This window comes from Peromyscus californicus, unplaced genomic scaffold (assembly GCF_007827085.1).
Source record: "Peromyscus californicus insignis strain IS unplaced genomic scaffold, ASM782708v3 Scaffold_6__1_contigs__length_162567912, whole genome shotgun sequence".
NCBI classification, from domain to species: Eukaryota; Metazoa; Chordata; class Mammalia; order Rodentia; family Cricetidae; genus Peromyscus; species Peromyscus californicus.
Genome location: NW_026294584.1, coordinates 149,217,563 through 149,278,510, shown reverse-complemented (window position 1 = coordinate 149,278,510; position 60,948 = coordinate 149,217,563). Strand labels below are relative to the sequence as shown.

The 60,948-nt window shown below is 42.2% G+C and overlaps 1 protein-coding gene across 1 annotated transcript; it reads right to left on the bottom strand.

Moving 5' to 3' along the window:
* Nucleotides 1–24,290: 24,290 nt before the first annotated feature.
* Nucleotides 24,291–25,248, bottom strand: LOC128098711 (trafficking protein particle complex subunit 4). Its single transcript, XM_052720084.1, has one exon. It carries the CDS (start codon nucleotides 25,205–25,207, stop codon nucleotides 24,548–24,550), a length of 660 nt encoding a protein of 219 aa, XP_052576044.1. The 5' UTR covers nucleotides 25,208–25,248; the 3' UTR covers nucleotides 24,291–24,547.
* Nucleotides 25,249–60,948: the final 35,700 nt, after the last annotated feature.

Genomic DNA, 60,948 nt, shown 5'->3' with positions numbered 1-60,948 from the left:
TTCATCTTCTCTGGGGACTCAGGAATTGCTCTCAGGAACACACCCAAAGGTGTGCCCTTGGTTTTCCTTAATCCAGTCAAGTTCACAGTGCAAGTTAACCAGAACAAGAGCAGGGTATCAGGGGAGAAACATGTACAGGACTGGAAACAGTTTGTGTTCACATCAGCCACACTGAAAGGACCTGGTGATATACAAACCACACACAGGAGCTTAGAAAACCATTGTGTCAATACACAGGGAACTAGAAGAATGGTGTGTTGGCTATGAGTCTAAATTATTCCTTACCACTACTCTAATACAGCTTTAAAAAGTTTGAAGCTGGTCAGACTTAATCCAGCTAACATTTCTTTGTCCTAGAAAAATATCCAACATCCTATTACGGAAGTAGACGAGCAAATTCTGTATTTGACAAGATTGAAACTCAAGATGGCTCCTATCCAGTTTAAAATTCTATATGCAAAGAGATAAGAAAATATGCCCTAGATGTAGGATTAAAAAGCATTCAATAGGAACAGACCAAGATGAGAGACACTGTCACTATCAAACAAGGAAATTAAGACAGCTTTACAGATGTGCTCCATGTGTTCATGAAGGTAAAGAAAAGTCTGAGCATAGCAAGGACAGTTGAAAAGGATCAGCATGAGATGAAGGTGACTTTCATCTGAAAGGAACTGTACTGAGTTCCATTGTCATCAGACTGGATACTGAAGAAATGTCAATCAAAGAGAAGACAGAGCAGTTGAAACAACCGAAATGAAACAATGAGGAAGAAAGGTAATTGACCACAGCCTCTTAGATAAACTAGCAGAGCAACAGATGATGTGATTGAACTCCCAGAAGTAGAGGTGAGTGGAGGGGCAAAAACTAGCAGCAGGCTGGAGAGATGGCTCAGTGGTTAAGAGCACTGGATGTTCTTCCAGAGGATCCAGGTTTGGCTCCCAGCACCCACATGGTATCTCACAACTGTCTATAACTCTAGTTCCACAGAATCCCACATCCTCTTTTTTATTTCAGTGGGTACCAGGCACACAAGTGGTACATAGACATAAATGCAGGCAAAACACTCATATACATAAAATAATTTAACAACAACAAAAAATTAGCTGGGCAGTGGTGGAACATGCCTTTAAAACCAGCACTTGGGAGGCAGGGGCAAGAGGATCTCTGTGAGTTTGAGGCTAGCCTGGTCTACAGAGTGAATTCCAGGACAGGCTCCAAAGCCACACAGAGAAATCCTGTCTCATAAATAAATAAATTAATTAATTAATTAATTAATTAATTAATTAATTAATTAACTAGTAATAATTGAAAAAAATTAATCACTGAAAAAAAAACCCAAATTATAAGCTTTCAAATCTAGGAAACTCAAAAGGATCCAGAAGTAAAATATTCAAAAATACTAATAGCATAATTGTTAATCAAATTGATGAAAGACAATAAGGAGAAAATTTTAAAAGAAGCTGAGGGGACAAAGATACACGCCACCTCCAGAGGAACAAGGATAGGAGGGATGGGCAGTCAGGGACATTAGAGTGGCGTATTTTATTTAAACTATTAGAAGGAAAAAATAGCTTAGAATGCTATTACAAGTTAAAGTATTTTTCACTAACCAAGGTGAGAAAAGACTATCACCTGTGAAAACAAGATCAAAGAGAATTTACTGCCCACAGATTTATTCTGTCAGGAAAGTTAAAGGGTATCTTCAGGAAGGAAGGAGATATGCTGACAGCATCTGTGAGAAAGTGCATCTGCAGAGAAAATGAACTGTACTGGGGATGCAGTCACTCTCTGTCCCAGTTTCTTTTCTGCTGCTTCAATGAAATATTTGACAAAAAGCAAATTAGGAGAGATTTCAAGTTCCAGGCCTTTACTGTGGGGAAGCCAAGGCAAGGGCGTGAAGGGGCTGGTCACATGACATCCATTGGCAGGAGCAGAGAGAAATGAATGCATGCATCCAAGGTGCCAAACTTACTTTCTCTGCTCCTAGAGTCCATGGCCTCAACCCAGGGAATAGTACCCGCCTGCAGACTGGGAATTCCCATATCAATTAGATCCAGACAATCCCCATAGACATGCCCACGGGACAACTTGATCTAGCTAACCCTTTGCTGAGATTCTGTTAACAGGTGGTGATTCTAGGTTGATTCAAATTGAAAATTCAAATGAACCATTGCACTGTCCATGCCCAGAGCTAGAGGCCCAGTGGCACCTTCTGCTCATAGAAGGCTCCAGACAGGGTGCTTGCTGTGAGGCCAGCTGGATGAGCCAGCCTCCTGACACCTGCTTGAAACAAAGGTTCCACATGGGTTGTCATTTTATATCTTTTCTGATCAATATTTTAAACTAAAGTAATAATTTTACTTAAATCCCCTTTGCTGAAAATAACTTTTCTATGAAGGAGCTGTGTGTGTGTGTGTGTGTGTGTGTGTGTGTGTGTGTGTGTGTGTGTTGTATGCATGTGTGCTATGGGTGCACTCACTGGTGCATGCTGGTTTGGAGGCCAGAGGCTGACGATAGATGTCTTCTTCTATTATATCCCCTTATTTTTTGAGATAGCATTTCTCACTAAATCTGGAGCTGACCATTTTAGTTGTAGTGGCTGACCAGTGAAACCCTGGGATCTCCTAGTCTCCATTCCTCAATACTGGGGTTCCTGGTGCTGGGGTGGTTTGAATGAGGATGGCCCCCACAGGCTCAAATGTTTGAACACTTGGTCCTCAGTTATTGGAATTGTTTGGGAAGGACTGGGAGGTGTGGCTTTGTTGGGGAAGATGTGTCACTGGGGTGGGCTTGGGGTTTCAAAAGTCTGACCTGGGCCCGGTCTCACTCTCTCACGGCTTACAATTTATAGATCAGATGTGAGCTCTCAGCTACTCCCCCGACACCATGCCTGCCTGCCTTCTACCGTGCCTCCTACCATGAAGATGATGAACTAAACCTCTGAAGCTGTAAGCAAGCCCCCCAATTAAAGGCTTCCTTTTATAAGTTGCTTTGACCTTGGTGTCTCTTCACAGCAACAGAACAATGACTAAGACAGATGCATACCCCCATGCCCAGATTTTGTTTTTTATGTGAGTGCTAGAACTCCTAACTTAGGTCTTTGTGCTTGAACAGAGACCATTTTTATACACTGAGCCATCTACCCAACCCCGAGGAAGATTTGAAGGACAAAGGTTACTATTGTAACCTAGTGAGATTCTTGATGATGAGGGCTCCGTGGTATTCCTCCATGAGAGCCCATAACATGCTCATAAAAACTTTCATCTTGTCATTATCCCTATCTTCTCAGAGTTTGGGAAGCCAAGAGATTATTGCAAAAGTAAAGTATTACATGGATACAAATATAGAAAGACTGAATCTATTCCCTGAGCTTCAAAGTCAATCTATGAGCCACTGACATCCAACCTACAATTTATGCTCCTAACATTTCCTGGTAAATTAGCTTTTTGGAATGCTGAATGCAATTTCCCTGGAAAACAATATTGTAAATCTCATCTAAGTTCCCCCAGAGAGTCGGCAGTAGCATACTTAAGCCATATAAAGCACATTGTTTTTCCTCAGGGTATACATCAACTATACCATCTCAAAAAGAATAAAAAGAACTTTCATCATCCCCTCACATATCCTTCAGTTTTATGCTGACATAACCAGGCTGCCCTTGAACTCCTGACTAAACACCTTCTTTTGGGAGAAGTTTCAGGCTACAAATGTCTAAAGATCATGGTGCTATTTCAAATAGCATGGGAAAGTAGAGGGTGATATATATTAGAAAAGATGCATATATACACAAAACAAGTGCATCAATGTAGAAGAGACCATGGGACTCATTGACTGCCCAATTCATGAGCATTTCCCAAAGGTAACTTTCTGAGAGTATATACCACTACCAAGTAACATTGAAAAAGGCATGAAAAGCCAGGCTTGGAGCTCTCAGGAGGCTGAATCAGGCAGATCTCTGTGAGTTTGAGACATACATATGCTCAAACAACATAGTGTGTTCCAGACCATCTAGATTTACACAGAGAGAGCTTGTCTCAAAAAAGGACAAGAGGTAGAGGACCAACAGAGGACACGTTATGGGACACCAGCTCCTGCATTTTTTTACCCCAGGGACTCTTGAGGAATGAGGGATAAGAGACTTAGACAGAAATAAGGAGGGGGAGAGAAACAGAGAGAAACGCAGGATATCCTCAGGTGGGCCTGGATCCTAATCCACTGGCCCAGAGCTTTATTCCAAAAGACTATTTATAACAATGCCAAGGGGAGGGGCAAAGGACCTCCTGTTTGCTAGTTACAGCTAAGTGTAGACCCTTCCAAACACCTGGTACTCAGGCCTGTGATCCAATCAACCTCTTATGCAATCCTACTGGGTACAGACACGAGGAAGCCTAGATGGACTCCAACAACATGTCATTTGCAAAATAAGTGGATATCATTGGAAATAGTCATATTAGTGAATTAAGCCAGTCTCAGAAAGGTGGATATCATGGGTTTTCTTTTATATGTGGTTTCTAGATTTTATATAAGTACATAAAATTGTGTATGTATGTGTCTCATAATAAGAGAGTAGAAGCGAGACTATCTAGGAACAAGGAGGACTAATGGGTGGGTAGAAGGAGGAGGAAAGAGAGAGGAGGAATATGCTCAATGTATAGTATGTACTTATATAAAAATGCCTTTATGTAACACAATACTGGGCACAATGAATGTGTGTGTGTGTGTGTGTGTGTGTGTGTGTGTGTGTGTGTGTGTGTGCGCGCGCGCATGTGTATCTGTCTGTGTAGGAGAATTCACATGCCACAGCACATACGTGGAGGTGGGAGGACAACTCTGGGTATCAGTCCTGCCCATTTCACCTTGTTTGAGACAAAGTCTCTATATTGCTTGCCCTACAAACACCAGGCTAGTTGACCTATGAGCTTCCAGGAATCTTCAGTCTCCATATCACTATAAGAGAGATGAGATTAAAAATCTGTACTACCTCACCAACTTTACATGGGTTCTGTGGATTCAAATTCAGGTCCTTAGGCTCACTAGCAAGGAGGTTCTCCACTGAATCATCTGCCTCACCTCAATATTTTTAGTATATAAGAAGGAGGGCCACCGCCCAGCTCCATATCCCAGCCTGCAACTTCAGCAGAAGACTTCTGCTTTACCAGAGGCCATGCTGTACTAGGAACCCCAGAGACCAAACAGGTAACCAGAACCCCAGAAACCACACAGGTACTTGGAACCCCAGAGGCAACAGGTTGGCACCCAAAAACCCCAGCAGAGATGCCCTACTGGACCTGACGACTTGTGGTCACCAGAAACCCAGGCCAGTCAGGCTAGAAGACCAGAGAGGAAACAGAAATCAAGGGGTGGGGACATCAAAAAAAATCTGTCTAACAAAGGTAAATGCAGAAATCAGCACCTCACCATAGCTATAATGGACCAAAACCCAGATGACTAGAGGCCAGCGTAAGAACACAATCAGCAACAGCCAGGGCAATATGGCATCATGGGAGCCCAGCTATCCTACTACATAGGTCTTGGATATTCCAACACAGCTGAAGCACAAGAAAATTACCTTAAATCCTACCTTATGAAGATGACAGAGGCCCTTAAAGAGGAAATTAATAAATCCCTTAAAGGAATCCAGGAAAATACAAAAACAAGTGAAGGAAACGAATAAAACTGTTCAAGACCTGAAAAATAGAAATAGACAAAATAAAGAAAACACAAACTGAAAGAATCCTGGGTATGGAACAGCGAAGTAAGTGAGCAAGAACTATAGATGCAAGCATCACCAACAAAATACAAGAGATGGAAGAGAGAATTTGTAGTTTGACTTTCCTCTAGGCCACCAGCTCACAAAAAAATGATGCAGAGACTTATTAATTATGAAATCTCAGCCTATAGCTTAGGCTTGTCCTGCTAGTTTTTATAACTTAAATTAATCCATTGATATTAATAAATGTTTTGTCTCATTAGATTCATCATCTCCTCTCCTTTTCTCTCTGCCCAGAATTCCCGCCTAACCTCTTCATGCCTAGCTATTGGGCATTCAGCTCTTGATTAAAACAATCAGAAGGTGCATATGGTTACCCATGTTGGGTATCATGTGTAAGGAGTCTTTCTTTGTACTACCAGCTCACAAATGATGACACAGAGATGGCTTATTAATTATGAAAGCTTGGCCTTAGCTTAGGCTTGTTTCTAACTAGCTTTTATAACTTAAACTAACCAATTTCTATTAATCTACATGGTGTCACATGGCTTGTGGCTTTTACCTCTCCTCCTGCATGTCCTGCTTCCTTTGCATCCCTCTTTCTTCTTCCCAGAGCTCTCTCTCTCTGTCTGGAAGTCCTGCCTATACCTCCAGCCTAGCTATTGGCCATTTAGCTTTTTATTAAACCAATTAAAGTGACATATCTTTACACAGTGTAATCACATATCTTGCAACAAAAATCTCTGGCATAGAAGATACAGTGGAAGAAATTGATACACTAATCAAAGAAAATGTTAAATCTAAAAAGTTCCCAACAGAAAACATCAGGAAATCTGGGACACTATGAAAATACCAAACCTACAAATAATAGGAATAGAAGAAGGAGGAGATTGCCAGCTCAAAGGCCCAGAAAATATTTTCAACAAAATCATAGAAGAAAATTTTCCTAACCTAAAGAAAGAGATACCTATAAACAGACAAGAAGCTTCCATAACACTAAATAGATTGAACCAGAAAAGGAAGTCTCCCTGCCACATAATAATCAAAACACTAAATGTACAGAACAAAGAAAGAATATTAAAAGTTGTAATGGAAAAAGGCCAAGTAACATATATAAAGGCAGACCTATTAGAATTACACCCAGCTTCACAACAGAGGCTCTAAAAGTCAGAAGGACCTGGATAGATGTCTTGCAGACTCTGAGACCACAGATGCCAGCCCAAACTACTATACCCAGAAAAACTTTCAGTCACTACAGATGGAAAAAATAAGATACAACATGACAAAACCAAATTTAAACAATATCTATCCACAAATCCATCCCTAAAGAAGATACTAGAAGGAAAACTCAAACTCAAGGTGGTTAACTACACCCAAGAAAACATAGAAAATCAATAATTTCACACCTACAAAACCAAAAGAAGGGAAACACACACATACTACCACTAACCACTACCACTACCACTACCACTGCCACCACCAACATCAAAGTAACAGGAATTAATAACCACTCATCATTAAAGCCTCTCAATGGACTCAATTCCCCAATAAAAAGACACAGGCTAACAGAATGGAAATAAAAACAGGATCCATCATTCCGCTGCATACAAGAAATATACCTCACCATCAAAGATAGATATTACCTCAGAGTAAAAGGTTGGAAAAAAGATTTTCCAAGAAAATGAACCCAAGAAGCAAGCTGGTGTAGCCATTTTTTTTTTTTTTTTTTTTTTTTGGTTTTTCGAGACAGGGTTTCTCTGTGTAGCTTTGCGCCTCTCCTGGAACTCACTCGGTAGCCCAGGCTGGCCTCGAACTCACAGAGATCCGCCTGGCTCTGCCTCCCGAGTGCTGGGATTAAAGGCGTATCTAACAAAATAGACTTCCAACCAAAATTAATCAAAAGAGATGGAGAAGGACACCTCATACTCATCAAAGGAAAAATCCATCAAGATGACATCTCAATTCTGAAATTCCATGTCCAAATGCAAGGGCACCCCCATTTGTAAAAGAAACATTACTAAAACTTAAATCACACATCAAACCCCACATGTTAATAGTGGGAGTCAACAAACACCCAACTCTTACCAAGGGATAGGTTGTCCAGACAGAAACTAAACAGAAATAATGGCACTAAAAGATGTTATGACCCAAATGGACCTAACAGATGTCTACAGAACATTTCACCTAAACATAAAAGAACATACCTTTTCCTCAACATCTCATGGAACTCTCTCCAAAATTGACCACAGATGAGGTCACAAAGGAAGTCTCAACAGACAAAAGAAAATTAAAATAACCCCCTGTGTCTTACCAGACCACTATGGATTAAAGCTGGATTTCAAAAACTACAGAAAGCCTACAAACTGAACAATACTCCTGAATTACCACTAGAATAAGGAGAAATAAAGAAAGAAATTAAAGACTTCTAGAATTCAATGAAAATGAATGCACAATATACTCAAACATATGGGACACAATGAAAGTGGTGCTAAGAGGAAAGTTTATAACACTAAGTGCCTTCATAAAGAAATCAGAGAGATCTCATACTAGCAACTTAACAGAACACCTGAAAGCTCTAGAACAAGAAGAAGCAAACATACCCAAGAGGTATAAATGTCAGAAAATAATCAAACTGAGGACTGAAATCAATAAAATAGAAACAAAGAAAAAATACAGTCAATGAAACAAAGAGTCAGTTCTTTGAGAAAATCAACCAAATAGACAAATCCTTATCCAAATTAACTAAAAGGCAGAGAGAGAATATCCAAATTAACAAAATCAAAACTAAAAAAGGGGGCATAACAGCAGACACTGAGGAAAACCCCCAAAATCACTGGACCATACTTCAAAAACCTGTACTGCACAAAATTGGAAAATCTAAAAGAAATGGATACATTTCTGGATAGATACCACTTACAAAAGTTAAGTCAAGGTCAGACAAAATTTAAATAAACCTATACCCCTAAGGAAATAGAAGCAGTCATTTCATTAAAAGTCTTCCAAGCAGAGCTGTCCCCCCACCCACCCACATCTGCACCACCACCACCATCCCCCACCTCCCACCCCAACCCCCAGCCCCTCACTAACTCCAGAGAGATGCTCCACCCCTCACCATGGGTAGGAGAGCTGGTGTGGGTCTAGGAGAGTTGGCCCTGTCCCTCGACTAAGGAGATGGTCCCGGTGGCCCAACCAACCAGCTTGGCTACCACCTAGACCCACATCCTGGGCCATCGGTTGGCTCACCCTAACTAACATCTACCGCATCTATGACCTGCTGGAGTATGTGAAGGAATTGGTCCGGCAGAACAATAACTGCAGAGTCTCATGATTCATGGGAACAGCAGGGTATCAGAGAGGAGTTTTGGTGAGGGTCCAGTGATGATGTTGTGCCAGAGGCCTTAAACCAGACCAATGAACATCTTGCAGGTGGAGCTGATTGGACAAAAGGGTACAACGCGTGACACATCACAGCTCCTGAGGCCACTAACATGAATGAAGAGGTGCTGGAAAGATGAATGAGTGAGGTGTTTTGTTTGTTTTGTTTAGTTTTTTATTAATTTGGGGGAAGGGTTCTTTTGGGGGTGTGCTGCAGGGGTAAAGGACCAATGTGGAGAACCTGTGAGGTGAGCGGGACTGAGGTGCATGATGTGAAATTTCCAAAGAATCAATAAAAATTATGTTTTAAAAGTCTCCCAAAGAAAAAAAGGCCAGAGTCAAATAGTTTTAGCACAGATTCCTACCAGACTTTCAAAGAAGAGCTAATATCAATTCTACTCAAATCATTCCACAAAATAGAAACAGAAGGAACATTGCCAAATTCATTTTAAGAGGCCACAGTCACCCTGATAACTAAACTACACAAAAACTCAATAAAGAAAGATAATTACAGACCAATCCCCCTCATGAACATTGATGCAAAAATACTCAATAAAATACTGGCAAACTGAATCGAAGAATATGTCAAAAAGGTCGTTCACCATGATCAAGTTGGCTTCATCCCAGAGATGGAGGGATGCTTCAATATATGAAAATCTGTCAATGTAACCCACCACATAAACAAACTGAAAGAAAAAACCACATGATCATCTCATTAGATGCTGAAAAAGCCTTTGACAAAATCCAATACCCCTTCTTGATAAAAGTCTTCGAGTGGTCAGGGATACAAGGGGCATACCTAAATATAATAAAGGCAATATACAGCAAGTCAATAGCCAACATCAAATTAAATGAAGAGAAATTCAAAGCAATTCCACTAAAATTAGGGGCAAGATAAGGTTGTCCACTCTTTCCATATCTATTCAATATAGTACTTGAAGTTTTAGCTAGAGCAATAAGACAATGAAAGGGGGTCAAGGGGATACAAATTGGAAAGGAAAAAGTCAAACTTTTGCTATTTGCAGATGAAATGATAGTATACATAATGACCCCAAAAATTCTATCAGGAAATTTCTACAGCTGATATGCTCCTTCATCAAAGTGAGTAAATACAAAATTAACTTAAAAAAAATCAGTAGCCTTTCTATGTAGAAATGATAAATGGGCTGAGAAAGAAATCAGGGAAACGACACCCTTCACAATAGCCACAGATAATATAAAATATCTTGGTGTAACTAAATCTAACCAAGCAAGTGAAAGACAGGTATGACAAGAATTTAATCTTTGAAGAAAGAAGTTGGAGAAGATATCAGAAGATGGAAGGATCTCCCATGTTCATGGATCGGTAGGATTAACATAGTAAAAATGACTATCTTACCAAAAGCAATCTACAGATTCAATGCAATCCCCATCAAAATTCCAACACAATTCTATACAAACCTTGAAAGAATGATACTCAACTTTATATGGAAAAACAAAAAACCCAGAATAGCTAAAACAATCCTGAACAATAAAAGAACTTCCTGAGTTCCAGTTGTACTACAGAGCTATAGTAATAAAACCAGCGTGTTGATGTAAAAACAGACAGGTGGATCAATCGAATTTAATAGAAGAATCAGATATGAATCCACACACCTATGGACACTTGATTTTTGACAAAGAAGCCAAAATTACATGATGGAAGAAAGAAAACATCTTCAACAAATGGCGCTGGTCTAACTGGATGTCAGCACATAGAAAAATGAATATAGATCCATATCTATCATACCACACGAAACTCAAGGTCAAGTGGATCAAAGACTATGGTGGTATTTTATTTGTACTGAAATGTGATTTTAATTGTATGTTAATAAATAAAGTTGCCGGGGGGTCAGAGCTATTAGAGCCATAGCAAAAGCTGGGCGTTGGTGGTGCACGCCTTTAATCCCAGCACTTGGTAGGCAGAGCTAGGTAGATCTCTGTGTGTTCAAGGATACAGCCAGCATTGGAGACACACGCCTTTAATCTCAATACCAACCATAGAAGACCTGGAGGTCTATACAGACAGGCAGTGACGAGGAGGTCATGTGGTTGGTTTTACAACCAATGAGAAGGCAGAACAGAAAGTCTATATAAAGACAAACAGACAGGAAGTAGGTCTCTTTCGGAGAGGTCTCTTGACTGAAGAGGCTAGCTGTAGCACGCGGGTGAGGCTCTTAGGTCTGATCTCTTGGCTTTCATCTTTGCATTGGTTCTGTGTTTCTTGTTTAATAAGACGGTTGGTTACATCTACAAAAGACCTCAACATAAAACCAGATACACTGAATCTGATAGAAGAGAAAGTGGGAAATAGCCTTGAACACATTGACACAAGAGACAACTTCCTGAATATAACACCAGTAACACAGTCCCCAAGATCGACAATTAATAAATGGGACCTTATGAAACTGAGAAGCTTCTGTAAGGCAAAGGATACCATCAAAAGTAACAAAAGGCAGCCTACAGAATGGGAAAAGTTCTTCACCAATCCCACATCTGACAGAGGGCTGATATCCAAAATATATAAAGAATTCAAGAAACTAGACATCAACAAACCAAATAATCCAATTAAAAAAATGAGGTACAGAACTAAACAGAAAATTCTCAAGAGAGGAATCTCAAATGTCTGAGAAGCACTTAAAGAAATATTTGACATCATTAGCCACCAGGGAAATGCAAATCAAAACAACTCTGAGAGTCCATCTTACACCTGTCAGAATGGCTAAGATCAAAAACACAAGTGACAGCTCATGCTGGAGAGGATGTGAAGCAAGGGGAACACCCCTCCACTGCTGGTGGGAGTGCAAACTTGTACAGACACTATGGAAATCAATATGGCAGTTTCTCAGAAAATTGGGAATCTATCTACCTCAAAACTCAGCTGTATCACTTATGGGCATATGCCTAAAGGATGTCCCAGGATACCACAAGGACACTTGCTCAACTATGTTTATAGTAGCTTTCTTCATAATAGCCAGAAACTGGAAATAATCTAGATGTTTCTCAACTGAAGGATGGATAAAGAAAATGTGATACATTTACACAGTGGAGTACTACTTAGCTGCTAAAATCAATGAAATTTTCAGGCAAATGGATGGAACTAGAAAAGATTATCCTGAGTGAAGTAACCTAGACTCAGAAAGACAAATATGCAAATATGGTATGTCCTCATATAAGTGGATATTAGCCATAAAGTAAAGGATAACCATGCTACAATCCACAGACTCAGTGAAGATATGTAGCTAGATTTTTCCTGCCTGGCCCACAGTCAGGACAAATCTCTCTCACCTGCCAGTCCCACAGTCACTCAGACCCGACCAAGTAAACACAGAGACTTATATTGGTTACAAACTGTATGGCCATGGCAGGCTTCTTGCTAACTTTTCTTACAGATTAAATTAATCCATTTCTATAAATCTATACCTTGCCACATGGCTCGTGGCTTACTGGCATCTTCACATGCTGCTTGTCCTGGTGGGGGCTGGCAGAGTCTCTCTCTGCCTTCCTGTTCTTTCTTTTCTCCTCTCTGTTAATTCCACCTATACTTCCTGCCTAGCCACTGGCCAATCAGTGATTTATTTATTGACCAATCAGCAACACACTTGACATACAGACCATCCCACAACAAAGATAAGTAACAAGGAGGGCTGTGGGGGTTGGGCAGTGCATCAATCTCACTGTGAAGGGGAAATAGAATAGACATCATGGGTGGACAGGGAGGATATGCATGGGGGGTTGGGGATAGGAACAGGGGGGATAAGGTGGGGGAGGCGAGGGAGAGTACTGGGAGAGACAATTGGAATGGGGGTCATCTCTGGGATGAGCTAGAAACCTAGTGAAATGGATACTCCCAGGAACCTATGGGTATGATCCTAGCTAAGACTCCTAGCAATGGAGTATATGGAACCTTAACCAGTCGCCTCCTGTGACCAGGCAAGACTTCCAGTGGAGGAGTTGGAACACCAATCCAGCCACAAAACCTTTGACCTACAATCTATCCTGCCTATGGGATGTGCTGGAGTAAAGGTGGTGCAGAACTTGTGGGAGTGGCCAACCAATGACTAGTTCAGCTTGAGACCCATACCATGTGAGAGAGCTCACCCCTGAGGGCAAGACCCAGAGGAGGTGGAATAGCCCAGAGACCTAGGATAGAACTAAACACAACTGGCAAAAAAAAAAAAAAGTCAATGAAATGATTCCTAACGATATTCTGCTGTACTCATGGATTGGTGCCTAGCCCAACTGTCATCAGAGAGGCTTCACTCAGCAACTGATGGAAACAGATGCAGAGAGGGGATGTGACAGGGAGGGACTGGAGGAGAGGAGGGAGGAGAAACGTGTCAGGACACAAAAATTATAACTAATTAAAGAAGAAATTAAATTTTAAAAACAAGGAAGAGAAAATAAAGAGATGTCTCAAGGTTTAGGAGTGCTTGATGCTCTTACAGAGGATCCATGTTCAATTCTCAGCACCCATGATGAGCAGCTCACAACTGTGTGTAAGTCTATCTCTAAGGGACTCCACATCTTCTCTTCAAAGACTCTCTGACATGGTTTGGATACAGTTTGAGTGGGGCTTGAGTCCCACTGTGGCGATGCTGAGAGATGGTAGCCCTTTAAGAGGTAACATCCAATGGGAAGTTTTTAGCTCTCCAGGGTAATGCCCCTGCAGGGAGTAGTGTGTTTCTGGGAAAACCTTAATTTTTACAGGAGTGAGCTGTTGGCAAGTTCCCTTGCCTCTGAATCTTTCTTCCTGTCCTACTGGAAGATCTCTCTTGTGCGCACTCTCTCCATAATGTTGACACTGAGCAGACAGAGCCACTCGATTAAGGATTTATAGTCTCCAAAATTGTTTATTTATACTGCGTCTAGTATCAGGTATCCTTGCACTTACAATTCCTTTTTCATCCCAGGATTGTCCTGGACTTGCAGCAGCCTTTTTACCTCAGCCAGCCTCTCAGGCGCTTTGGTTACAGATAGGAGCCACCACCCCTGCCTTCTGAATATAGGTCTCCTGGTGGCCTCATTATACTCTTGAAGAACTGACATACCAAACTGCTTTTACATATTTCATTTAAGACTCAAGGCCAGGAAAAATCCCAGAAGAGGAGACAGAAGACGTAAGAGTCATGGCACCAGGGTGCATGTAAGACTTGTCATCCAGTCGTGACAGTGACGCTGCACCCATGAAATCTCAACAGTGTTGCTTTCTAAACAAGACCCGCATGGTGACAACACTGGTTGACATCCAAACATGGGTGGGAGAAGTCTTACAACTTGGGGGACATCCTGCCCCAGATGAAGAGCTACAGGCCACCAATGGCTGCTGAGAGAGGGAGAGCCAGTTTATCCATGGTTGAATCTCCTAATTAGTCATCCAACCCCAAGTGGTCAGCACTAAATATATATACATAGAAGCAACGCTAAATGGACTCACTAGGCTGCACACACACACACACACACACACACACACACACACACACACACACACACACAGACAGAGTACTTAAAAATAAAATAAAAACCTCATACAAAGGACAGGTGGGAACAGGGCAAGGAGACACTATCCCGGTTTCTCAGGCAATGCCCAAATATCAAAGTAAAGATGCAATGCTTTAGTGGTCTTCCCAGATGAAATAAATTCAGTGAGTCAACATCCTGTCTTTATCAACCATCCTGACTGAAAGCAATCCATTAAACTCACAGCTGCAAGTGGGGAACAGACATTATGCTGGTCTGCCTCATGCTGACGATCGACTGGATTTTGACCAGCAATATCATGAACAATTAAAACAGCATGGATTACTCCTCCTAGCTGTAACTACAGGGCAATGGCCCACAAGCATACTGAATTCTGTCAGCCTTCCAGATGTTTCCTCCACGAAGCAAATCATGTCCTTGCTAAAAGGTCAAGGGTAAAGTATGGAGAAAAGCCATAAATCCATCAGTAAGTAGTTCTTTGTCTTGGGACTGTCTTGGTCAAATCTTTCTGGCAGCACACTAATAATAAAATGTCAAAATATAGTGTCCCATTTCTACCCTGCTTAGGGGTGGGGGACTTTAACAGTCTGTCGTGACATAACTGATTCCTCTATTCTCTGCGGCAATGTTTCTCCATATTGGGCCCCTGGGCCACTGTCAAAGAGTTATCTGGGGAGCTTGTTTAAGATTTAAACCCTGGACTCATTCCAGAACTACTGAACCAGAAGATGTGGGCTTGAAGCCCAGAAATGAGAGTTGTAACAACCCCCCCCCACACACACACACGAGATAATAGTGAACACCAAATGATGGCCACTTGGGCTGCAGCACCAGAGTGAGAGAACAGGGCACACATATCAAATGTCTACTTTCTGAAGAGTTTGTGAGCCATGAGGGGAGGAGAGTGATCGCTAAATTGTGCAGGCTTTCTTCTTCTTCCCACCCCCGACCCCCGTGATACTATAGAGCAGCAATTCTCAACCTGTGGGTCGCGACCCCTAGGAGGGTCAACTGAAGTACCTGCAAGAAACACAAATATTTACATTATGATTCATAATAGTAGCAAAATTACAGCTATGAAAAAGCAACAAAAATAATTTTATGGTTGGGGGTCATCATAACTTGAGGAACTAGTATTAAAGGATCCCAGCATTAGGAAGGTTGGGAATCACTTCTTTAGACTATAGTGGGTTTTCTGGTGTGTGTGTGTGTGTGTGTGTGTGTGTGTGTGTGATAAATACATTTTCAAATGTACATGTGGGTGCTTATGTATTCACGTGCACATGACCCAGCTATTTTGGGGCACATGCAGGCTTTCTGGCCAGTGAATTTATCTCTGCCTCCTCAGTGCTGGGATTACAATGCACCACCACGTCTGACTTTTTAAAGTGTGAGTTGTAGGATCAAACTCAGACCCTTGTTCTTGCAAGGTAAGCACTTACAACAGAGCTGTCCCTTCAACTCCATTTCTAGAAAAGCATTTTAAGAAAATAACAAAAGTGGAGTAAACAATAAAAACTAAGGATATCAACTACTACTCCTCATAGTATCAAAAAACAAGTAAATTTCTGTGTTTAAAAACAATGGTTTGTTTAAAAGTGTACATCTAAGTAAATAAAGTTGATACAGACACTGCGACATGATTGGGAAACTTTTTAAACACGAACAAGTGCCCAGTTCACAAACACACACACTCAAGTAAAAAGACATAGGAAGATGGGCATGGCCCCTGTGCAAAGAAAGATGAAAATGCATGAAAATGCCCAGGAAAACATTTAGGAGGTGTATTTAAAAGATGAATAGGATACAAATTAGCACTGCAAATCTCAGGTAAAAACAATACACAGAAGAGAAAACTAATGAAAGGAAATGATGTCACAGTGTGGTTATCTTTTACCACATGGCATGGGGACTGGCTACGGTGCTTGCCCAAGAAGCTGCACCCAGAGAACACTGGGATCAGAAAATGGCGTAGATGATATTCAAAGTGCATGCTACTTTGTATTACAAGTTTGAAGACTCAAGGTGTCATCTTCTCAGTCACCTTTCCCTTGACTTCCACTCATTCCCTTCTTTGTTCTCTCGGATTTTTTCAGGTTGTACCAACTATTCTCTGTCTTACTAGGTGTCCATTTGTGCTTTCTGTTGGTGCTGGGAACCCAAGAACTGGCTGCTTCATGACAAGTCAAGTCCTGCTTGAGTTTTGCAGCTATGGTCCTGAGCCCTCACACTCGACTGTTTTAATATGGATGTGTCAGAGTTCCAGGGGCTGGAGACATGGCGCAGTGGGTAAGAGCAGTTGATGTTCTTACAGAGGACCTGAGTTCAGTTCCCAGCACCCACATGAGGGCTACTACCTATATGTACCAGGGGACCTGATACCCTCTTCTGTCTCTTCAGGCACCAGTCAATATGTGGTTTATAGACAAAACATTCATAAACATACTACTTTATTTTTAAATAAAATCAAATAAACCTTTGAAAACTCAGAGTTATAGCTGTATGTTTTTGTTACTAGCCCCCTTACCTGCAGTATAAATATACTTCAAGGATGATCGGCAGCTTAGGAACAAAATAACTATAATAAAGAAATCAAGGCACGTATTGTAAATGTGAGGTGTCTGCTACCTAGGTATAAGATCAGACTGTGGGTAAAAACTGCGGTTGTTTCCAAGGGCTAGTGAAGAAATGGGACAATGTACTAAAATTAGAGCTACAACCTTCCGAGGGTCCAGTTTAAAGGGCTAGAGTGTGACCTCTGCCCAGGATGACAGCGGCACCTGTAGACCGATGTCTCTGTGCTGACTCTCTCCCAAGCAAGGTTTGGCTTAGTTCCCTGAGTCTGGCTTTGACCACACATAGCCAAAACCATAGCTTAAAAAATCTTCAGTTAGTAAAGCCAGTGATTTGTACCTACAGGACCCAAAAGAAGACCACAGTTAAGACTTATAAAATATGACATTAAAAAATTGATCTGTGGTCTTTCCTTACCTGAAAGTGACTTTAATGTAGTTGAATTTGGACACAACTAATATTACAGGGTTCTGCATCAGTCACAACTTTGAAATAAGTAGTTTGTCGTGTTTAAGCTCTTTCCATCTGCTCGTCTTAATATAAAACTTCATGTTATAGTGAATAATTTAAGGTGGAATAATTTATTAAGACAAATGAATCACTTAATTCACAGTTCTGGAGATTAAGAACATGGCACCTACTGTATTGACTGCATCATACCGGATGGCATCACCGTGGGACTGTATGAAAGAGAAACGGCCAGGTGGTGGTGACCCACGTCTTTAATCCCAGCACTTGGAAGGCAGAGCCAGGCATATCTCTGTGAGTCCAAGGCCAGCCTGGTCTACAGAGCAAGTTCCAGGATAGGCACCAAAACTACACAGAGAAACCCTGTCTCGAAAAACCAAAAAAAAAAAAAAGGAAACGATGAGGACCAAGACAGATCCAAGGGTGTGGCTTGCTCTTTTTAGATCAACTAGATTTTGTGAGAACTAGCTCACTCCATGAGACCAGTTTTTTTTGTTGTTTTTTTTTTTTGGTTTTTCGAGACAGGGTTTCTCTGTGTAGCTTTGTGTCTCTCCTGGAACTCACTTGGTAGCCCAGGCTGGCCTCGAACTCACAGAGATCCGCCTGGCTCTGCCTCCCGAGTGCTGGGATTAAAGACGTGCGCCACCACCGCCCAGCGAGACCAGTTTTAACATCTTCTAAGGGTGGTGTCTATGACTTGCATTAGACCACTGCTGTTAGTACAACAGTTATCATACTGAGGACCAAGCTTGAGGCATATGGATCCTTGGAGAATACACTCAGGTTATCTCTAAATCACAGCTGTGCTGTCCTGTAGCTCAGCCTGCCACATGCGTGTTCTTGGTATAACCCTATTGAGGCCGTGACTCACATGACCCAATTTCAGAGCTGTGAAGAAACACCGTGACTCCATAATGAACGCCTCTGCCCAGGATAATGGCCACTTTACTGCATTTTATCATGTCTTAAAGTGAATGCATAGTCCACAACAAGGATTTTTAAAATCCTTTTTGACACTGTTACAGAGTGTTGTGGGGAAGGGGTATTATTTTGTGCTCGTGTCTATGCTAGGGCCCAGCAGGCCAGACCAAACTAAGGTGGAGCTGTTCACACTGTCACATCAGCAAACTGAAATACAAAGGCAGTGTCCCCTGAGGACAGGAGGCTCAGAACAGCAGATGTTAAGTCTCCAAGCCTACCTGAGTCAGCGTTACAAGGACGTCGCCCTGTTCAGATTTCTATAAGAAAAGCAACTGTAACAAACTGATGTTTGCAATATGCTTTCCCTCGTTCTGTGTTCTTGTCCCCACCTTCATCAGCTCTTCTGTCTTTCCCAATGCATTCTAAAACAGCTTTCTTCTAGAGTAACAAATGAACCAATTAGACCTCACACTGAACACATTGTCATCTGTCCTTGGGTAGACCCTGTAGCGCCACAGAAATGTTTCCACTCAAAACCCTAGGAAACACATCCATGCCCTTCCTTCCCAATCTGCTGATTGTTTTTTTTTTCAGACTCTGCATTGTTAAAGGACAAATTCAAAAGCAACATAGCTGTCTTTCAGTGTGCCATAAAGATGGAGAACTGACAGAAAAGCTGAGATCTGTTTGGTATAAGGAAATGCACAGACCACATGCAGGCAAAACACCCATACACATAAAATAAAATAAAAAGTGAGAAAGGAAAAACCCATTATTATAAATCTAACTTGTGTTCCTTTCCCTTTTCCTTCATATCAGACACTCAGAAAATTGAAGACAAAATATAGTTATGGAAGCTAATAAATACTAATGCTACATGTGCGTGAAATGTGTTTCTTATCACATTTCATTTAATTGACAAATCGGGTCTGTAAGTTTGATATCATGTGATAACAATCAAAGGTGAGGACAAGGCTTCGAGGGAAGCGAAATTCTCCCGAAGTCACCCAGCCGGTGAAATAACAGACCAACCGGTGAGCCTCGGGATCTTGGTTGTGAAGTCGATTCTGAAGCCATGTTTTCATGTTGTATGTCATGCACTCTTACATTGTAAGCCTCACACACGCCCAGATCTGTCATCAGTCCATCTTAGAACTAGTTAGATCAACGGAGGGTTTCCGAACCCTTAGAACACAGCAGCAAGCTCAGGGTAGGGTTTAGTAGTTAAAAGCCACAGACGACGTCCAGGTTTGAGGTTTTGTTTGTAGGACAGTTAAAAAATAAAGTGTTTTAGTTTGTTAGATGGTATTGTCATAGGAGGACACTGATAAAATAAGAATCTAGACTTGAACTTAGAAGGTAAGGGAGAGCTCTCAGAGAAGTCAAAGGAACAGCTGAAGTCGGGCACAAGAGGACAAATGAAAGACATTCGCCATCAATAAAGTGTCTACTAATGGCTCGGGTGATTAGGTTTAATTTCTCATTTAGTTATTGGGTAATGATAAGAGACTTCCATTAATCACAGCACTGCTAGTCTCAACTAGAGAATAATTAATTCAGTTTTCACAGTAAACCTCTGTCTGAAAGGACAGTGGCAGCAGTACAGCCATGTTATTGTTAAAGAGCTGGTTCAGAGAGCATGTGTCCAAGGATACTGCAGCGGACAGAATAGTGGACCCCACCGCAGTGGACAGAACAGTGGCCCCCACTGCAGCAGACAGAATAGTGGCCCCCACTGCAGCGGACAGAACAGTGTCCAAGGACACGGCAGCGGACAGAACAGTGGCCCCCACTGTAGCAGACAGAACAGTGGCCCCCACTGCAGCAGACAGAACAGTGGCCCCCACTGCAGCGGACAGAACAGTGGCCCCCACTGCAGCAGACAGAACAGTGGCCCCCACTGCAGCGGACAGAATAGTGGCCCCCACTGCAGCGGACAGAACAGTTGCCCCTACTGCAGCAGACAGAATAGTGGCCCCCACTGCAGTGGACAGAACAGTGGCCCCCACTGCAGCAGACAGAACAGTGGCCCCCACTGCAGTGGACAGAACAGTGGCCCCCACTGCAGCAGACAGAATAGTGGCCCCCACTGCAGTGGACAGAACAGTGGCCCCCACTGCAGCAGACAGAATAGTGGCCCCCACTGCAGCGGACAGAACAGTGGCCCCCACTGCAGCAGACAGAACAGTGGCCCCCACTGCAGTGGACAGAATAGTGGCCCCCACTGCAGCGGACAGAATAGTGGCCCCCACTGCAGCGGACAGAATAGTGGCCCCCACTGCAGCGGACAGAACAGTGGCCCCCACTGCAGCGGACAGAACAGTGGCCCCCACTGCAGCGGACAGAATAGTGGCCCCCACTTCAGTGGACAGAATAGTGGCCCCCACTGCAGCAGACAGAATAGTGGCCACCACTGCAGTGAACCTGGGCCTGTGGCACCTGCACAGAAAGGGGGGTTGCAGATATAATTAGGTTGAAGATCTCCAGAGGGGAAAACTGTCATGCATTGTCAAAGTAAGTCAAACCACACAGATCCTTTAAAAAAGAAAGAGATGATGTTACATAGTTGGAGATGTCACAAGGACCAAGCAGAGTTGGAGAAATGAGAGCTTGAACAAAACTGTTGGCTACAAGGATAAAACAAGGGAACTAGGAACTAGGAACTAGGAAGAAGCAATAGAGGAAAAAGAAATATATTGCCTCCTTGATCTTCCAGAAAGGAACATAGCCTTGACAACTCTTATGCTAGCTCACGGAACATGTATCAGAATATTCACCTCCATAGCAGTAGATCCAAGTCAGTAGATCTTGGATCTTGTTATAGCAGCAATAGACAACTAATACAGATGCACAGAACAATCTGGAATCCTGCTAATATTACCTGAGTGCTGCTGTCAGTCACTGTGTTAGTCTCTTCTGATGTGATTGCAGTGATCTATAAAGTAACCCATGAAATATTATCCCTAGTGCTCAGATAAGAAAAATCAGTGTTGGCTTAAGCCAGAGAGATGGCTCAGCAGTTCAGAGTACTTTTTGTTCTTTCAGAGGACTTGAGTTCAGTTCCTCCCACTGCCCAAAGTAACTCACAACTGTCTGTGACTCCAGTTCCAGAAGATCCAACACCCCCTTCTGGACTCCACAGATACTGCACTCACATGGGCACATACCTACACATAGAAAGACACATATACACAAGCTTAAAAGAAAAATAACTTTTAAAAATAAAAACAACAGAAAAAGAAGGCTTGGAACTGTTTAGTTACTCAGGTAAATTTATATAACTATCAGTTAAAAGCACCTCTTTGGCCATTAACAAACTGTTTCTAACATCCTATATTCCTTACAATAAGTCGGGGCTCTAGACTTCTTAATAGAGACTGTAGTCGAGACAAATCATGTTATCAGAAAAATTATGATGATTTTCATTACCAACAGGTATGCAGTGCCTTACAGTGGCCCAGAAAGCCTCTGAAGCAGTATTTCTAACCCATTATGATGTTTTGCTTCTGCCTTCCCCAAGTTCACATAGTAAAGTCCTAACCTTAAGTACCTAAGAATGTGGCTGTATTTAGAGACAAAATCTTCAAAGAGGTAATTAAGATAAAAAGGGGTCATCTTTGTAGGACCTAATTTATTATGACTGGTGTCTTCGTAAGACCACCAAGACAACCTAAGGATTTAATAAACAAACGAAAGACTAAGCATGTGTGCAGAGTGAAGATGATCATCTGGGAGCCAAAGATGGACCAACCCCGATGAAATCTTGATCTTGATTTGTGGCCTCTAGACCTGTGAAAATCCATCCCTGTTGTTAAAGCTGTCTCATCTGTGTGTTTTCTAAAGCAGCCTACCAAATTCATAAACGTGCCCTCTGTAACACGGCCCTATCCTCTTCCTCCAGAGATGGATTTTACTTGGTGTAGGTGAGGGCTGTGTGCTGGCTTTCTCTTGATGCTTTAACTGAAATCAGTTCTCCTTGTGGGACACCCGCAGTGATGAATAAAGCATGAGCAGATGGAGAAGACTTTCCAACAACTCAGAGGTGTTCGTAAATGCTCATTTGACACCCGGAAGGACAGCACTGGCTTTGCAAACAGTGGGAATCTTGATTGATTCAGCAGCCATGCGACAGTTCCCACTGAGGTTCATCAGAGGTACATGAGCTGTGCGAAGTTCTAATGAAGAACAAAGTGTGCGGCGGGAGTCGGGAACAGAGGTGACACCTTCAGTTATTCCCAATTTGGGTGAGTTTTAGTGTCCCCAGTTCTGCTGGCTCTGTTTCCTTCTGTGTTTGTGCCCCCACCTTTCCTTAGGAGTTTCAGACTAAAACAGCTTCCACATCTGCCTGTGGAGGCCCATGGCTACGTCCACACACAACGGTCCTCCTGCTGTGTTGCCTGTGTCCTGGCTGCTGCTTCTTTTTTAAAAGTAGTTTTTTGAGAATTTATAAAATTCATTTTGATCACGTTTCTCCAACTCTTCCTAGATTCCCACCCCGCTTCTCTACTCACCAAACTTTACATCCTTTTTTTCTTTTTCACTCATCAAGTTCACCTTGCGCTGCCCACATATTCTTGGGTATGTGGCCTTCTGCTGGAGCAGAGGTTGACTTACCAGGGGCTACACTCTTAAAAAGCTGAGTGTGAGCCAGAAAGAGCCAGCAAGCAATGTTCCTCTGTGGTTCCTGCTTCAAGTTCCTGCCCTGACTTCCCTCAATTATGGACTGTGACCTGGAAGTAGAAGCCAGATACCCCCCCACACACACACACCCCGAGTCACTTTCGGTCATGATGTTTGTCACAGCAACAGGAAGGAAACTAGAACAGAGACTAAGGCATCTTGCAGTAGCCCTTTTGCTGATGCCAATGGCCAAGGTCAGCTATCTTCATCCAGCCAGGAGCAGACAGGCTTAGGATGCCCATGGTTACAACCTCCTCTTTGTTTAAATGTCTTTCTAAGAGGAGGGGAAAGTAGGGTTAAAATTTTCTACCATCAGGCTGGAGAGACGACCCAGCGATTAAGAGCACCTACTTCTCTTGCAGAGGACAGGATCCAGTTCCTAGCACCCATGTGGCCACTTACAAATGTCCATAACTCTAATACCACGGGCTCTGAGGCCTCCAAGAGCACCAGGCACACACATAGTACACACCCACACTTAAGCAAGTGCTAGTGCAAACACTAGAACACATAAAAATAAAAAAAATCTCAAAAAGCATCACTGACTTAAAAAAATACACCATATATTTGCTCTCTAATTGACATTAGGCCCTAATAAATACAATTGTAAAATTGGTCACTATTTGGATATTTCACTATGGTGTTATTCAATGCCAGTCACACCAATCACAACTTCTTCTCATGTTTTCAAACCCTGAAGTCACTTCAATCTCCTCTCTCCCCATCTCTGTCCCATGCCCCAAGTTTCCACACAGAGCAAAATAGCCTCTAAGAATAACAAAAGTCTTGAGTAGCAGACTCGAGACTAAAGTGAAGTTGTGCATCATACCATCTTTAAACAGATGTGTTTCATTTTTATTTATTTGTATGTATAGGTGTGTGTGTATCTGTGTGAGTGTATGCCATGTGTGCACAAGTTCCTATGTGTGGGCAGGAGGCCAGAAGAGGATGTTAGATCCTCAGGAGCTGGAATTATAGACAGTTAGAGGCTGCCTGGCATGCGTGATGAGAACTGAACTGAAGTCTTCTGCAAGACACATAAGGACTCTTTTTTTTTTTTTTTACTAGAACAAAGGAATGTTTATTATAGCATTGCTATGCCAGCTTCCTCCATAAATAAATCTGTACAGAGTAGGACTGTGATATATACAGAAGAGCAGAGAACATGGCATTCTAGCCCAGGATCCGTCCCCATCTCCAGGCTCAATGTTCTCCCATTTTCAAGTATACTAACAAGGCATACTGCAATGGGATCCTCACTGGAGTGGAAACAGCAAAGCCCTCTGCAGCATGTCTCAGGGGGTTCATTCCAGGTTCAGCCTATGACCCAGGTCCAAAAGTGCCAGCCTTCTCTGCCACCTCTAGAGCTAGCTTCAGGTTCTGGTCAAACAGCTCACATCTGATAGGCATTTCCAAGGAGTAGAATGGATTCTTGAGGGCAAAGTCTGAGTAAATCTCATAAATTTTTCGAAGAAGAGAATCTATTCCAGCTTGCCTAGGATCTGCCAGGACCACAAACTTGATCCCTGTCAGTGTCTGGAAGCAGTGCAGTTTGAATGTGTCTGTCTCCAGCATCTCAATGCCTGAACTCCCCTGTTCCGGAGACAGCTGGGAACCAATGGCAAAGAGCGAGTGGAACATGGAGGCCAGCATAAGCTTCTCGTTAGAGGTAAGGCGGGGCCGGCCGAATCTAATGGACACCGGGTAATTTGCAGAGTTACCTAGATACTCCAGCACTTCTTTCCCGTCGGCCGTGTACTTGCCATTCACATCCATGCCATTGATGGCCAGCACTGCGTGGCCCACCCGGATGCCATCGCGCTGGCCGAAAGCGACCAGCACTCGCTCGTCGTGCAGTTTCAGCAACAGGTCCAGAGGGTAGCTGAAAGTTTTCTCGGCCTCAGCCCGTGGCGAGTAGCTGTCCCACTGGTAAATCAGGCCGCCGGCTTTGTTAACCACGTACACACTAAAAATCGCCATCGCTGCGCTGCCCCGCTAAAGGCGCTGTAACGCGGCCTCTTCCGGACCCACATAAGGACTCTTAACCACAGAGCCCTCTTTCCAGCTCTGGGCTGTTGCTTTACCAGCACTGAAATTTTGCTGTGAGTAGTTAGTGCTCTAGGTGTGCACTGCTCCCAAACAGACATTTGGTGTGTAAGCATAAGCACAAATACTTCTTTTTCTCACTTGAAGATCCAGATAACAAGTGAATTCTAGTTGCCACCTAAAATGCCATTGCATTTAGCCAACCAAACATTTGGGAGAATGCTTCTACATCTTATTTATTATGACCTTACACTGTACAGTTGTCTTATGGTTCCTCTTTTCTTTTTCTTCCACAGAACAGGCCCTCCCTATGCAGCCCATGCTGTGGTCAAATTCCTGGTCCTTCCGCCTGAGCCCTCCATGTGCCAGAACTATAGCCCTGCAGCTATGGTCAAATTCCTGGTCCTTCCGCCTGAGCCCTCCATGTGCCAGAACTATAGCCCTGCAGCCTCACATCCAGCTTGTCTAGCAGTTTTGCAATAAATTTCAAATGATTTTTTATATACTTTATGGCCTGAGATACTTTGAAATATTTATATTAAGGCACAATCATCACTTGTTAGAATACATTTTTACAATAAATATGTTTCTTGATAGTATGAAGTGGTGGCTCAGAAGAGCACTGGTTGCTCTTCCAGAGGTCCTGAGTTCAATTCCCAGCAACCACATGGTGGCTCACAACCATCTATAGTGAGATCTGGTGCCCTCTTCTGGAGCACAGCTATACATGCAGGCAGAACACAGTATACACAATAAACAAAAGCTGATCATGACTAGCAGAGGGAATCCTCTACCCTAGTAAAGTTTCTATCCTCTCTCACACCATGGAACATCCTATTAATTAATATCACTCATTATAATTGACTGTCTTCCTGGTAAATAGTTGCTGGGTCCATTAACACTACAGAAGTCAATCATAATACTCCAAAACTCACTTAGCATGATGGCAACCCTTGTCTACAAGACAAAAATATATAGCTATAAAATGCAAGCTTATAAATTTCTTATCACCACCAAGGAAATCACAGTGCTACCCAGAAGTTTTACCTTCAGAGTATCCCTTACGGTCCCTCTTTGAATGAGAAACCATTTGATGAAATAAATGCCTATTTTTTGACCCAATGTTTTAGAAGTTATCTGCATTTCAGAAATTAGAAAATGTTTAGTTGACTTCTTTAATAAATGTACAGAAGATGTCATTATAATTAAATAATTGATTTTTATTATCAAATTGTTAAGCTTATTAACTCTTATTATGTTCATTGAATTATCATCACTTTTTAAATTGAATTGTTAAACTGTGATTTACACTTGCTGATACATAAGGGGATCACATTTACCATCCAAACTTGAAGCACTTGGGTACAAAAGAGATCATTATTAATAAATTTCCTTTACTAGGAAAAACAGGTATAAGTTATATCTGTCTCGGGCAGCATGTCATCTGTGGCAATGCCACTAATAAATAAACCTTTCTGCCATAATATCAAGGAAAGGATAGTTTTGATGTCTATTAGTCTGTTTTTGCTCTAAGGGTACTATGAGTTTAAGGGATGGGAAGATGGCTCAGTTGTTAAGTTCCCGCCTTGCAAACATGAAAATCTTAGTTTGGGTCCCATCATCCACACAAAGCCAGGCCTTGGATGCTTCTGTAAGCCCTGCAGAAACGGGAGAGGGAATGGATGGAGACAAATGGATCTGTGGAGCTCCCTGGCCAGCTAGCCTAATTGATGAGCTTCTGTAAGAGAATCTGTCTTGAAACAATACGGTGGGAAATGATGAAAGAAGGCACATCAGCATACAGCTTTCGCACATTTGTATACACACATCTATCTACCCCTGCACACACCCACAATAACACACACACACACACACACACACACACATTCATGTGTGTGTGAATGCCATGATTTTCATTAAAAATCTATTGGTATCTATGTCATTTTCTCCTTCCAGATAGAGTCCAAATGTTGGTCCAACACAAAGCCCGTATTATCATAGGGCACAGAGCAGAGAACTAACATCAGCCCTCTTCAGCACCGGGACATGACTCACTGGTGCTACATTAATCTCTTCTTGGAACCCAGCTCATCTCAAGGCTCTGTCTATTCCACATTACGTGGAAGAATGGGAGGTAGAATCAATTATTTTGTCTAGACTCTGTCAGTCAATGTCACCCACCCAATTGAAGCCTCGAGCACAATGACAAACGAGGGAACAGAAGTGGTCACAGTTAAACTGGAGACTGAGCCCCACGTAGAGCTCACAAATAATGCCTGGCCTTGCTAAAGTCTTCAGATTATGTGCCTTGTCGAAATCCGAAAGCAAACACCTACGTATGCAGAAACTCAAAAGGGCATTCTGATTGTAAAAGAAATTTGAATCCTTTCAGGAAAAGAATAGGATAAAAATATCTTTATCCCACACAGCTAAATTTAAAGCACATTTTGTTTTGTGACAGCGCGAGATACTAAATTTGAAGTGCCTTTGCTTCAGGACCTGGGGTCTTAAAGATTATGATCTCGTTCGCTTTGGGTGGCTGCCATTCAAATCACTGTGCACACATTCAATAGTTCATGCAGTTCTAGAACACAGACAAAAAAGGCAAGTAACTCTGTCTCCTGCAGAGACTGCTTTTCTCATGTGGAAGGGCAGGGACCAGACCCCAATCTAAATGAGGCACATGCAATATCGCTGTACAGGAGAAAGAGCAAAAGACAGACCAAGGTCAATTTTTGTGTTTAGTTAGGCACAGTGTTACTGTGTTGCTTTTCTACTAGGGCTAATGATGGAATATCATAACACATGCTTCCGGAAAAAGAAATCTGTCACTAGAGCCTAGTGAGTGTCGCCATAAAGGCTTGTATATTCTCAGTTCTTTAGTGAGAATTAACATTCTTGACATTCTGGAAAGAACTTGCAGGGTATGAAAACTACTGTGGATGATGCTTTTGCAAGAAGCGGCAGAAACAGAGAGATGCCATGCTTTGCCTAAGGTCACCCTGGTGGGTGGCAGAGGCACAGATGGACAGAGTGTCTCCTGCCTTGTTGTACCACAGAGTGCAGGGCATTTTAGGTATTTGAGAACTAAGTGTTCTTGTGGTGCTTTGGATGGAGAGAATTCATTACGAGTTAATGATAAAATAGACTTTATCTTTGGTTTGAAATGTGGGACTAATTCCATGTGGAAGAGGTCCAGTGGAGCTTGTTAGAAATCCAGTCTCAGGCACCACCACAGACTGACCTACAACAAATAAGTCAGAGGAGACAACAGTACAATGAATGAGGCATCTAGAAGAACATGAAAATGCATTGGATGAATCTTTTTAAATGGGACTGACAAATCAAACACACCCCCTCTCTACACTGTGATCAATGCAAAATGCTGAATAACCAACCCATAGCCATGAAAGAGCACCCCAAGGTGTCTATACGTGGTTCTGTGGCCACGCCTGGTTTCTGGTTTCTAGGTCTTTGATCTTTTGGTCCAAGTGTCACATGAGTCTTCTCCAAAGAAGCAAAGTCAAGGGAAGCACAGAGCAGTTGCACAAACTGTTCATGAATCTCGTCAGACTCTCTGGGGATTTGTTGACGGTGAAAAGGCTTCCATACTGAAGCAAGGCACACCAACTCTAATCACAGAAGGGAATCCCCTGTCCCCCAAAGCCTTTACGCTTGACACTCGAGTGCTCAGTTGATTAGCACAGGGATCACTGCTCATCAGAGAGCTTCTTTTTGATAGCAGTTCCTACAGAGAATCACCACTAGTCAGTGTGCACAGAGTAAGTGACTGGAGAGTGCTCATCCTAAATGGGCCATCTATATCACATTCCCTTCCTCCGAGGCCCTGGGGACACCAAGGAAGAGGGAACAGAAAGGGAAAAGACAGAAAGCCTCGAAGGTCCTTGTGAACACTCTCTTCTGCATGCCAGGTATACAGCCAGGAACTCTCAAAAACTGTGCTCTGCCATACAAGATCTGCACAAGACCAGGCCTGCCAACATTCTAGCCTGAATAAGGGAAGGCTCCATGGCTCACTCCTGTTAGAGGAGCTACAGACTGTCAATGGTTGCCACGGAGGAGCAGACAGCTTTCTTCAGAGGTGTGATCCCGGGTAGGCTATCCGTGCCCTAGTGGACAGTCGCATACCCATGCATGGATGGGCGGTGCTGATTGTACGCTGCAGTGAGATGGTTATATAAAACGAGGAGGAGGAGGAGAGAAGGTAGAAGAAAGTTAGATGCAAGGGAGGAGGAGGGGGACCCTGGGAGAGTTGGAGGGAACCCCGAAGGGTGGATATGACGATCCAAATGTATTATATTCATTATTAAATTCTCAAAGAAAAATTAATTAGTAGTGCTTATGCTGTCCCTAAGACATTGTCTCTCCCTGGCACTCAGCCTCCCAGGCCGAGCCTCCTTTCACCTCACTCTTGGCCCCTTTTCTACAAAAGCGAGTCAGAACTCATCGGCGTCCATATTGCCCAGGGTTTGTGCTTCCTAATCCTCAGCAAGGTTTGATTTCTCCTCTGCGTAACTCAGGACTGCCTAGGAGATGATGTGTGCCAGGTGTTTATAATAAAAAGTTAACCTTGAAACTGCAAAATGATGCATTCAAATCTAGTCAATCACAGGCAGGGGAAAAAAGGCGTATTTGAAATATTAATAAGACCTTCAAACAGACATGACTGACAAGTGTTTACACCACAGAATATTTTCCAGTGTTTCCAGAGCACGGAGGAAGTCTAACACATGAGTGAGAGTCTGGTCTTGCTTTCACAGCGTTTATTACCTAGTAAGTATGCAGCCATGAGGCAGGAATGAAGGCCGCTGGTTCTCTCGGGTGACATTCCTAGCTTTGGGATTGGTGTAAGCCAGTGCTTCACCAAGTTAACACATCCCACAAGTTTTATCTGAGAGTCACAAAGATATTAGGTCAGATAGAGAGAGAAGAAGGGGGGACAATGAATGGCTTTTAAGGGGGAGAAAGACATCCTACGATAAGTGTAACTGGGCTCTGGATCTGCAATATAGCATTCCAATCTCCCCATAATCTTGAAGTTTTGGCCAGTTACTTGGCCTTTCTAGAAGGTTTAAAGAAAGGTGAGGCTTTCCTACAGGAAATCTTAGTTCACAATGTTGATCATCTCAGGTATTTATAACAGTGACAAAAACGTGGTTTAACACTCTCCAGAGCTTTATAAGTTTGGAGCTACCTAGTTCATGGGAACCCAAACACACCACGGCACTGGCAGTGTTTCACTAGTGTGACTACTTCACATTCCCTGTGTCTGTCTGCAGGTTTCTCCCCTGGGAACATGCTCTCTCCAGCCACTGTGTCTGTCTGCAGGTTTCTCCCCTGGGAACATGCTCTCTCCAGTCACTTTAACCTATTCCGGTGGCTTCGAGCTCCACTAAGGAAACTGTTCCTTTGGCCTATGGTTACAGTCCTAAACTCTCTCTCAGGGACATAACTCAAATGTCTCTATGTTTTTGAAGACATGTAATTATTAAAATAACATTGGGCTGTTATTTTGTTTAACCAACAACGACTTACTCAACAGCTGCAGATACTTTTCTGTATCCCAAATTCTTTCTTAACAGTCAATGGTTTTCAGAGTTGTTATAACTGTCACATCTTGTCCACAAGCACAAGGCAGAGAGAGACTGGGCCTGGAGAGGGCTTTTGACATACCTCCTCCAACAAGGTCCTCCTCATCCACCCCAAATAGTTCACCAGCTTCAAGCCAAGCATTCAAATATTTGACCCTCTGGGGGTCATCCTCATCCAAATCGCCAAAGTGAGAGACCTTGTTTCAAAAAAATAAGGTGGACAGGGATTGGGGAGACATCTAATTCTAGCTTCTGGTCTCCACACACCTGTGCACATGAACTCATTAAGCACCCACATGTACACATATACACACACATTTGAAAATGGACTTATCACACACACACACACACACACCAGAAAACCCACTATAAAAATGGACTTATCACACACACACACACACACACACACACACACACACACACACACACCAGAAAACCCACTATAGTCTAATGAAGTGGTTCTCAAACTTCCTAATGCTGTGACTCATGTTCTTCATGTTGTGGTAACACCCAACCATAAAATTATTTTTGTTGCTGCTTTATAACTATACTTTTGTCACTGTTGTGGATTGTAATGTAAGTATCTGTGTTTTCCAATGGTTTCAGGTGACCCCTGCAAAAGGGTCATTTGACCCCAAAGGGTTGTGACCCACAGGTTGAGAACAGTTGGTCTAATGGGAGCCCCACAAAGGCAGGCATCTTGTTTAAATGTCCACTACAGATTACCAAGGGTCTAAGAAAACATGGACCATAGAGGAAAAATCCAACTAAATTATGAACTTTGCATCAACAAAAAGAGAGGGAAGAAAAACCAAGAAACTTTACTGTAAACAGGGAGTATATTACTAAAAGGCATATGAATCAATTCAGAAAGACTGATTTGAGCAAGAAATTGAGATTCCTAATATGATTTTCTGACCTGGACATTTGTCTTGCTTTACTTTGGATTCCTGCAAACATTATAATAAATCTCTTCTGTAAAAACACATTTTTATGATTTATCCTCTCAGACAATCACACTTTAAGGAGGAAAAACAGCCTCTAGGCATCTTTTCACACGTGTGAAGTTGTGGTACAATTGTATTTTACTGTAAATCAAATCATGTGGGAAGGCGCAGTGTGAAGAGTGAGGAAAGAGGCTGGAGAGATTGCTCGGCAGTAAGAACACTTCTTGTTCTCACAGAGGGCTTGAGTTTGGTTCCCAGAACTCACAGCTCCCAACTGCCTGTAAGTCTAGTCCCTGGAGATCTGATACCTGCTTCTGCCTTAATGAACATATGCACTGAGACACACACTCATAAATAAAAATAAAGTTTTTTAATTCTCTATAAAAAGAAGGGAGAAAGATGTGAGTGCCACTCTGCCGGGGATGTGATTCTGAACTGAATGCTCATCACAGTGTTTTAATTCTCTTTGATTTTACCTCAGACAGTCCATGTTGGGAAGGAGCATCAGGAGAGCCTGATGATCATCTTAAAATAGAGTTGAACGTGAACGGCGTGAGTGCTGGAGAGCGGGAATAGTGATGCGGCAATAGTGATGCGGCAATAGTGAAGTAGCCTGCAGCAACGGGGAGCGGCTAGCAGTGCAGGAGCCTCCCCAAGAGAGCAATCCCTACCACAGCTCAGAGCCTGGGCCGCCGGAGAGAAGAGACTAAGCCAAGCTTTTGAAGGCCACCTTGCTTTAGCTCTCGCGTGAGTTCATTGACATTCGCCTAGGACAACTCCCCCTCCCCACCGCTGCTTTTATTTTTAAACCTAGGGTGGTATCCTCTCCCACTCCTAGCTACTACAGATAAGTCCAAAGTTTGAAAAGTAATGTCACTATGGCTCTTTGGTCCTTTTTAACTCAATTGCTTCTCTGATAGCTCCAGAAGATTTGTTGAAATGAGATGTCTCTGTTTACAGGCACTCCAGCTCCCTGTAGGATCAGAGATACATAACAAATTGTGTGAAAGATCACACACTTCCATAATTTCACCATCCTGAGGTTCCTTCTGGGCAACAGTGATATTTCTGATATTTTCATTTACTTTGTCTTCAGACTTATTATGATGCTGTAATCCACAATTCTAGATACAAGGTATAAAGATCAAGTAGACAGGTTTCCAACCTCAGAGTCTGCTACAGAAGGAAGAAAAGAAATGGAATCACTCTGGTGAGGTGGGTGCAAGAATGTGGCCTCATAGGGTAAAGCAGCTGCTCCGGAGTGCAGAACGGCTGGGGAGTCTCAGAGCTTTGAAGCAGAGTGTTGGGAACTGCGTGATGGAGACTGAGTGCATGCCGGGTTCACATGGGAGAGGAAAAAAAGAAAGGAGAGCCACCCCTTTGAGGATCATGCAAAGAAACCCCCCCACACACACACACAGAGAGAGAGAGAGAGAGAGAGAGAGAGAGAGAGAGAGAGAGAGAGAGAGAGAGAGAGAGAGAGAGACTAAAAATGGTGGTCCACTTAGCATACCAGCAAAACTGGTTCACTGTCAAATTCTTGTCATTGTGATATGCAAATCAATATGAATGAGATGGTTTAAATATTCATCTCTAGACTGGTTACCAAAACTACAAGTCCAACATAATGTGGTTCTAGCATAGTACTTTAAAACTTTCCAGTGCTTTCAAAATCTCTGACCAAAACCTCTGCTAAATATTCCTCTCATCTATTTATACATTGTAATTATACCTCTCTGTAAAGTAATGGGACTCTAAGTCCCCAGCTCACCACGGTAACACTGAAGACTAACATGTATGGAAATATTCAGCACTATTGTTTCTCTTGACAGCTGATGGGATGACAGCCTTTGGAAGTCTGCATCCATTTCTGCTGCAGTTTTCCTTAGTATGCAACTAACACACACTCGACCCACAACCCAAGCAGCCCTCCATGTGGTTTCTGTTCAGATCACTTATGCAATGGTTAGTCTGAATTGTCCACTTGAGATTGAGAATCACCTGGCAAGTATACCTCAGGACTTGTCTGGGAGCTTGTTTCCAAAGGTGGTTACTTAAGGTGAGAAGAGCCATCTTGAAAGCAGTTGGCATCATTCCCAAGGGCTGGGGTCCCAGACTGAGTAAAAGAAGAAACCTTCCTCTCTCTCTCTGCTTCCTGACTACACCTGTGATATGATGATGTGATGTGACAGGCAGCCTCGCCCTTCTGCAGTCACAGCTGAAAACTCTGTTTCACTTTCCCTGCCACAAAGGGCTCTCCCCTCCGTCTGTGTGCCAATATCAATGCTTCCTTCCATACAATGCCTTTGTCCACATCAAGGAGACAAGGAAGCAACACACACACACACACACACACACACACACACACACACACACACACACATACACACCCCTATATTTGCACTTGAACATAACCTATTTTATTCCTAAGTATTTTGGTCAACCAGTCAATTAGTGTTATTTATTCAATTTCATGCATTTGAGTGTTTGTTTTTTTATGTATGTATATGCACCACATGTATGTCCAGTACCCTAGGAGGTCAGAAGAGGGCATCAGATCCCCTGGATCTGGAAGTACAGACAGTTGGGAGCTGCCACATGGGAGCTGGGAAATAAACCAAGGTCCCCTGCAAGATCAGAAGAGCTCTTAACTGCTGAGCCATCTCTCCAGCCCCCACTAGTCATCACGGCTTCAACAACAGCCCCTTATATTTCTATTTCACCTCAACTTACTCCTTGGCTAAGTAAAAGAGTAAACAGAACAGGAGAGAGAAACAGCTGAGGGGAACTGAGAAAGAGGAATTTGTTATTTTATTTTATTTTTTATATGTAGGTGTGTGTATACGCACTGAGTGTGTGCAAGAGAAAGGAGGCATTTACACTTTAAGATGGTAGAAGACTCTCAACGCTTAGGGTTCATCTTTAGCACGCAGGGAAGCATCACTATTGGGAGTTAAAATAGCTGGGGTATTTATTCATCTAGTTTTTCCCTTTATGTGAGTGTGTGTATGCTTGTGTACGTGTTCATCTGTGTGTGTGAGTATGTGTGTGTGTGTTTATCTGTGTGTGTACATGCTAGAGGATGACCTCAGATGCCTTCCATCTAGAGCACTGTCCTTATTTCTGGGGACAGGGTCTCTCCCTGGCCTAGAGCTCATGGATTACACTAATTGGTGAGCCCCAGGGATCCACCTGTCTATACATCACCAATGCTGGGATTACAAACTCATGTCAACACACCTGGATTTTTTACGTGGGTTTAGGAGATCAAAATCAGGCCCCACTTTACTGACTGAGCTACCCATTGAGTGATCCGCCCAGCCATTTCTTTCCTCTGTTCCGTCCCACTGTCATAGCAAAAGTTCCAGGCAGAACTGGACTCTGAGTTCTTTTGAAACCCATAATTAACTATGTATAACATAAACATAAAAATTCACTTGGGGGGGAGTGATAAATGTTTACTTCCTATTTGTAAAGTTTTTATTGTATTTTTAACAGTAAAAATAGGAAAGTAATCATAATATCAAACCTGACAGATTTTAGCATATGTAGTCTAATGTCTTTGGAATTTCTGAAGCTGATGCCCAGGAAAACTTAAAACAAAAGAGGTTCAGTATTGATGATATAGCAAAACACCAGAGACCTCAAGTCAGACCAATGACTCACCGCAATGAACACTTGAAAGTAACACTATGTGGACTAAAGGACTGTGTGACTCACTGTGTCACACTACAGCTCCCACAATGAGATTTTTCTTTTCTTTTTTTCTCCTTTTCTTTAAAATTTTATCTTGTTTTATCTGAGGTGGGGGTGTTGCAAGGGTAAAGAGTTGATAGGAAGAGATGGGGAGATGAGTGGGATAGAGACGCATGATGTGAAATCCACAAAGAATCAATAAAAAGTTGAATTTGGAAAAAAACATCGAATGATTATAGCTTATCAGTCAAACTCAGAGCAGAATATCAGATGTCAGAAGGAAGCATACGTAATACAATTCTACTTCCATACTTTATATTAATTCATGTTAATGACAGAGGGACACGTGGCTTTCCTAAGCGTCTTGGTGTCTGAGATAGAAGGAAAGACAGTTTGTATAACCTCCCAGCCTTTGAGACATGAGCCTGGTGGCACACATGCCAGAGTTGGACTTGTTTACACATGTTGGTGGTTAACTCAATGCTTAGCACCACATTGACTCCTTCCGTTTTTCCTCCTCAATCCTTCAGAACGAGCCAATGACACATACAGGCATTTTGCAGAAGAGATTAGCGTATTCTGAAAGGGAAGAGTCTAATCTGTATAAAGGCAAATGTACCAGTTGTTCCCTTCTGCGAGGGCCCATGATTGGCATATGCCAATCACTGCAGTGGTGTTTAGAAGAATTATGTCACCTCATAATAAATCCCATTTAGTGAAATAATTTCTCTCCTCACCAAGAGGCTGACAAGTTTCCAATATCTTCCTTTACATGCCTTACAGTACTTCTCCTAGGAGAATAGAGGCATGAAGTAACCAAAATAATTTGAAATATCAATTTCTCACATCAAAAGCATTGCTTGTAATATGACACTTTTACCCATTGGAGCAAACATAAACAGCAAGTGTGATCTGATCTCACACTCAATTTGAGGAAATTTTTTTGTATGGTACGTGGAATGCTTCTGGTTATTGCTAGTTGGTCTGCTTGAATATGTCTCACACTCCCATGCATAAGCCATGGTGATGTCAGTATTAAACACTCATCAGGGGGCTGTTGCTCCCATAGACAATTCCAGTTTTCACTGTAGCTAGTCGATTAGATTTTATGAGTCCTTGTGATACCAATAAAAACCCACGGCTCCACCCAGCTATTTCATTTAAGAAAATTGAGTAGAGTCAACCCAGAAAATCGATCTTGATAACTGAGGAAACATAAAAGGCAGTGTTCTCAAATAGCAGAATGAATACATGAATTTATAATTTGACTTAGTAATTCAAAATGAAAGGTCAGAGCATGTCCCTGAGCCAGGATGTAGCAATGACTGTTGTTACACAGTAATTTAATAAGTGAATGAATGAGCAACTAAACTTGTAGTCATGGCAACAGATTTCTCTGAGACTTTACTGAAAACAGATTTGCCTGAGAAAGCAAAAGCTCTGTTATTCGTACAGCCTGGATTTCATGTAAGAGAGAAGTAAGACATAAGCAAGTAATTGATGCTAATGTTTGTGATGTTTACTGTTAATAAAATGCTTAGGATGTTTATGGAAACAGGGGGCATTTGATCAGATATTGGTTACAAAGAGCATCTTTCTGTCCCCTGCCCCCAAACTTACGTCACTCCCAAAAGGGTGGTATTAAGAGGTGGAGTCTCTGGCAAGTGAGTAAGTTTAGATGAAGTCATAAGGCTGGAGTGTCTATGATCAGACTGAAGATCTTTGAAAGAAAGAGAGAAAGATATAAAGAAAGAAATAGAGAGAGAGAGAGAGAGAGAGAGAGAGAGAGAGAGAAAGAAAGAAAGAAAGAAAGAAAGAAAGAAAGAAAGAAAGAAAGAAAGAAAGAAAGAAAGAAAGAAAGAAAGAGGGGGAGGGAGGGAAGGAAAGAAGGAAGGAAGGAAGGAAGGAAGGAAGGAAGAGAGGGAAAGAGGAACTTAATCTCCCTTTCCTTGCCATGTGGGTGTAAATCAAGAAGTTGGTCATTGAGCCAGTGAGATGGCTCAGTTGATAAAGGTGCTTGTTGACAACCTGAATTCAGTTCCTGAGACCCACATGGTAGAAAGAGAGATTGTAGGTTAAGAGTGATTGGACGGCCATATCCCCTTCTCAACAAGATAGAAAAAGTATCCAACTCAGGCAGAGGAAAAGCGATGTCGGTACCCCAATCAAATTGCCCTCATTAGTATTTATTGGTTGATCTTGTGTGCAACAACTGAATCGTATGTATTCTGTCAGTAAAGAGGAGGTAATCACTAGGATGAGCCGTGTGCCACACACAGAACACATTAGCAAGCTGTAATAGGTTTGTGCAGTCTCATGGACTCATTCTCTGAACAGCATAGAGCCAGCCTAGAATAAAGTCCTTCAAAAACCCTTTGCATTTAATTGGTTTATGTCCTAAACCAGTCATTTTCCTTTGAAAAAAAATTAATAGAATTTAAGTCCTGTCTCCCAAGACATTATTAAGAAAACAAATAGACACAAATTAGAAAACTAGCCACCAATATATCTACCTGATAAAAGATGTCTCTGTACTGAGTGCCTCAAATTCAATGACAATTCTAAGGAAAAGTAAGGGAAACAGGACGCGTCACTAAGAAAGATAGACAAAGGGCTCATAAGCACTAGAAGGCATGCAGCCCACTAATCAAGGAGAGTCAAATCAAAATCAAATCTTAATAAGAAGTCCTACACTCTCACCTCAATGGCGACAATGTAAAAGGCTCTCTACATTAGATGTCTGCAGTCACACGGAATAAACAGAGCACTCATGTGTTATTAATGCAAGTACAAAGTCTTGCCAGTTTCTTATGCATCCCATCATCTACTTTGTAACCTGGCATCTTCCCACAAAAGTGAAAAGATAAAATGTTCACAGGGAAACTTGTATGCAAATGTTTATAGTAATTTGAACAACTAAATGTTAGAAGCAGCTCAGACGTCCTTCAGTGGAACATATGAGCAAAGTGAGCTTTGATCACACAGTGATGTTACTAACCAACCAAAGGCAGTGGACTACAAGTACACCACCATGTGGCAAAACCTCGGGTATTATACTGAGTGAACTAACAGGACATAAATCAAATCAACTTCAAAAACAAGGCAGGACATTGCATCCCACACAATCCCATTCATATGAAATTTTATCCAAGCAAAACTAAATTATAGCCATCAGAGCAGTGGTTGACTGGAGTGAGAGACTGTAGGAAGGGTTGTGGGCAAAGCTGGGGAGATGGAGGTGTTTAACTTCTTGCCTGGCGTGTTGAAAAACTCGGATTGTATACTTAATACCTAAACACTTCGATGTATAGGAAAAACTAAAACAGCAAATGTGATCAGCGTGGTAAAGAAAAACTGCCCTGGGATTGACAAAAGCTCATGATCCAGTCCAAGTCCAACAAGTGACCCTCAATGACCTTTTGAACATCTCAGTGCTTGAATTCCTCACTTTATAAAACATGTCTGCGGTGTATCCAGTTCATCTTAAATAACCCACTGCGTGCCAGAGGGTCAACAAATAGCCAACCTTCAGGGACCTCTTACACAGTTACAAGGGGACTGTGAAAGTGACTTATAAACTGCACAACAGTGTACAGCTGCAGCAGCTTGTGACTGACTCAAGTAACTGAAATCCCCTTCCAGGGGAAAAATACGACATGCTTGGGGGTTCAAAAGTGAGCAGCAGCTTATATAGTGGCTCTTGTTTCTTTCTTTTTTCACATGAAAGAAAATCACATAAAATGAGGGCTTTTGGATGAGAAGGAATATTTAATAAGGGGAAGTAAAAACAACCCTTTTCATTTCTGGTCACAGTAAAAAAAAAAAAAAGGTATTTGTGCAATGAAACCACCTACCAGGAGAAATAGCAAACCTAAAAGCCTTTAGTATCAAAAGCCTGAAGATCAATTTAAGTCCTTGAACATCTGATCTGGGAGGAATCAGAAGAGAACATTCTAAACAAAACCTGAAGGTGAATCCAGAGTTGGAACATGTTAGTCCTGTCCTTATCAACTTTAAATCCATACCGTATGTACAGCAAATTAAAGTGCGACATTTCTTCAGTATGAGTAATTGTTTTATATGTGAAACTATGTGAAATCAGAAATCTGGGGTTGAAATCTATGGCTCCTGAAAGCTATGATGTAGCTATCTCCCCTTGGCTTTGAGTCTCAACAGAGATGTCAATGGAGTGCCTACAATACTAGAGGTGTGCCTCACACCATTCTAAACATGTTTTCATAAACCTTTATACACTGCTCATAAGGATGTAAACTAATCCAGCCACCATGAAAATCAGCCTGGAGGCTCCTCAGAAAACTCAAATCTACATGTGACCCAGATGTACCACTCCCTGGCATTTACACAAAAGCCTGCAAATGAATCTATGAGAGACATTTGAATACCCATGTTTACTGGGGCACTGCTCACAAGGACTAAACAACAGAGCCAACATAAGTGTCTACCAACAGAGGAGCGGACAAATGAGCGAATGTGGTACCTACACACAATGGAATTATTGTCATCATAAAGAAGGACAAAGTTATGTCATTTGCATGAAAGGGATACAACTGGAGATTGTAAGCATATTAAGTAAATTAAGTGTGCTTCAAAAAGACAAAAGTTATATGTTTTCTCTCAGATGTAGTTAGTAGATTCCCTATGGTGCAATGTCTTACTCAGCCTTGATGCAGAAGGGAGGGCTAGGTCTGGCTTCAACATGGTATAACAGCCTGTGCTGACTACCCAAGGGAGGCCTTACTCTCTATGAAGAGGGGATGGGGGTAGGATAGGGATAGGTGGGAGAAGTGGGAAAAGAGGAGGGAGGGGGAACAGGGGTTGGCATGTAAAAGGAAAGAAAAAAATTTTAATAAAAAATTATATATAAAAAATAAATTAAAACTAAAAAAAAATCCCAACAGTAGCTAACCAGTAAACTAACAGTTATATTAAAATATAGATAGTTGCCACAGGCAAAATTAACCACCAAAACTTTAGCTCAGGTAGCCATCTTAATTACAAGCACAAATGAAAGTAGATAAAACTGAAACTTTCTGAATAGTGTCACTAGGTTGGGCCTGGCTCCCATACCTGCATACTGTGAGACAGAGCTTTAATGGTTTCCAGAGAGCTTGCTGATTCCTGACAAGCTCAGTGGCAACAGGAGAGAATGGATACATCCACTGTAGAAAACCACAGTGAACAACTTTGTCCTAACCACTGAGAGTTGCTCCATGCTTGCTTTCCTCGAGGCCTGTGTCTTTATTTCATTTCATATGTTAGACCATCACTCAAAAGCAAACACTAGCAACCCTTGCTTCAATTCCAATAGTCTTTGGCTCCCTAATGCTCTAGGGTGTTCTTGGTGGTTCTGCTTTCTAAGCAATAACTACCACTGTCTAATGAGACAGGGAAACTCACTCTACCTTCAAAGAGCTGTAGAAATAAGTGAAAACAGAAATGTCTTAAGCACAGTTTCATTCAGGGCCCTGTCTCTCTCCTCTATCACCCCTCACTCAACCAGAGAGCCCTGTCACACTGGCAATTTTCATATTTTCTAATATTCCTTGGGCTAGAGGTAATCTAATTTGCTTTGCATGGAAGTCTTTGTCGTATCCTACAAAAACAGCTTAATAAAAGCGACATTTAGAAGAAAGCAGGGGGAGGCTGTGCTTTGGAAGCTGTGTCTGGTACCCTTTAGCCCAAAGGACAGACAACTCAACTGTGCCCTCCCAGCTCTGCAACTCTAAACTTGGCAGCTTGTGTTTAAACATCAGACATCAAGCTACTTGGCTGACATTTAAACATATGGTTTGCATATGCCAAATTTGTTTAAAGCTGTGTTCGAAGGGTTTAAATGTGGAAGACTAAAAATCCTTATTCATGTTTTCTTATAATAGTCTCCTAAAGTTAAATCAGTGTCAATATTTGTTTGTGCTGGGGTGGGCTCAGTGAGGTAGAGTAGACAAAGAAAGATTAGAAGGAGGGGAAAGGAAAAACAAAAGTCTTGTCTTCCCCCTACCCCCTTCTTAGTAAGCAGGGAAACAAAGCAAAGCATTGTATGTCTTTATAAACATAAAGCAATCCTTTTTTTTTAAAAAAAAAAAGATGTTTATTCTTATTTTATGCATATGAATGTTTGCTTGCATCCATGTATGTCATTGTACCAGTGTGTGCAGTGCCCACAGAGGCCAGAAGAGGGCATCAGATCCCCTGGAACTGGTATTGCAGATGGTTGTGATCTGCAATGTGGGTGTTGGAGACCAAACACAGGTCCTCTTCAAGAGCAAGGAGTGCTCTTAACTACAGAGTCATCCCTCTAGTACCCAAGAAGTGCTCTTAACTACAGAGTCATCCCTCTAGTACTCAAAAAGGGCTCTTAACTACAGAGTCATCCCTCTAGTACCCAAGAAGTGCTCTTAACTACAGAGTCATCCCTCTAGTACCCAAGAAGTGCTCTTAACTACAGAGTCATCCCTCTAGTACCCAAGAAGTGCTCTTAACTACAGAGTCATCCCTCTAGTACTCAAAAAGGGCTCTTAACTACAGAGTCATCCCTCTAGTACCCAAGAAGTGCTCTTAACTACAGAGTCATCCCTCTAGTACCCAAGAAGTGCTCTTAACTACAGAGTCATCCCTCTAGTACCCAGAGCAAGTCTTCATGATCCGGGGAGTCTGCATTTTCAAGTGTAGCTCAAGGGAAGGACACAAGTGATATGGTGACGTGATGGGGTGAAGAAGAGACGAGATTCTTTTTTTAATGAGGAAAATGTGTAAAAGCCTGTCAAAGTTCATTTGACATTTTGGCAGTTATAATTAGTCTAGTGGTTAGTTTATAATTAGGTTATCATGTATTTTCTTTGGTAGGAAAAATATTAGTAAACCAAAATAAAATAATTTTTTTTTTGGTTTTTCGAGACAGGGTTTCTCTGTGTAGCTTTGGCACCTGTCCTGGAACTCACTCTGCAGAGCAGGCTGGCCTCAAACTCACAGAGATCCACCTGGCTCTGCCTCCTGAGTGCTGGGACTAAAGGTATGTGCCTAAAATAAATGTTTTTGACCACAATTACATTACAGCTTCAGTTCTGCATGCATGGAGCTTTTACCTCTCTTTTTTTCTTTGTGTCTGTGTGTACGTTGTATGGTACATGCACATGAGTGTGTGTGTGTGTGTGTGTGTGTGTGTGTGTGTGTGTGTGTGTGTGTACTGAGGTGAATGCGTGAGTATATGGGTGTGTGTGTCTATGTGAAGGCTGGAGGCAGCTGTGTGTGTGTTTACCTCTTTTGCTATGACCTTGCTAAGCGCAGTCTCCAAGGCTCGTTTCCTCTTCTTGCAGCCTTGCCTGACCACGTGCCTTGTCTTTGTAATGCGCAATGTTTGTCATTCACATTGCCCTGAATGTTGTATCTGTTGTATTTTTTATCTTGCTGTGTAGACTGAAGGTTTAAAGGGAAGGGAAGAGAGAAGAAAGAATAGAGAGAGGGGGAAAGAGGGAATGAAGGAGGAAGAGGAAGAAAGAAAATGACAGCATCCCTTGTCACTAGGTTTTTTTATTTTGTTTTTTGCTTATTTTGTTTTGTTATATGTTTTTCCTGCATGTATGTCTGTGTAACACATGCATCTAGTGCCTACAGAGGCTGTAGAGGGTGTCTGATACCCTGGGCGTGGAGTTACAGACAGTGGTGAGCTGCCACGTGGATGTTGGGGCTCGAACTCCTGTTCTCTGGATCTTACCTGCTGAGCTGTCTCTCCAGCCCCGTTTTAGATAATTTTATCCCCTTGAACAATGATACTGAAAGTTCATGATGATTTTATATTTCTGTTGCTTCCACATAACCTTTAAAAGACTGGCATAAGATACAAAGATGAATTCTAAATTAAGGATTGTGAGCCCATGTAATGACTTTGTTGTATCAAAGCAGGTGGTAGTTTTACAGTCCCTGGTACACAATGGTACTGTTGCCAAATCTGAAAAAAAAAAAACAACCTTCTTTCTAGCATCTGGGAGATTTCCCAACCTTCCCTGTGACAAGGTTTGAACGTAGTGTTTGCTTTTGGAGCCAGAGAAACAAGCAAGCTCCCAGACTTGTTCTTGGCAAGACATTAGCTACTTATTTGCTTCTTTTTCAGCAGCTTTGAGAGTCATGAAAACTGGCCAGCAGAGGCTCCGCAAAGACGTTCAAAGTCACAACCTCAAAGGATTGGCATGTGTCCATCTTGACAGGTCTCGAGTTTTCTAAGCCACAGTCCTTCCCAAAGGGCAGATTCACAAACTTTCATCTGTCTTTGCAGTCAGAATTTCTTTGTTCTGCCAAGTCTCGTGAGTTTGGACACCTGAGGTCAAATGATGTTTAGTTTATATTCTGCCATAAAGCAAAAATATTGGGGAAAGTTGCAATACACCAAACCTGGAGATCTCTTCTTAGGCTATGGAAGCCATGACAGCCCTTGCCTGAGATGCTGAAGATGAGAAACTGGGGTAGGGAAAGAGGTGGGAGAAGGGGAAGGTTAGTGAGACAAATCAGAGTCATTAATACTTAAATATACTGTCAAAAGATTTGAGGCATTGGGGTGTGAGGTAATCCAGGGTTACAGGGGCAACAGAGCTGAGATTACAGTCCATATAGCTTGCCTCGAGAGCTAGCATCCCTTCAATGACTATGCCATGGCTCTGCTAGCGTTTGGAGAGCTACGGTAATGGGTGAAATAGCTTCTTTGACTTACAACCACAGAGGATACAGTCAAGTTACTTTGACTCTGCTTTCCTCTCTTAAGACAGTTGCAAATGAAAAGAACATCAATAGACATGCTTCAGTCCTAAGATGCAGATCTAAAGCGACTTACCTGATGGCATGAACTAAAAGAACAGAATGACTTGAGATGGACCAGGGATAGATTGTATTCTGTCACTAGTGTGAACTTGTATTTTACAGTCAGCCTTTGAGCATTCCATAGGATGAAAATACAATGGCCCTAGAGACTCTGTACATCTGTGGAGCACATGGAGTCTATAATCAAGTATTATTTGGGTTTTCCTTTGAGTCTTACCATGGGTCTCTCTATATCATCTGTGCTTGCCTCACACTCCTAATCCTCCAGCCCCAGCATCCCATTTGCTAAAATTGCGAGCATGTGCCACACAGCCTGCTCTAAAATCTTAAAGTCGTTAATGGCGGATCTGCTCACTGAGAGCACTGGAGTGAAGGGATGGGGAAGAACAGCAAGCATTCCTTAAAAGTCTGGTACTGTCTGGTCCTGCCTAGCTGTTTCAAGTATAGTCAGAATGTGAGATGTTTGGAATGTGATCATGTTTTCTTCCACTCTGTCTACATGTTAGAATCTTCTAGAAGCATTATGAAAGGATTGATACTAGGAACTGTCAGCACCCCGGCCCCAAAACAAAACAAAAACCTCTGATCAGTTCAATCAAATCTCTGGCAAGCAGGGCTATGTGACAGAAATTTGTAAATGCCCCAGATGATTCCAGGGGGAGTGAGACCAGATGTCCATCAGCTGCCCCACTGAGCTGCTTCCAGATGTAACATGTCCTGCACACATTGGTCCAACAGTTCAAATGACCTCCTACTCCCCTGGCAGTCACTCCTTCCTTTTCTAACGATTCGGAAGGTAAGACTGACTTTCCCTTACGCGATGGAAAATGGGCAGAAGGAAACGACAGCGACCGAGACCCAGTGTTCACTTAATTTACCTCCCCTTAGGTGCTACAGTTCTAAAGCACAGCATTTGGGCTGATGGGCTGGCTCAGCAGCTAAAGGCGCTTGCTGGGGAAGCCTGGCGATTGGAGTTCAAACCCCAGAACCTGTGTAAAGGTGACTCCAGCCCCTAGCCTTCAGACATGAGCTGAAACAAGCATGTGTACGCACGTGCATGCATGTGCACACACACACAAACACACAAAGAATGATGTACAACTTTCCTTGGTAAGACTGACTTTAGCAACCCAGCAGTCTGTTCCCCCCACTCTTCCAGTCAAAGACACCTTCAAAATCAGGCAAAACTGACTTGATGTACTCCCCTGCCTACAGGCTAAGGAGCTGAGATAGAGAAAGCAGGGTGTAGGAGGGCCTTTTGGGAACAGCCCCACCCCCTGAAGAAGTGGGAAGAACAATACAAGCCCACCACCTTTCTTCTTGGGTGGTGACATCTTTACGTCAAGATAACCAAGCTCACTATGAAAGTGCGTGGCCCACTGTGAGCACAGACTCTCCTAAGCTATTCATCAATTGAGAGGAGCAAGTGAAGATGTGAGTACAGCAGTTGCCCCTTCTTCCATTTCCCAACGGAACAGGAAATAGAAACAGCCCTGTTCCAGGATCTAAGGGGCGACCCAGGAACAACAATGCTGCAAGGATTCCATCAATGGTTTTTCTATCAGGCCAGTAGATTTTTCACCAGACAGCTGGTCGACTGGAAGCATGGAGTTCCTCATGGTGCCCTGTACACTCCCTCCTGTACCCTGTGCATTCTCCTGAAGTTCATGAAATGGATCCTTTAATGGTTCAACCCATTAAAGGGGTCAGAGAACAGGATTTAACTCAAAGGTATATTGTCTATAGTTTTTTAAAATCAGCTTTATTGAATTTTGTACATAAAATATGGCCAGTGGGTGTTGAGATATAGCTCAGAAATAGTGTCATGTACGAGGTCTTGAATTCAATCCACAATGTTTAAAAAATGTGTCCAGTAACCTTATCTACTATAACTTAGTTGAGATTCCATAACATATTAAAATAACAGAACAATGGTATCTCTAGATGGCACAATTTCTTGAAAATTAACAATATAAATATTCCCCAAATGTAGCATTGGCCACACACACAAAAAATAAACCACTAGTGAAATTCCTTGTGTATTAAAAAAGGAAATAAAATTCAAAGTCAGTTTTCTCTTCTGTGCCTCAGGCAGAGGATGTTCAGTCAGGCTTGCTTTGGCGGCTTCTGCATCATGATCTTCCCCCCACTGGTGCCTCCAAAGTTGTCATTTCTTCTTTAAAATAGTACAGCTATCCTTTTCAGTCGTACCAAATAAGATACTTGACATCATATCATTGGCCAGATACCTGTAAAACTTCTCAAACAAATCCTTGGTTCCTAGGCTCAAACGCCTCAGAGGAAAATTACATTCTCGGACTCAAAAAAACCCACAGCTAGCCAAATGTGCTAGGACATCTTGGGGTGGTAGGGTGGTCATGAGTATAATAGATAAAGGGAGAAACGTCTTGTTCCCTTGCACCCTTTATAGTCTGTGGGCAGACGCTGATGTTCATAATATGCTAGAGATCACTCTGTTCCAAGAAATTTCCGACTCAGAGGCAAATTACCCTGGAAGGACGACTGTGGCTGTATGCACTGTCTTAGCTCAGAAACAACACTGGAGACAATTTCTCTGAGTGTCGCTTTTGTCCCATGAGTTCACATATCTAAATGTTCTTAATTTCCATTGTTCTTCCTTTTTTCTGTTTGGAATCATGGGTGTGAACTGAGTATATTATTTCTCAGGTGACCATGGAGGCTTCCTATAAGTAGGGCTCTTCATTTTTACCACACAGTCTCTCCAAGCTACACTGATTGCTCTTCCTGCTTCTCATTGGAGTTGATGCTGAGGCATATGGTCCATACCCTGAAAGAGGTTTATGCATCCTTCCTTCTAGAAGTAGCTTCCTCATTGATGACTGGTGTACAACTGCCCCAGCACTGGGGATAACTGGGCAGCGAGCCTGCAAATCCTCCTGTACGTGCCCAGCACTGGGGATAAGGACATGTGCCGTCATGCCTGGATCTTACATGGGTGCTGGGAATCCTGAAACAGCCTCTTTACCCACTGAGCCCTTCACCAGCCTTAACTTCTCATCTTAAGCAGCAGAAGAAAACTGAGCAGTTTTCCTGCAATCATGAAACAGAAAAATAGTTTTTGTTGTCTTGGGAATCACAGTGCCACAGAGAAAAAAAAAATTGAATGAGGAATAGAGACCATGTTGGACATGTGAGCACTCCCTGGAGGAAGAAATTCTGGATTCAGGACGCGGGGAGGACTACAAGCCATGGAGACATCCAGCTGTGGATGGGGTGGGGGACATGTTTTCATAGCTCTTATGTGTGAGTGGCCCTGACAGGCACTGCTGAGGTTGATGAGGAATTTCTACACACAAAAGCATCCCGCTTCCTAACTGCGCCCCACTTGAAAAGGACAATGAAGAGGAGGAGAGAGAGACAGGGGAGAGGAAGAGAGAGAGAGACAGGGGAGAGGAAGGGAGAGAGAGGCAGGGGAGAGCAAGGGAGAGAGAGACAGGGGAGAGCAAGGGAGAGAGAGACAGGGGAGAGGAAGGGAGAGAGAGACAGGGGAGAGGAAGGGAGAGAGAGACAGGGGAGAGCAAGGGAGAGAGAGACAGGGGAGAGGAAGGGAGAGAGAGACAGGGGAGAGGAAGGGAGAGAGAGGCAGGGGAGAGCAAGGGAGAGAGAGACAGGGGAGAGCAAGGGAGAGAGAGACAGGGGAGAGGAAGGGAGAGAGAGACAGGGGAGAGGAAGGGAGAGAGAGACAGGGGAGAGCAAGGGAGAGAGAGACAGGGGAGAGGAAGGGAGAGAGAGACAGGGGAGAGGAAGGGAGAGAGAGACAGGGGAGAGGAAGGGAGAGAGAGAGACAGGGGAGAGCAAGGGAGAGAGAGACAGGGGAGAGCAAGGGAGAGAGAGACAGGGGAGAGCAAGGGAGAGAGAGACAGGGGAGAGCAAGGGAGAGAGAGACAGGGGAGAGGAAGGGAGAGAGAGACAGGGGAGAGCAAGGGAGAGAGAGACAGGGGAGAGCAAGGGAGAGAGAGGAAGGAGAAAGGGTCAGAAAGAAAGACAGGAGGGTCATCCTTCCATCTTCCTTCCAGGACTCACCTTTATACTCATTTCAGTAATGCCTGCTTTGCTGCGAACATCGGGATAATTTGAGTCATTGTCTAGTCACAGGCTAATTTCACGGCCCATCAATCCATGCAATTCCTGGGACTCCTGTTTATTGGGCAGAATTCCTGCTTCTCATTGATCCTTATAGCTTTTCTTTAAGGTTTGCTGATATTTGTATGATATTTTGATATACTCCATAATTACAATTTGGGTTTCAAAACTTCAACAGAAGAGTAAAATAAATAACAGGAGAACTTGGAGAGCATAGGAAAGGACTCACCTAATTATTATATTATTAATCTAAGGAGAAGGTTAAGAAGTAAATCCATGATGAATTTCAATATATAAAGAATTACAGGGCTGACAAAGCAGCTCAGAAGGATAAAGGGACTTGCTGCCAAGCCCTGAAACCGTGGGTCTAGTCCTGAGACCCACGTGGTGAACAGAGAGAGCTGAATTCCCCTAAGTTGTCCTCTGTCCTCTACATGCACACCATGGTATATGCATGTGAGCATACACATACACACATATGTGCATGCACATGCTCCTGTGTGCACATATACCCACGTGCACACAGGTGCACACACACACACACACACACACACACACACACACACACACACACAAATAAATAAATGTAATAAAACTCAAAACAAAAAGTATATTACTTACAGGAAAAACAGTCATACACTTTTCCTGCCTTTTTGAATTAATACCAGAACCAACCTTGCTTCAATTATGAGTTGAATACAAAAGCACATGCCTATTCATTTTATACTGAGTTAGTCAACTAGCACCTTCATACTTGACCCTAATTGTTACCCTGTCACCAATTAACAGTCTGTAGGGCTGACTTGGCTGTAGCATGAATCTTAAATGGTCTTATTAATAAAATCAAACCTGAGGCCAGTTGTTGGAGTGAATGCTGGAAGATCAGAGAAGCAGAACAAGTCACAGCTTCCTCACCTCGCCAATTCCTCAGCTGATCCTGTTTCCTCAGACTGGAAGTCTCTAAGTCCTTATCCAGAATGAATCTCAGCTGAACTGTTTCTCAAAAGCCTAAAAGCTTAACCAGCTCTAGTTCCTGGTCCTCACACCTTATATACCTTTCTGCTTTCTGCCATCACTTTCTGGGATTAAAGGTGTGAATCACCATACCTAGCTGTTTCCAGTGTGGCTTTAAACTCACAGACTCGGCCTCCCAAGTGATAGGATTAAAGGCATGTGTGCCACCATTTTCTGGCCTCTGTATCTAGTGGCTGTTCTGTCCTCTGACCCCAGATAAGTTTATTAGGATGCACAATATATTGGGGGACACAATATATCACCACACTTGGCCTGATTCCCAGTGGTAATTGGGTGAGCAGCCATACCCTTCGACCTTTTTCATGTTCTAGGTTCAGCTTTCTTTCATGATAGTGTAGTCAGGGATCCTGTGCCCAGAAGAAGCCTGAAGACCCAGATAGGTCAGGGCACAGTGATGGGAATGTTGTTCTGTATGCTGTGAATGTGTGTTGATAAATAAAACACTGATTGACCAGTAGCCAGACAGGAAGTACAGGTGGGCTAAGCAGATGAGGAGAATTCTGGGAAGAGGAAGGCTGAGTCAGGAAACACCACCCCATCATCCAGGAAGCAGCATGTAATGGCACACAGGTAAAGTCACGGAACACATGGCAACATAAAGATTAACAAAAATGGGCTGAGTTTAAGTGTAGGAGCTAGTTAGTGGTAAGCCTGAGCTAATGGCTGAGCCATTTTAATTAATACAAGCCTCTGTGTGTTTACTTGGATCTGAGCAGCTATGGACTGGGCAGGACATGGGAAATCTTTCAGCTACAAATGGGGCCTAAATGTGGGTCAAGAGTTTCCACCTAAAACCTGAGAAAGCTTTAAAAAAAAAATTCTAAAACGCAGCTTAAAAACAGCTTCCTAGTTGTGTCTCTCAGGCCAGCTGCTGTCTGCGGGCTTGAGCTACTCTATGGTGGGTTCGTGGCATGAGGGCTTGACCTGCAGCATGGCTGCAGATTCCCACCGCAGTACACAGTGGTGTCTCCAAGCCACATAGAGCACTGTGTGGCAGATTTAGCTTTTGCTAGTACAAAAAAAAGAAAAAGAAAAAAAAAAGGTTTCTGGGCTACATGCTGCTTTAATGGAGGCATGGACCCACTGCTTCTGAGAACTGGTGGTACTCTTGGCTCCCAGAGCTGGTGGTAAATGTACCACCACCATGTTAAAAAGCTGAGGTGGGTGGAGTCAGCAGCCAAGGCTGCAGCTTCTCTGTGGTGACCACTCTGTAGTTTAAAGCAATAGATTCACAATAAGGCAGATTCTGATAAAATAAGACTTTAAATGGTTTACAGTGTGTGTAAAAATGTACATAGACTTGGAAGAGAGAAGAAAATGAATATAGACAGTTACATAAGAAATAGTTTTAAAAAACAAAGTCTTTAAAGAGACAGTAAAAGCAATATAAAAATATATAATATAATGTAAAAATATATAATATAATATAAAAAATAAGCTAAAGATGAAAATCACACAGAGTCTGGATTATATCGTCTTTGGGATTTTTAACTGCAAAAAGACATTTGATTGTAAAGGCTGCTCAGTTAAACCAATATGTATATTTTGAAGGTATCTTGACTTCAAACTTTGAATCTAAGGATATGTTGCTTTGGAAAGGGGGCTCTGCTTTTGTTTCCACAGGAAGCAAGAGGCTATGGATTTGTTTCAGGTTAAGATGGATCAGATTTGATCAAGCCAGACTTTCTGAACCTTAATAGATGGTACCTATCAACAAAGGTTATAGCCAGTCTTCCCAGGACTTGACCATTATCTCGAATTTTCTCAGGATTCTCATAAGACTACCAGTGCCCTCTATCAGCAGGAAGTAGCCTAGAACACTATGCCCACATTCCCCCCAAAAATGGATTATGGATGTTTGTCTTTGTTTAGAGATTGGTTACGAATTGTTATTGGTCATAGTCAATATCTTTCTAAAGAAAAAAGGGGGATAGGATGTAGCTATGGTAGGAAGAAAGGGTAGATGATTGAACCTATGTTTAAAGAAAAACTTGTTTAAAATGTTTACATTGCTAAGGATTTTAGTTTATTGATAAAAAAATTAAAGTTAATTTTGTTGTACTGTATGTATATTTCTACTCTTTTGCAAGGTATTATGTTTGTGCAGCTCATTTAAATTGCAAGGGATAATTAAGAAATACAGATTAATAGTTAATCATCTATGACAATCAAACTTGTAGCCTTGTTAAGTTTTCTAGGTATACATAGATACAATTCAGTTAGGTAGGTAATCTTCAAACACTTCAAAGACCTACAGAATATGGCATTTAAAATGTTTTAAAAACTTAGACTTTCCTGGACAATGAGACACATCTGCTCCTGGTAGCACCAATTTACTTCAGATAGAAAGATGGGCATCAAAGACACTCCATATGGGGTTTATTTTCTTCTTGGCAAAAATAGTCAGTTGGGCAAGAAACTGTTCTTGCATGGACTGCTTGACACAATGTTCTATCGACTGGACATGCAGGACCCATAGAAAGGTGACATCTGAACTTTGCAAGGCAAGATGGTCCTTCAGATTCCTGCTTCACAGAAGAGACTGCCAGACATTCTACAGGACACAGAGAAAAAAAATGTCTGAGAGACTAGACCTATGGGCTGAAGATGGATGCCCCAACATTACAGAGGAACTTTGGATGACTGTCCAGGCAGGCACCTGTCTCTATCATTCTAGATTTTTTGAAGTTGCTTACAATGCTCTTCCTGTTTACTTAGGTAATATTGTATCCTTCTGAGGTCTTTGATGTAGTTAAAGACTAGACAGTTTTAATTATATTTTCTTTGGTTATGATAAAAGATAAGTGAGATATGAAACTTTAGACTCATAAATATAGGATAGATTGAACATTCTCTTTAATTTTGTCAAATACAAATAGACTAGATATTGTAACTGTAATTCTTGCTTGATAACTGCTTTGTTATATGTAATTTTACTATGTTGAAGTCAAAACATTCCTTTTAAATAGAAAGAAAATGTCATTCTGTATGCTGTGAATGTGTGTTGATAAATGAAATGCTGATTGGCCAGTAGCCAGACAGGAAGTATAGGTGGGCTAAGCAGATGAGGAGAATTCTGGAAAGAGGAAGTCTGAGTCAGGAGATGCCAGCCCATCATCCAGGGAGCAGCATGTAATGGCACACAGGTAAAGCCATGGAACACATGGCAACATGTAGATTAACAGAAATGGGCAAAGTTTAAGTGTAAGAGCTAGTCAGTGGTAAGCCTGAGCTAATGGCTGAGCAGTTTTAATTAACATAAGCCTCTGTGTGTTTACTTGGGTCTGAGCAGCTATGGACTGGGCAGAACACAGGAAAACATTTGGCTATAGCACAGCTTCTGCTGCCCAGAGCTCTGTCATCTTGCTCCTGTCTATATTTTGACCATGTCCCATTTAAGAAAAACATCGGACACAGAGATACAGGGTGTGAGTTAGACAGTCCACTGCACTGTGATGTCCTCTCTATTCTCTCCCAGAATTTGTAAGAATTTTTTTGAAGTAAATCCCAGATCTTATGGGAATTGATCTTTACTGTTTTAGGATGAATCTATAAATAATAAGAGCAATGATAATACTGTTTGGTGTTTTTTCACCAAAAAACTCCATACCACATCCACACAAAATGTGAACAGCACATCTAATTCCCAGTCTGTTATCCATGTGTGCCAATTTTTTGTCTGAGTTTGTCAAATGTTAATGGACTAGACATTGTTAATGTAATTCTTGACTGTATATATTATATATACTTATTGTATATACTTTATCTTGTATTAATTATAGCTTCCTTTATTATTTAGGAAAAATAGGAAATGTGGTGATATTGTGTCCCCCAATATATTGTGCACCCTAATAAACTTATCTGGGGTCAGAGAACAGAACAGCCACTAGATAGATATAGAGGCCAGAAAATAGTGGCACACACACCTTTAATCCTAGCATTCTGGAGGCAGAGATCCATCTGGATCGCTGTGAGTTCACGCCACATTGGAAACAGCCAGGCATGGTGACACATGCCGTTAATCCCAGAAAGTGATGGCAGGAAGCAGAAAGGTATATAAGGTGTGAGGACCAGGAACTATTGTCTTTTAAAGCTTTTACACTTTAGCAGCACTTCAGCTGAGATTCATGAGGACTCAGAGGTTTCCAATTTGAGGAAACAGGATCCAATGAGGAATTGTTGAGGTGAGGTTAGCTATGGTTTGTTCTGCTTCTCTGATCTTTCAGCATTCACCCCAATACCTGGCTCCAGGTTTGTTTTTATTGATAAGATCTTTTAAGATTCATGTTACAAGTATGGCCTTATTGGAGGAAGTGTGTCACTGGGGAGGTGGGTTTTAAGGCCTAATATATGCTCAAGCCACGCCCAGTGTCTGCAGTTCACTTCTTATTGTCTTCAGATCAAGATGCAGAATTCTCAGCTCCTTTTCCATCATCATGTCTGCTTGCATGCCACCATGTCCCACTATGATATATTGGACTAAACCTCTGAACTGTAAGCAACCCCAATTAAATGTTTTCTTTTATGGTGTCTCTTCACAGCAATAGAAACCTTAACTAAGACAATAGGCATCCTTGCTCCAGAAGGGAGAGTGAATTCATCCTTCCTCTGCCTTTTTGTTCAGTGTGAGCCTGGACAGCCATATTGACAAGGACAACCTTCTTCATTCAGCTCAGTGATTCAAATGATGCTCTCTTCTAAACACACACACACACACACACACACACACACACACACACACACACATACACACACACGGGGAGCAGGGAGGGGTGGTGGATGGAAAGAGAGAAAGTTTTGTCAGGTCTGGGTATCCTTTAACATGCACAGTGATGCTGAGAGCAACCACTTCCTGTCCCCTGGAAACTCCTTAGCAGAGTGTGGTCCAACCTTCACCCCGGCTATACTCAGAAGCTTCAATTTAACAAGGCAGTTCATAGACACTTTAACAACATCTGAGCACCACTGGCCTCCCCAGGTCTAGTCCATCATCACCAATACCACCTTGAACTGTTTTTCAAAGTGCTGAGTCTTAGACTTTGCCTGTGGAAATTCTGATTCACTCAGCATGAGACCTAAATTTCTACAGCTTGAAAGCCTCTGATGCTCACACAAACTAAGGAACCAATTATAAAATGTTTTTTTGCAGAAATTCCCAGAACCTATGGGGATTTGCAGAAATTCCCAGAGCCATCAAATATATAACTAGTTGCTCAGCTGGACCAGCAGAATTTCCTCCTTGAATGTGTCAAGAGCAGAAGGATCTTTGAATCACCTGAAACTGCAGCCTTTGATGATAAAAAAAAAAAAAAAAAAAAAAAAAAACAGTTTGTTCAAAATTGCATTGCTAACAGTTAAATCCAGGACCAGGGAATAAACTTAAACATCAAAATTGGATTCCATCCTAGGCCAGAAATAGTCTTCCTCTGATTTTGTTTTTACAACCACAAAATCTGCATGGAAAAGGTCCTTATGCATTCAACAGAGCCCTAAATGTTATACTCTCTAGTGGGGGAGGGGGTGATGTTGGGGAATGGATAGGAACTCCATTCCTGTGTGTAGGGGTTTGAATGAGAAATGCTCCCCTCACATGAGATCCAGTATTTGAATATTTCATCCCCCATTGGTGGTGTTTCCAAAGGCTTAGGAGATGTGGCCTTGCTGTGGGAAGCATGTCACTGGCTGTGGGCTTTGACATCGTAAACCTCATCATACTTACATCACTTTGCTCTCTGTCTCTTGCTTCAGGTTCAAGGCGTGAGCTCTCAGCTTGTTGCTCCTGCTGACAAGTCTGCCTGCTGTGATGGACTCTTAGCCCTCTGGAACCTTAAACCAAAATAAACTCCTCATGGTATTTTATCTCAACAACAGAAAAGTAACTAATAATATACCACATTTCCCTTTGTTTGGAGAAAAGTAAACTGTGCTAATATTCACATCTACCTTTTCCTTTCCTTCTGTCAGTGTATCAGATATATGATTTTCTAAGCTCTAAATGCTAAATTTAAACATTATTATCAAAATGTACCCTGACGATGGGGCTTCGGCTCTGTGGTAGAATGCATGCTAAGCATGTGTGAGGTCATGGGTCCAATCCCCAGCGTGTGCTGCACCTCAACTTCACATTTCTGTTTTCATGTGGTCACTTCTATTTTTTGGCTCCATGTAGTAAATGTTTTTATATAGCAATATTACTGAAACTGTAACTCCAATCCCTCCCAATCTCTTCTACAAACAAGTTGTGTTGACATGCAAGCCAGTGGATTCACAGAGGTCAGGCAGTCAGCAGTCAAGACTGGGGGAGGGCCTTATCTTGAGCTTCACAGAGCTGCAGTTGGATTTTGGATTTATTTATTATTTATTTATCCATTTGGGTTTGGTTTTTCTCAGATGAGGTCTCATCTAGTGCAGGCTGGCTTCAACTTCTCTAGCTACTGTAGCCCAGCATGGCCTTGAACTCCTGATCTTCCTGCTTCTGAGATCATAGTTGTATGTGAAGAAGCCAGGTATGAGTTTGTCTTTGGTCACTGTGGTGCAAACAGAATCTCTATAGACATTCTTCTCTGGTTCAGGACAGCATGCTCTGTTGTCAGTATTCTAAAGGTCATCATGAAAAGTCTGCAGTAGCTTCAGAGCCTTCTGTCTCTAGACTTTATAAAGCAGATGTTCCACAACATGTCCAGACATCACCACTATTAACACCTCCCTGGACTGCGAAGCTGTGAGATCTGAGGTCGCAACCCTTTCTTCTGTTTGCATTGACTTAATGAAGGATTGGGTACAGCACCTGTGAAATGCATTCCAACTTCCAGTGAAGCCCCCAGTGCACCCCGTTACCAACTCCCCGGACCCAGTGGAGACAAACAACAACCTGGACATGTTTTGTTTTCTTTCTCTTGGATAAATATATCCAACAGTACCAGCCTTGCCGCTGTGGCGTATCTGTTACAAGAGTAAAATGGTAAGTGACTTGGGGTGAAAAAGCATGGCAGAATCCCCTTTTTAACAGGAGAAGTTTTGCAGGAAAAATTCTCTCTGAAGCCCCTTGACCCGGTGTGCCTGGCTGCAGAGCAGAGAACACTGAGTCATGCATTTAGCCTTCCTGGCCCAAGCAGGCAGGGTTTTCTCTGCATTCCACTAGCTTTTGTGAGTGGCTTTTGTGAGCGCTGTGAGTCTGCTTATGTTCTGTCGAGTTAGGAACATCAAGATAGCTGAGTCCCTTTGCACAAACCCCACCCCAGTGTCATTTTGTGCTCAGTCCCAGACTGCAGAAGAGCTACGGTTTTGTCAAAAGCAGTCACATGTTTGCTCCGTTGCTTTGTGTGTCTCTGACAAAGGACCTGAGGTCTGTGAATTTGTTCTCTTCCCATTGTTACTGATGGAAATGTAATTCTTTCCCTCTCTTTCAAAGTCAGTGGAAAAACATTGCCCAAGGCAGAGATCAAGTCTTATCAGATATTTGGTTTTTTTTCTGTAGCTTTTCCCCTGATGTGGCTTAATGTAGAGAAGATGAAGCCAAATCTCTCCCACAATTCAGCTTTAAAATAACTAGCAATGGTCTGCCTTTCACTTGGTGGCTGAAGTAGAACAGATCTCTTGAAATGAAAGAAAGAATTAAGGGAGGGGAGGTATGTTAGGTGAAGAAATTAGAAGTCCAAAGCTCTTTTCCCATTCTTCCAGATTCTTCATTCCTTCATCCCCCAAGAGACCCTTAGAATTATTCACTTATTAGAGTTTGAATAGAAAAGACCACAGCTCATGTGTTTGGATAGCCCCAGCTGGTAGCACTGTTTGGGAGATTGAGGCATCTTTAGTATGTGGTGCCTGCCTGGTGGGAACGGGAAGCTAGAGAAGCCTTTGAAGGTTGTGTCTGCTCCTGGTTCTGGCTTATGTTCTCTGTTCCCTATTTGTATTCAGGCAAAGAGTTTTGCCTTTTGTCCCCAAAACTCCAGAGCCACAGGTGGTAGTGACTGTCCTGCCATGAGGGACTGAAATCCCTCTGAAACCCTGAGCCAAAGTAAGATCTTCCTCCTCAAAGCTGCTTTTCAAGTCTGTTCTGTCACATTCCAGAGAAAGCAATTACCATACTGTTGTCACATTCCATTCTTACACCAGACCTGTGAACTCTTCAGCAGATTGCCCCCCTTGAAAGATGGGGTTAACAGTGATAGTCTCTCTTGATACAGCTTGGATTTAGAAAGTTCCTCAGTGCTCATGTTTTGAGCTTAGTCTCCAGCCTGGGGCCCTGTGTGGAGAGACAGTAGAATCTTTAAGAAGTTGAGCCCAATGGTAGGTCCTAACTCACTGGTGATATGCTCTCCAAGGGGATTGTGAGAATTCAGTCTATGCATTGTGGCTCCCTGGACATGAGGTGAACAGTCTTGCTTCATCACAAGCTTCCACCATGATATGCTTCTTTGGCATAGGACAAGAACAATGGTGCTAATCAGTCATTATCTGAGACTCAAATCAGAGCTAAAACAAACATTTTCTCAAGTATATTATATCAGATATGGTGATTAAAAACAGGAGTAACACACTTATCTTATGGGCAAAAATGCTACCTTCCCAGTATACAGGGAGTTTTTTCAAACTGGTGATGATTGTTCATTATCATCGTCATATCATAATATTATTTTCAATGTGACGTCATTAGAATGGTCTTCGTAGAAGATGCAATAATATTTTAACCCGTTAACCAATACTTTCCCTCTTTACTTACACCCACACTAATTACCACCAATGGTGTAGCAATGCTGGCTAGTGTGTGTATTCCATTCCACCCCACACAAAGTTTTCAAGACTCTCCTGAGATCACTCATGTTTCCTCTGTATATTTGACATGAGCATTCAATGCCAAGAGGGGGAAATGTCTGCCTGGGTTTCACCCATATCGTCTTTACCCCTGTTGTAATGGTCTTGTGTTTAGTACCATGAGAAAAGGTTCTTAATAAGCCAGCCATAACTGGTCAGTGAACACATGAATGGCATGACTGTTTTCAGGAACCTTTAAAAACAGGTAAGCCATAAAACAGACAGACAGATAGACCTTAGCACGCACACCTGATCTGCAGACCTTATTTTCCTCCAAAACTGAGACTCTCTACACATCAAACAATCACGTCTTTCTTTTCCTCACCAGAGCCCAGAAGCTATATTCTAGTTTATGTTCGTATAATTTTGATTAGTCTAGATACCACAAATAAGTGAGATGACATAAAATTATGTAGGAATCAAAGAACATACATGAATCATACAATGTCAAATGTAGAAGGAACCATAAAGATTTGTCTATCCAATCTGGGAGTGTTTTTAAGGTGGAAGAGACCATTTTTCTTATTAGAAATGATTCAGGGGGCTGGAAAGATGGCTCAGCAGTTAAGAGCACTTACTGCTCTTCCAGAGAACCTGGGTTCAGTTCCCAGCTCCCACATCTGATGGCTCACAATCATCTGTAACTCCAGCCCCAACAGACTTGATGCCCTCTTCTGGTCCCTATGGTCACCTGCATACATGACTTATACACAGGAACACACACACACACACACACACACACACACACACACACACACACACACACAAGAAAGAGAAATTATTAAATTACAGAGGGCCCACTAACTTTGAGGGTACACACCCCATTCTTCCACTAAACACTGGATTCTAACACTGTTCCGTCCCTTGCTCTGAACTTACCTTTGGGGCCTGTTTATTAAGATCTTAGCATTCAACTGAAGTAAAGTAAATACTTAATGGCAATTAGAGCCTTTACCTACCTTGAAACCTTCTGGCATTCTTGCAGCCACTATTGACTTTCTGAACTATCCATTTTACTCCTTGAGTCATTGAACTGCAGTTACTTACTATGAGATCCTGGAACAGCAATGTTTTCCAAACAAGCTCAGTTCTCTGGTTTTAGGGGGTGAAACAGGGAAAGTACAAGAGGAGGAGGAGGAAGGTTAGAATTCAACCCAAAGCCAGAAACAAAGAAAATGCATTGTGGTGTCTCTGTGGCTGACGGCTCACTCCCACACTAGTATATGTTACTGTAATTAAGTTCTCGGTTTCCAACTTTGTGCAACTGTAATCTCCAAAGGCATTTCAGAAATAGAAAAGCTGAAGCATAGCTTCACACACTTATTTTTAGCATCTATTAATTGTCTGAAGTAAAGGGATTCATGATGACATTTCCATATATGCACATAATGTACTTCCATTTTATTCACAACCACTGGCCCTGTTCTTATCTCTCCCTCTCCCTTACCCTCCCACATCCCTAATGGTCCTTCTTCTACTTTTATTTCTTTTGTTTCCTTCTTGATTTCAGATATGAGAGAAAAGATGGGATACTTATTCTTGTAAGACTGGCTTAATTCAATGAACATGATGAGCTCAGATTTCATCCATTTTCCTAAAAATGATATAATTTCATTCTTTATGGTTGAATAATTGTATATATGTGCCACATTCTCTTTATCCATCTATCCACTGATGGACATCAAAGCCAATTCCATAGTGTGGTTATTGTGAATAGTGCAATGGTAAAATGGATATGTAGGTGTCTCTAAAGTAAGCAGAACTCAAAATGTGTTAAAAAAAAAAAAACCTTCAATAAGAATTGAAACCTTGAGGGGACTGGGGAGACTGATCAGTCAGCAAAGCACTTGTCACACAAGCATCTTTTCCCAGCACCCACATATAAATGACAACCACAAAGCTATGTACAGAGGTACACATCCATAACCCCCACACTGGAAATATGGTGCCTTGCAGATCATTGGCGCTCACTAGCTAGCCAGCCTCGCTAGGTTCAGTGGGAAACCCTGTCAAAAACATAAGGTAGCCGGGCGGTGGTGGCGCACGCCTTTAATCCCAGCACTCGGGAGGCAGAGCCAGGCGGATCTCTGTGAGTTCGAGGCCAGCCTGGGCTACCAAGTGAGTTTCAGGAGAGGCGCAAAGCTACACAGAGAAACCCTGTCTCGAAAAAACAAAACAAAAAAAAAAAAAAAAAAAAAAAACATAAGGTAGATGAAGACACCTAGTGTATGCCTTTAAATATATACATGCATACGTGAATGCACACGCACACATGTGCAGCTATATACGCCCTCACAAATATTACATACATTATGTATATGCACAGGGGAAGAGAAGAGAAAAACCACAAGCTTGGACTGGAGAAACCCCTACAGGAAATATTTCAATCTGGACATTGGTAATGGCTCTTTGAACAGGACCGAATCAGCTCAGAAAGTAACAACTAGAACTAACAACTCACACTGAATTGAATTTTAAAAGCTTCTGAGCAGCAAACGGAGCCATCAGCAGAGTGGAAGAACGGCCCACATAATGGGAGAAAAGCTTTGCCAGGTAGTCATCTAACAGGAGCTTAATATCCAAACTATGTAAAAAGAGCCTAAACACTGACAGAGCA

Bases quoted from the DNA above. Each gene is read 5' to 3' on its own strand.
- LOC128098711 (XM_052720084.1), bottom strand. From the start codon at position 25,207: ATGGCGATTTTTAGTGTGTACGTGGTTAACAAAGCCGGCGGCCTGATT.